Source organism: Eutrigla gurnardus (genome assembly GCF_963514095.1).
Source record: "Eutrigla gurnardus genome assembly, chromosome: 24".
NCBI classification, from domain to species: Eukaryota; Metazoa; Chordata; class Actinopteri; order Perciformes; family Triglidae; genus Eutrigla; species Eutrigla gurnardus.
In genome coordinates, this window is record NC_139935.1 from 6529317 (window position 1) to 6601405 (window position 72089).

At 46.2% G+C, this 72089-nt stretch overlaps 1 protein-coding gene across 3 annotated transcripts; it reads left to right on the forward strand.

Annotated features, from left to right (window-relative positions):
• The first annotated feature begins 511 nt into the window (after nucleotides 1–511).
• LOC311009920 (E3 ubiquitin-protein ligase Midline-1-like) lies at nucleotides 512–37234 on the forward strand. Of its 3 annotated transcripts, none has more exons than XM_084004365.1 (10): nucleotides 512–559; nucleotides 19957–20744; nucleotides 26458–26553; nucleotides 29475–29582; nucleotides 30868–31016; nucleotides 31408–31535; nucleotides 32371–32514; nucleotides 34446–34607; nucleotides 34809–35016; nucleotides 35089–37234. In XM_084004365.1, exons 2-10 carry the CDS (start codon nucleotides 20025–20027, stop codon nucleotides 35435–35437), a joined length of 2064 nt encoding a protein of 687 aa, XP_083860491.1. In that variant the 5' UTR covers nucleotides 512–559; nucleotides 19957–20024; the 3' UTR covers nucleotides 35438–37234. The 3 variants fall into 3 exon arrangements, with proteins under 3 accessions (XP_083860491.1, XP_083860490.1, XP_083860492.1); XM_084004364.1 differs by lacking the exon at nucleotides 512–559 and adding an exon at nucleotides 12405–12637; XM_084004366.1 differs by lacking the exon at nucleotides 512–559 and adding an exon at nucleotides 15976–15998.
• The last annotated feature ends 34855 nt before the right edge of the window (nucleotides 37235–72089 follow it).

Sequence of the window (72089 nt, forward strand, 5' to 3'; positions counted from 1 at the left end):
CACATGCCTCTGAATCTACATTGACATGTTTTAATTTTTGGTTCCCTCAGTATTGTTTTTCGGATGAGATCCCAGGAAGTTGCTGGATATCGTCCCCCCGCCTCAAATCCATCTGCTCTGAATCAAACTCACCGATGGGTCCAAGACCGCTCAATGTTCCACGTAATATAAGTACAACCACCCCCCTTCCCCTGAAACTGCTGGACGAGGCACTTGCAGCGCTGGTTTCCTCAGCCCGCTTCACGCTTGCCTGAGCCTGAACACATGACAAGTAAAACCCGAAGGCACGGGTTGGAGGGGGGTGGGGGGGGTGGACAGGAGGCGGAGGAGGGGAGATGCAAGATCCTAAGTGTTTTGATTTGCAAGTACGCCGCGTGTGTGGACGCATGAATCCCGCGTCCTCCCTCACCTTTCCTTTCCCCGTCTCTCTCCAACGCTCCCCTCACTTCCCTCTGCCTCTCTCACTCTCTTCAAGGTTACCCACTATTGTTTCCTCAGACGGGGAGTAATTGCACGCTTCTCTTCTTCTCTGCCGGAGGACCATGTGCGGCTCTTGAATGTAAGTGCCTCCTTTGTTGCTTAATTCACTTTCATTGGGACCATTCCTTGTGAGGCAATGTTTAGTCTTTTTTTTTTTTTTTTCCCTCCCTTCTTCCTCGCAGCACATGCACAATGGGATCTCCTACGTCGGAGGGGTGGAGTGGGTCGGGGAGGGGGGTGGGTGTTTCAGCCGGGGCTTGATTGCTCCATGTGGTCCAAGCGTGGGAGCGCTTGGGCGCACGTGTCTGCCGCTGTCATTGTCTCGGAGCGCTTTGTCTTGAGAGTCCCATCGGCTGCATGCGTTGCTCGTTGACTTTGTATTTGGTCACCATTAACTCCCAACGTGCTTCATCATAATCATATATCTGTAATATCCTTCAAGCACCTGTGCAGCAATTACTGGGTCATATCTAATTAACTATGGCGCGTTTGAATCATTTACAGTAGTGGTTCAAACAATATCTCTGCTGTATATTATATGTATGCCATTTATGTTTGACCACTAGCTTGTTGGCGGTATCCTTGAAGTACCTCTGTGTATTTATACCAACATATAATCCCATGTATTGTGCGTTCTCTGTGTACATGAGCCAATGGACTTTGGCTCATATTTGCTACTATGGAAGCCAATAATAGCTTATTCTTGTGCTTCTCTATATAATAGGCCTGCTTTGTCGGCTTTGTTAGTCTCCGTGGTGACCTCGGAGCACTTTTAAATTAGATTCATGAAGTATGGCTGGGAAAAAAAATAAGTGCAGTTGATTTAAGGGGCTTTGTTCCATAAGCTGGGTTTTAAGTAAAGAAGTACAGTTGACTTTCATGCAATAAGAAGTTTGTATTCCTTCAGGTCTGCATGCGTTTCTGTGGGATTTCAGCCGTTCAACACTCCCCGTGATTGAACGGAACTGCAACCGACATGGTCAATGAATAATACAAATAGTGTATACTCTGTTATCAATTATGGAAAAGTAGTGATTTATGAAGAGCATGCCTGTTTAGCTCCACTACTTCTTTAGCAGCGGGTTATTTTTGGGATTTGCCAACTTATTTTCGGACTGGAGTGATGTTCACTTCAAAGTTCGCGCACGCACACACACACACACACACACACACACACACACACACACACACACACACACACACACACACACACAGCTCTAAATATTGAAAATGATGTCAAATGGATTTTGCTGTTGCTGCAGTCAGTGGGATTTCTCCCACGCTGATTGAGCAGCGAGGATGTACAACTTACTTTGATGTGGACTGGAAAAGTATGATCAGAAACTGTATATTTTAGACGTTTCATTCATTTTTAAATGGTTTGGTGAGACTGGATAAAAATCCGTAAGGTTTTTAAGGAATTATTGAGGACTTTACATGATAATAGAAGCAATCGGAGTAGATTCGTTTTCCAGGGGTCCTGTTGACCTTTTGCTTAAAGGTGGATGAAATGTTTCATTACTCGACACCGTTTGAGGTTCGCCGTCGGTGCTTTGATCGTGGATGTATTTACAACATCACTCCCTTTGCCTTCGCCATTATGGATTCAAGACACCCCATTCCCTTATCAGCGCCGGCATGTGGAGAGGAAGGTGCTGCTGAAGGCAGCAGGATGTGACATTTTGCGTACCTGGAGCGACTTGGCGCTGAGCTAAAATGAAGTGAAACGGATGAGAGTCCCTGGCTCGTCACAGCGAGGAGGGGAGGTGTTGGAGACAGCTAAAGATGGCTCCATATTTGTGTTATTTTAAGGTAATCTGATTCAACAGTCCTGATATCAAACTGTGCGCCCGGTGAGGTCTGGAGGTAGCACTTTGCTTTGTTTGATAGCTTCAGATGCTAATGGTAGTTCTTTCCATATTCAGGATATTCACCACACTGCTTCTGTTCTGTATTTTTTTTTAGACTATAGATCCATGATTGTGTTATGAAAGGGCCAGGCGATTTAAATATAAACATTGCATATCAAAAATGTCCCCTTTGAAGTCTTAACTATGTGCAGGATGCTTAAATCGTCTCCAGTTTTAAACACCCTCTTTGCCATATTTGGAGCCCAGCAGGATCTCCAGCTAGGAGGCCTTGGCATCGGCGGCTGCCAACGAGTCCAATCTTTTTCATGCCCAGCCAAACCCCCCACATTCCAGCTATAAAATCCCATCTCTCGGCTGAGGACTCGAGAGCTTGGCATTCACGTTTCAGCTCCTCGGCAGCCCGTCTCTGGCTCCTCGCCACTTCCCTGTCCCGTACCAGAGCTCAAGAAAGTGAGCTTGAATGGGAGAGAAAGGATGGGGATGGGGCTTTGGAGGGACGTAGTGGGAGTTTTAAATGTAAGTAGAGGCATTTTATTTGCAATGACCCCCTTTTGATCCACCCTTGGGGTATTTGGGATCGCATGAATCGGCTGCTTTGTTCTCCGGGTGACCAAACATGGCACTTGAATGTTTATCTGCACAATGACAAAGCTTGAGAGCGCCAACGACACTCGGTGATGAGACGGACCATGAACTAGTCAAGTGCCGTGCTCTGTTCGCTCTCTGCTAAACACACAACAGCGCTGGCTCCTCTCCGGCTCTGTGGGCGATCCGACGTCTCTCAATGCATTGTGGGTTTTGCGCCAGCCACTTCAGGACATGAGTGCAGCCGGCGTTATTGTTAAAGGTGCTGGGAAACCCAGCACAGATGAAGAGGATGCAGTTTATGCACTCTTTCATTTCGGTACTAGCTGCTCGTTAAAACTGATGTAGGCATAAAAAAATTACAAATCAGCATCACCTCTCTCAGTCGGTTCAGTCAATTCCTGAATTTCAAATTACACAGGGACTATATAATACTACCAGACAGGGTTTTACAAGTGTGGAACATTCACAGTCGCCAGGTAGCATAGAAATACAGTGTGTTGCAAAGTCATCTAACAGGAATGTGACCTTGCACCTGTTGCGTCAAATATATGATTTTATTACGGAAAAAAATGCTTTCTGGCATTTCTTTCTTCTGCATTGGTACCCACTTCATCGTCCCAGTCAGATGACTGAGTTCGTTGTGTTCTTTTCCACGCTGTGATGCCGTCTTTAGAAACACGGAGGCGGCTGTGGCTCGAATGCAGAGGGAGTCGTCCTCCGAGCAGCAGATCGATGAAGATCAATGGCTCCTTCCAGTCCGTGTGCCCATGTGTCCTTGGGCAAGATACTGAAGCCCCGAATTGCTGTCGGTGTGTGAATGAGTTAGATTAGATTAGGTCCTGATGGGCAGGCGGCTCCTCTGCGATCAGTGTAAATAATGGGGTAAACGTAGACTGGATGCCGTGTAAAGCGCCCGGAGTGGTCCGAAAGCACTTTCTAAATGCAGCTCCATTTACCGTTTACCGCCACAATTTCACACCGGATGCGAGACATCAGCCTCGGAGTGTTAGTGGGGCATCCATCCGTTCAAAACCGGCCCTCTCCCCGACCTTCACGGCGTTAATGTCCTCAGAAGCAACCGCCGGGAGGATTGTGGAAAGATAAAGTGAGAAATTACAGAAATGCGCTGGACAGGAATAGTTCTCAAGACGTTTCCACAAGGAGAGACGTCCCCTCATGTATTTAAACGTCATCCATATCAGGAATCTGCAAAGCGTGTTTGCCCATCTGTTGATCGTGCAACAGGATGCTGGGAATCCAATCGAAAGGGCCAAGAAAAGGTAATGTGAGGAGATCATTCTCAAGGACATAATGGCTGACACCGAGTCAGCGGCCGTGCGGCCGAGCACGCCATTGATTAACGCTGCCGCTCTGTGTGATTACGGCTGCCTGCATTAATTGGCTCTTTGATTAGCTGGAACTCGGAGTCTGGCCGACGAGCACAAGTGGATCGATGGGTCCTAGTGGATAATTCATAAACCGGGAGTGTCAGGGGAGTTGTTTCCAGAGCCGCAGGGTCGAGTTCAACGTTACAAACGTGGCTACAAAGGAGCACTTTCATCCAAGCGTCGTATTATAGCATGCGACTCCAGGAAAATGTGTTGCCTAATTATGGGGGGGGGCAGGTTTTCCAGGTGCAGAGTTGCGCTTTGTAACTAACACCTCAAAGCATACCAGAGCTCTCAGTCGTCCCAACTATATATTTTCAGGGAGATTCAAGCAATGACTTGTTCTGCTCAACTGAAGGAAAAGAAAAAAGTCTGAGTGACCAGATGACAAGAAATCCTAGACAATATTAGGATTTCACAGCACTGTCAGCAATAAATACCCCAAAAAATCCAAACATGGTGGTGCTCCAGGGGGGGTTTCCAGCCAGATAAAACAGCATAAGTCATAGTCTCGGAGTGCATTGTTACCAAGACAACCAATTTAACAATGACAGCGGCAGATTAGATCGTCCAAATGCAAATTGGATTCGCCCGCCGTCCGAACAAAAGCGACGGCGGAGTCTAAACTTCCGTTTGCTGCAGATTTTGAGTCCACATCAGTCTCGAGAAATAAAAACCCACAGAAAGGAATGTGTCAAGTCAGCGGGATTACAGTCACTTGGAAACCACACTGTTTTGGAAAATTGGACCCAAATGCAGCGCCAAGGGGGGAAGCTGAGCTGAGTATCTTGGAGGACAATCTGGCTATTTAAGCTCCATTTGAGCTGTAGAAGCATCACAAACGTGTGAAACCGGTTCCAACCAATAAATATGCATTTCCCGCAGGATGTATAGAATTATTCTGATATCCAGGAGTTTATTTGAGCTGTACTGTATTTATAGTGACAGTCCCCACAGCATAGCAGTCAGAACTGCTATGCTGTGTTGCATTACTAGGACAATAACTGCATATTTAGTAAGTCCCTCTGTGTTGCTTTTAATAGGCGTAAAAATACAGTTTTACATACGACAGTGAAAATAAAGTTAAAGGCACCAATATTGCGGCATCCACTTGTTCTAACATATCTCTTTGTCTAATCAGCATTAAGAGGACTTGACCGAGACACTGATATTCTCTTGTTTTAGCCACATTGAATCCTCCTTGCATGCAGGACAATGAAGCCGTACGTGCCGAGGCAGAGCAATGCGACGCCGCTAATGGTCTTATAGATCGCCTTGTTTGTTTTGGACAGCGGTAGCTGAACACACACGCCATCCAAGCTGTGGGACGTTAATCGATTGACCCGATGAGGTCAACGTGTGCATGGACCGGTCCTGTGCCCCCCCCGCTGGCTGTATTTATCCGTGCTGATGTTGGACGAATCGAGACGAGGTGTTGGCGCCGCCTGAGGGGACGGCTTGAGCTCGGTAGAGAACCATGTCGCGAGCAAATGTCTGTCTAAACACAGCATTGGATGTGACATGGATATGTGTATGTACACCTTAAAGTTCAACCATGTATCTGCATCCATTAAAACGTCACTCAAACGAGTTTATTTCCACCTGGATCTCTGTTGCCGCCCAGAAACCTCCCAAACCAGATGATTTAGGATTCTTATAATCCCATCTGAGATCCAAAGACTTAATAATTCAAACCGTTAACGATCCAACTGAGACCATCATTTATTCCATGTATAATTCATGGCTGTCTTCTACTGTAGTCACACTGTACCAAGCCCCCTCCCCACCTTCATACAAAATGCATGTCCTCTGATTAATGTCCCAGCTTCCGATCCCTCTCGCTGACTTTGTACTCCGTGTCACCGTCCTCTTCACCCCGGCCAACATCTGATCCATTTTATGACCACAGAGGATATACACTCTTCTATTCACGATACACACTTCCCACTTTTTTCCCTGTGAGTGCATGTGCACTCTGCTGTCACAGGTGATGGCAGGCCCATAAATCTGAATATTTCCTCACTGGCAGGTGGACTCCAGCACATTATTGCATTGCATTAAGCGCGCACACACACGTACAGAGTTGCACCGCAGTGCGGGGACGGGAGCAGGGGAGGTCGGACTTTCGCTTATAACTTATTCATGCTTCACGCCATCACTCAGCACACCTGGGGGAGAAAAAAAAAAGTCTTTTTTTTTCACCACAGGGGAGGCTCATCTAAAGCAGCAGTATATGATTTTGAAATAACAACTTCCTCACATTAATATTGGGGGGGGGGGGGGGATGACAGAGTGCCATGAGCCAAAATGTGGTGCAGAAATGCATTTGCAAAGCATTTTTTGTCGCCCCGCTGTAGGAATCTGCAGACGTGGTCTAACTTCTTATCAGTCTGTTATAGCGTGGTTTGTAAATAGTGTGCGCTCGCTACCAATATTAGCTAATAATCATAATAATATCAATAACTGAGGATGCAATTCACACCTTAGGTGTTAAATTAGGTGCTAATTAGGTGTTAAATCCAAAATATGGATTGAAAAAAGACTAAATATTCTGCTTTAATCCACGTAAAACAAATGGTTAGAAATCACAATGCGAAACTCATTTACTTCCCAGTGATTTTGTTTGAAGATCTTGATCAGAAACCGCGATGAAAGACATTCGGAGCTTCATTCTGTTGTCTCCCATTTACAGAGCGAGTGCTGAATATACACAATGGGTCGTCTTTCAGCTCTCCTTTATGAGGGCGAACTTGGGCTGACCTCCGTTTAACGCGGAATGAGGAGTTATACAACTCCCAGGGACAAACGGGGAGGTGACCAGGTGCGAAACACAAGCAGAGCATTGTGGAGCGCTGTATTCACGCGCTAATTGGAGGGTTTCACGTTGGACATCATTAGGGTTTCGGTTTGAATGCGACTTCACAGGAGAATATGAGATCATACCGTCCTCGTGAACGCCACATATATACTGAAATTAGATGTGCTTTTACTCTGGGCTCAGAGGAGGAGAAGTGAGAGAATTCTCAACGCCTCATCACACCGATCTATCACTCCATACAACAAGGCAGCTATACTGCACTTTACCCCGCGTGAGACTTTTAATAGATAATGTGACGCCCCGGAATAGCACATGGGCTCGGAGACCAACTGTGTGTGCGAGTGACGGATGCTCCTCACGCGGGGAATTAAGGCTCGCTATCGATTCGTTGGGATTCGCCACTCTTTAATTGGCTTTAATTGAATAAGAACATATCATTTCACGAAGTCAGGGTGATTCATTAAGACGCTCTCATTCTGGGGCTGCACTGCCCGTTGGAATCTGGTCAGGATTTCCCCCTTTAGGAGACAAGCGGGAGGATTATTAACGCCAACGGGAGCCGTGTCAAATATCAGACCCATTATTCACGAGCCACATATCTTCTGGACATTCTGACGTTAAAAACGGCATTTTCCAGGCGGAAATTAACTTTGTTCAAGACCAGCTGAACAGGACCGATGTGGATCCGTTTTTGGTCCGTCTTCTTGGCTGTACCAGCTGGTGTCAGTCGGGGGTTTCGGGGCCAAGCGGCGAGGACGTGACAGTATGAGGACACGTTGGGCCCCGCTGACAGCTCATGATGATGCTGCCTGACACCCACACATATGTGTATATCAGTGTGTGTGTGTGTGTGTGTGTGTGCGCCTCTGGGGCATGTGTGTGTGTGTATTGTATGGGCATTCATGCATTAGCCTTGGTGATGATGCAGTAGTCATCTTTTGGTGTGACAGCGAATGACCTTGAACTGTTGCTGCTGGTGAATGTGTCGGATCCAGGCAATGGATCTCGTGTGTGTGTGTGTGTGTGTGTGTGTGTGTGTGTGTGTGTGTGTCCTTCGCCTCTCCATCATCCTGGATGATGTTTTTAATCGCATCCACTGTCGTCGCGGTCGGGAAGGAGTCAGGCGCCGTGTAAAGGTGTTCACGCCGCCGCCGCCGTCGCCGTCGCCGTCGATCCGGGGTTTAGTATCACTCGGTTTGACCCCGGTTGCCCCCGGTTACATATTCCCAAACGGCGGCGGCTCTCGGCCCCTTCTGCAGAGGAGCTCGTGTGTCATGTCGGAGGGAACGTGGGCATTTTTAAAAGAGGCGGTTCATCAAATGACTAAAAGGTTACTCGTCGTGTTATCTATAGCCATGCAGTCCGTTTCACTTTCCTTCTATACCGAAAAAAATATCTATTTCAGAGGAAATGGTGCAGCTACATCTACCATTCATCACCCCGACTCCTTTATCTCTGCAGGTCTACAATCCCTCTCCCTCCATATCTCTTAATCTGTCCGTCTCCACCCTCCCCTCTTAAAATATGCTTCTACTCTTTAGTTTCCCTCCGATTAAAATCATTTTATTCGCCGGGATCACTCGACAGGGACGGAAAAGCTCTCACACAACACAACGCAATCTCCGCCGGGTACCTGGTACCAGCTGCGCATGTGAACTCACTTAGAAGGCCAGAGGTCACTTTGGGGGGAAATGGGCTTAGCCTGACTATGCTTTAAAAACAGATGGGGAGGGGTTTAAGGCACTCAGAAGTGGATGTATAGAAGATCGCCTCCTATGAGTCATGCAGTATGAATGCATATAATGTAGCATCAAAGATAGTGATCGGCGATAGGGAGGGATTTTAACGCCACTGTATATCTAAGTCATAAAGATGCAAGACAACGGATGTGTGGAACATGTGTGTGTTCAGATCAAAGCGGACTGAGAGCCTTTTAAAAGATCAGAGCGTGGCGGTCACGTGACCATCTGCACATATGTGTGAGGTGGATGTGATGCCGGACTGCCCACGGCGTCGGTGCCCTCTCCGAAAGGTCCTGGTCGTAACCCTGTCGTGCTTTATCGCCGTAATGGAGGGACTCCACTGCATTCCACTCATTCCTGGCCGTTAAAAGTAAGACTCACTGGAGGCCAGATTTTCCTAATTTCAGACAGTTGTCTGTGGAAGGTCGGACCAGAAAGGCTTAAGGATTTTTTTTTTCAGAGAGAAAAATGTAGCAAAACAAACTATTTTCCATGTTGATTTGACATTCCATTGCTGAAATCTTTTGTCGGAGCCTCTTTTCTGCTGGATTCCTTTGATTCCATTAAAAAAAAAGACTGCAGTTACGCCATGGCAACGTATGTGAAATGACTCCATTCATTACCCAAATAAAACCCTCACTCAACGAGTTCTTTAAGAGCAAAACAAAACCAGAGGCTTGACCAAGAACTAACACAAAACATCGTCCAACAGCGATTATTGGGTTCGCTTCTTGGCTTCCCTTTATCAACGTGCATGATTCAAAAAGTTTCAAGTGAACTCTCTGGTTGTTATCGCAAAGATAAATAGTTTGGAGAATGTCTCTTATTTTGCCCACACAGTCTACAGACCTGAATATGAATCATCGTGGCATCTTTGGCATTGTTGCACACACGTCTTTGTGCCCTGCCAATTTATGATTCTGAACTCACTGCACTCCATCTCCAACTTGCACAATGTCCCGGTGGAAATATGAAGAATTCGATTCGATTTTTTTTGCGGTACAAAGGCTGAGAATGCTCGACATGAAATGAATGAAGAGGCTCTGTGTCCGTATGCTTTCATTCTAGGGCTGTCGGAATGAACTTCGGGAATCCAATATAATTCGATTTGTAAAAGAATCTGCACTATTCAATTTTTTTTTATTGGAAACTAACATTAGCAAATATCGCCCTCCTCGCCTTGGCCTACCCGCGTAAACGGATGCTTTTGACACAAAGTCTCATAAAGTTTTCTGAATCTCAATCTAGCTATCAGAAATCGCACTCGGTGAAATGACAACAAAGCTAGCTAGATCGACCCACGTCTCCATCGGGCTGATTCATCTGGAACGCAATTGAAAGCAGGATGTACGTGAGAACGTAAAAAGTAGAGCTGGAGACGAGGAGGGCGTAGCCATGGCAACGGGGAGACATCGTCCCCAGGAGAACGGCAATGTGGTTGTTTTACTTTCTTATTTATTACTCATAAAGAAAGCTGTCACCTGTTGGTAATTCAACATAGTTATTGGTGATGTTTTTGGAACGCCCTCTAGTGGACAGGGAGTAAAATTGAATGCCGTGATGACAGAAATGTTGATACAGACACAAGTTGAATTCCATCACCCAATTTGTTACCACGGAGAACAAAATAAACCCTCTGTTCCAAAAAACACATTTATTATTAATTCTCTCGATTCATTCTCTCTTGGAAAAGTTCACATTTGAACACATCAAGGCTCGTTAAACTAATGAATAAGCAACCCTCAAGGTTTCATTCGAGCCACTGATCAATACAACCTGATGGAAGATACTGCAGTTTGGCTTCGGCTTTGAAAGAAAGAAGGTTTTTTGGAAATAGTGTGTTCATCTTTTTCACGGCTCATCTCTTATGTCACACCGACCTTCAGTCTGAATACTTTCCGATTACACAACTTCGTATTAAACGAAAAACTGAAAAAAAGACTATTAAAAAATGTCACAGTGAAGTCACGGCCCCAGCTATGTGTACTTTCCTTCGTGACTTAGGGGACTTGTAGAGGCTTCAGGAAGCTGGTGGTCTTGCTGACCCGCGATGGAAACTCTTTCCTTGTCCTTTTCCAGAAGAACATTCTTTGGCGGCGGCCTCACCTCGCCTGATCCCCCTCTCCTACCGCCAGAAACACTCCCGCCACAATCCACATCCAAACACTGTCAGACACACACACACACTTCATCGTCATGATTATTGGAAGATCTGAAGCCCCTTCGCTGAATTCCCTGACCCTCCGTCGGAGCTCTTAGAGCCAGGCCCGTTCAAACCAACCTTACAGGAAGTTGGAAACACTTGATCTCATTAAAATGTCTGTCAGGGCTTGGCATTTCAGCGGTGCATTCTGTTTCTGCACACGCTTTCTGGAACTTATCAGACCCAAACAAAGTATTTCATTTGATGCATTTCATTTTGGGCCATGAGGCGACGTCTGGCTCCTCAAGTCTAGGGTGGAAGTAATGGTAGGAACCATCCCATTCTATCAGCAGCAGAACTTACTCCCCCAGGGCAAAATGTTAGGGATTATTTGAGCTCTAGCAACCAATGAGCAGCCGGCCTATAAAGCTTACACATCACATGGACTGTAAAGTTCTCAATAACCGTTTGGGCCGATTATTCTTTTTTTTTTGGGGGGGCTTCGTGCAGCTTTCTGTTATGCAAAACTGGCAATAATAAGAGCTCCATCCACAGTGAGTGACTGGGAGGTGTAGTGGCGAAGATGTCTCATCAGAGACCGCGGCGATGGCAGCCTTGTGTGGGAGGCTAAATTACTGACTACAGATTAATTTAAGCTGCTTTCCTTGTCGGTTGCATTAAAAAGAAACAAGGGGGGTAGGGTTGTTTGCATGGGGAGCGGCCAAAACAGCTGAAGTTTCAAGGTAGAGACAGACATCAGACAGTTGCAAATTACGGAGGTGGAATCGCTGCCGAGGACAAGTGGAGACATATGGAAGTTCCAGAGAATTCAAAAAGAGTGGCTGAACTTCAAGGAGCCTTAAAATAGAGACATTTCTTCCCATTCGCTGTGGTTTGATACATTCGAGGTTGAAGAACCTGAGATGTGATTTCAAATTGGACGTTGGCACGGAAACGTAATACCAGAAGAAGAAAACAACTGTAGAAATTTCCTCTTTTGACACGATCTCCTTTACTTTATTGGCCGTTCATTATTGTATTCGGGAATCGACGGTCGGAACTGGACAAACAGATGCACACACACACACACACACACACGTCGGTGAGACCCATCTGACTGCAAACTCACACATGCACACGGGGCGGCCGAGGCTCCGCCCACAGTGGTTCCGTGATTGGCCTACTTAGAGGCAGGGCAGCCCACTGGCAGATTTGAATACAGGGAAACAGAGAGCGAGGGATGGACGGAGGGGAGGAGGAGGAGGAGGAGGAGGAGGAGGGGAGACGGAGAGGGGGGCGGTGCACTAGTTTGCTCTCTCTCTCTCCCTCTCTCTCTCCCGGGTCAGGATGGAAAGGCTTACACAGGCAGGGGGGGAAACATGTCATGAGAGGTGATGACACAGCCACGGAGACGTTCACATCCTCACTGACTCTCAAGTTCGCCGCTCGCCGCCGCCGCTGCATCCCGCAGGATAGAGAGAGAGAGAGAGAGAGAGAGGGAGAAAGAGAGACAGAAAGATATCCCTCCATTCCCTCCCCACCTCTCTCTCGTCCTCTCTTTTTTTCTTACTTTGTTTGTGGATGATGGGATTTTAATCATGTGGAAGGTAAGAGGAGGCGTGAGGAGCTGGTTTTGCTTTGACTGTATAGAGAGGGGGGGGTGTCTCTGTGGGAGTTTGTGTTCCTCTTAGTTAGTTAAGTCTGACAGAGAGGGGGGGGGGGGTTCCTGCATGCTTCCACATTGCATCTGAGTGTCTCCTCAGTGGAAATGAGGCGTGGAAGCGAGCGGAGTGCCAGCTTTTACTGGAATGATAATGACAGAGCAGTGGCTTTCGGGACTCAGCCAGCGCGAGAGTGCTGTTGAGCCATATGGTTAACGGTCGCGGAGCAAACTTCTGTTCCCCGAACGCACCTTCAAGCCGAGGAGTCTGGTTTTTGCCATGTGGTCTACGATGCTGAGCAACTTCGGGCTCAATAAAAAACTTGAAATGTTCCACGTCGTGGATGGATTGTGCGGAGCTGTTGAATATTGCCCCCCCATCCAAAAAATATTGTGTGTGTGTGTGTGTGTGTGTGTGTGGGTGGGGATACGTCGCATGTGAGAGTGTTTTGTGTGACCTAATTTCAAAGAGTCGGGGTGGGTGCTTGAAGCCGAGGATACATAAAGACAGGAGACGGCGCCTTGAGGGATGCTTAAAATGTGTGTGTACTTGAGTGCTCAGAGAGAGAGAGAGAGAGAGAGAGAGAGAGAGAGAGAGAGAGAGAGAGAGAGAGAGAGAGAGAGTAAATATGAGTGGCTTCATAAAATCTCTGGAATGGTCTCTTTTTTTTGCACTTTAAAGGGAGGATGTCTGAGCGTGTTAATTAGAAAGCGAGAAGAGAGATGACACATTTAGCTTCTGTGTAGCATGTCATGTGTGCTGAGGCGTGTTTAGTACAGTACATACACTATATATAAATGTGTGTGTGCGGGTCACGTGGGTGCTGAAGCGTGTGTGAGACAGCTGGCGGCTGCAGGGCTCAGTGCTGCTACTGATCCGTCTCACCTGCTGGGGGTCAGCGGGATCAAGGAAATCCAGGTTCAGTATTTGACCTGGTGGCACTATAACTAAAATGTATGATTTTATTATTAGAACGAATAATGTGGAAGTTAGTCCTAATATTGCATATTTGTTTTTCCTTTTTCGAGCATTTTGCAGTTTGCCATATTTGACTTTGACCAATCGAGACGAGGAAACGGGAATGTTTTGTCTGACGGCCGTTAGCATTGTTGCGTTTCCTGTTCCCCCCCCGTTTTTCCTCGAGAAAAGCATCTTAACCCGATAAGTTGTGTTTGTGTCCTCCGACCTGACCGTGGGAACCGCGTGGACAAAGATAGCGGCTGCATTGTCGTTTCCTTTCCTGCGTGGGGTCCACTTTGTTTAGACTCGGTGGGAGGGGAAGCTGCACGCGTGTTCCTTGAAAATCCCAAGGAAAACACTTAAACAGGGGTTGCTGATAGCGACCTACGGCGCCCCCTATATATCCTGTTATCTCAGCTTACGCGACACAATGGGGAGGTACGTCTCATCAGAATCTTATCTCCCCCTAATTGGCTCATTTAGGACTGAAAGCGTCAGCAGTCTCTCACATCAGAGCAAACTGCTAATTGCTATCTAAACATCCTTCAAACAGGACAGAGACAGACGGGAATACTTTGTTTTCACTCCCCCCCCTTATTTCCACTCCAGTTCGGTTCATTTCATTCACCCCAGTGCGTTCTTTAATCACCAACCCAATACGATGAGAGTGTTGCCATGGAGACTCGCGACAATGAGACTTGGCAGCTTGCACGGTCCTGTGGAGAGGATGAGTGCTTCCTCAAACTTTGTCGGCAGGCTGATTTATAACGTTTCCCAGTCTGGGTATGTTTCTTTTTACGCAAAAACTTAAGCAAAGCTCACTACCCTTGAAATCTCTGATAAAAAATGCGACCTTTTCCCGTAAACAACCTTTCACAGGTGTCAGACACGTCGATTCCCCCCTCCAGATCGCCAGTTTGAAGATATTTGATATGCTGGATAATGCTCTGCAGACGGGCAGATGTGAAAAAGTCACATCTTTTTTGCGGGGAATATCTGCCACTCGAGGGGGGCCTCTCGAATCCAATATCATCACGGACATTCCTTCCCTTCCGATTCAATGTAAACACACATCATGTCGACGGTTCGTGAAAACAAAACGGTAATTGTAAGCATATTCCGAAGCGGCGTGTTGGGCGGTGTGACATCCAAGGCGCTGTGCGAAGCGGGGTCAGTGCAGGCATGCTCAGGTTAAACCCAGGTCACATGTGTTTTCCTTACTTAAACTGCAGGCTGACTCCTTGAACACATGGTTATAACCTCCATCAAGTTATGTGCATCCTGAAACACATCGCTGCACTCGAATCAAGTAAATTAAATATTGGGAATAAGTTTAAAGAGTTTTGCTGCTTTTGATAAGATTTTTGGACAAATTCTGCCCCTGGAGGAAGCATGCAGGCGCTGCATGCTTCCCATCCATCCCACTGGTGCTCTGTTGATGCCTGCATGAACTCTCTTGATGCGGAAAAAAACATTTCATTATTCAATCAAAAGTTAGTACTTCGGGGAATAACCACTCGTTAATTACTTTCATCTCCGCCAGAGGCTACATTGATGCATTGTAGAATATCTGAGCATGCAGGAAGGCGTTAAAAAGGACATATAGCACCTGTGTGCTCATCAGGTTATACTGGCATCCCATGCAGCGCTACGTTTCCACTGAGCCAATAGAATAATCAATAAAAATCAAGAAAAGAAGAATAAAAAGTAGCCTTTAAATTGGGCTTTCGGTGTCTGGAATCCAGCTTTACTCAAGATGCAACAAGCATTTATTTTCCATAATATCCGTGTCACCACGTGTGTGAAGATCGTTCCCCCCCGATCGAATACGTCCTTGACAGCAACACCAGGCTTGTTTTCGCCCCCTATAATCTCCCCCAAACATCCCATCTCATTTCACATGCTGTACCCGATCTGGGTCACGCATCCAGACGGACCCCGCCACACACACAATCACAAATGTCACCCTTCATCATAATCACTAATAGCCCCGGCATCCCGGACTATACGACCGGCCAATCCCGTTAGGTGTGACTGACCGATTCCGAACATGAAAGGCCGCGATTGGTCACGGCTAGTGTGGTAGGAAGCGGATTAGGGATCAACATGGCAGGGTGTCTGGAACCAGACAAAGACGTAACATGTGTGTGTGTGTGTGTGTGGTCAGAGTTAGTGTTGCTAACAACCCAGAGTTTGTACAGTGCAGGGGAGAGGAGAGGAAGTGGAGAAGAGATGAGAGAGACTCTCAAATCTAACTCCTCTTTGAATGTGACGTCGAAAAAAAGCCTCAGAGCTGAGTGAAGTTGGGACTACTTTCTCGGCATATGCGGGGGTGTTCGTAACCTAAGTATGCTCTTAATTTGACTTTTAGCAGCAACACCTGCAAGCTGGTGCACCACATGCAATTAATTTCTTCCAGCACTCTCGCGCTGCAAGATTTATCACACTTTATCATGCTTTCCGAGGCCAAGACAAACGTTTTGCAAGGAAAGGCTGTAGAATAATATTTGGACTTTGCTCCATGTGGCAGTGGGAGCGTTTCAGCACTCTTCCTGCACGGCTGCAACGACAGACTTTATAGAGGATGATGACAACCTTTTTCATCTTTTTAAGTAAAGAAATACATTCCCACCTCGGTACGGAAAGCATGACAACGTGTTCTCGACGACGACGGGAGGGTCGAGGGTTAATCCGCTCTCCGACGCTGCTGTAAAAGCAGATTAGGGTTGTGTTTTCTTTTGCTGAATTACAAATCCCATATGTGGTTGAGGAATCGTTAAAATCCTTCGACGGTTCGGAGGTAAACAAGGTGTCGCAAGGTTTAGCTGTTGTTAAATATGGAGAAGCTTTTTAGAAGGGGAAAAAAACAGGTGTTTTATAATTCACAAAATGTCAATAATTTATGCAGTTTTTCCCACAAAAATAGTCTGAATAATTGAGGACTGGTTCTTTCTCCGCCTGAAAGTAGGTGATGTTTGTGAACATTTGCAATCGGAGAGGTAAAATGTCCAAAGTGTGCTTTTTAAAGTGAGGTTGGGGTTGATTGTGAGCGGATTTCAGGCCGAGCTGTGAAATTGTGACCATATGGGGGTTCATGCGGTCCGACAGCGTGGCGTTTTCGAGGCCGACAGGCAGATATTATCATGTTTACGCTCAGCTTCCCGTGCTTTGCCCTCTTTCGCTCCGATCCGACATGGCGCTGTTTGTTATGTTCTGCCTCCTGTGAGTCCGTACAGTGACACACACGCACAGTGTGTGCTGATTGGGTGAGCCAGGTCAATGGGGATGACCTACTTCTCAGTTCTGCTCCGTGGACTGCCACAGCCGCTCATGTCAACCAAACTCCTTCCACCCAGACAAATGTGTGGAGTTTTTTTTTTTTAGGGTGGGGGAGGGTCACATCGCTTTTGGCAGCTTACTATAATTATTTTTTCTGACTGATTTTTGAGTCACATCATTTACTCGGACTCAACTTTTTTATTTTTCAGCTCAATTTGTGAAGAGTTGAAATATTCATTTGGCTGAAAAGCTCAAAGTGGAATAAAACCTCCCGTCATAGGAGAGATTAAAGTGTAACGTTTAAAAGGTAGTGCTAAAAACACTGAGCGTAGTTATTTACAATTATGAAGCAGCATCTGTGGATTACGGAGAACCACAGGAACCGCCGTTCCTCTGCATCGGGCATCGCTTTTTTAGAAAATGGCCAGAAAGAGCGTCTATGAAATTTTTAGCAGCTTAAACTGTGAGTGGAAGGGGGAGCCGCAACCTGCTTTGACCCAAACGTCAATGAAAGATTTAGAGGTAGAGCACAGCCTAATGGGGGGGATCTGCCCTACTATAAACAAGGAGAGGGATGAAAAGGAGGTTTCATTTCCAAAGTGCTTCATTAGTCCTCCTTATTTGCTCTCCAAGCAGCCGCTGGACATCCATTAAAATAGCAAAAAGTGAGAAAACGGCCCGTTGCAAAAGGTTACGCGCTGACATTTATGGCAAATACGACGGCGTACGTCCGAGAGGAGCATCGGGGGCAATGACATTTCTACCTCCTGGAAATAGAAATGCAGCATTTGGGATTTTGAAAAAAAAAAGGAGAAGATGATCCAGGAAAGTGATACGTTCTGAGGATCCTCTCAAACAAAGCATATCAGATGTGTCAGATGGTATTGTGTTATCTGGAGGGGGGCTTAAAGAATCACATTATATAGAATAATCTGTTTTTCTTATAAGAGAATAAGGAATGAGAGTCTTCTTTGTATTGTCGCCCCCCACTGAAGAGCACCGGTACTGACGTCCACACACACTGACAGCCATGAGGCACAAAGTGATGGTGGGGGAAATAAACAACTTCCTCCAGTCTCACATTCCTGTCTCCCCCCCCCCCCCCTCACACCTCCACGCCTGCTTCAACAGTGTCACCTCGGTATGCTGAGAGGCATTTCACCCCCCTGTCTGCACCTGCCAGTTTGGATTCGTGCGACTCAGGTGAAGGTTTGTGTTTATTGTCACAATGAGGTGGATTTATTCTCTTTACCCTTCCGTGCCCCCGGGCTTCCCCCCCTCCTGTCAAGCAGCGAACTGTCGAGAGCTCCGTCAACGTCAAACTTTGCCAGGAACTCTTGTTTTTTTTGGTATTCTGGACGGGATGGACTGCAGGAATATCAAATCTGCTTCATGAATGCACCAAAAAAAAGGATATTTAACTCAAAACACTGGGAAAACAGCAGGATACATTCAGACTGTAGTGTTATTTTTCTGTGTATCCAAACTTTTAGACGAGCCGAGGAGTCTAAGTAACTTTTGCATCAGCGTCAGATCTGTAGGAGCACCCCAGGGTTTGATACTGGGGTCTATATGTTCTGAAAAGGCTCATCACGATACGCTGAATTCCTTTGAGATGGCAACACAGTCAGTTCCTCTGGACTGTCAGCAAGCGTCAGTCCAAGCCGACAAACTAGCAGGCGACATCAACACATGGGAGGCCCTTTGGTGCTTCAGAGAAACTGATGTGTGCTTGTGGGAATTTGAGTGTTTATTGATGTGTATGGACAAGCGAGCGTCTCTAAGGAGTCGCTGTGTTTACAGTCCCTCCAAACACGCCATTTCATCTCGAGCGTGTTATTGCTGAATCATCCCGCCCACTCCATTTCTGTCCCTTTATATCCTTCCATGTTTGCTTCATTTCCAAATACGGCCTTGCTTTTCTTATTTTGGAAATAAGAGACCAAAGTCGCTTCGCTGGAATGAAAAACTAAAAAATGTTCTTCTCTCCTTGCATGCGTTCTCTGAACTGACTGCAAATTAGTGTTATCTGGCCCCGGACTGGGTTTATCTGCAGCGCAGAGGATGAGAGGAAGCCATGCATGAAGATGACTAGAGAGTCCTCTCAGACGCACACAGACCTTAAGCCCAGTAAACAGTGACATCTGCTGAAAATACCACACTGCATCCCTCTCCTGGCTCAGAAATGCTGTTTTTTTATCAAATTAATGTGCTTGAGAATAACATATGTTCCCTCTGTTCATTGCATTCCCTTTACGACGACCACATAACAAAAGAAAAATCAAATTGTAATATCTTCAATAGATTCCATACGTGCAGGTCTTATCTGCATGGCTTTCTTTGCTTCAGCAGTGATCCATTTTCTGCAGCATACAGCGGTTCCATTCCCCCCGCAGGGTCTGTATAGGTTTCATCTAATTGTGATCTGGCTTTTTTTTCCCACCCATCAGTTGTTAAATCTCCATTTGCTGCCACATCACGACATTATTAACACCCCTCTGGCTGCGTTGATCAATGACGAAGGAACAGAGAATACAGCTCGTTTTTAAGTTCACTTTTGGACGGGCTGATAAGGATGATTGGAACTTCCTCATATTTCTGGACAGTTTTGAATTAAAGAAACAATTAACAGCTTCACTGTAACGTCTTCTAACATCACAACGTCTTTGATGACTAACTTATAAAAGAGACTGCTGACGACTGGGTGTTGATTTAAGGGGTATTTTCTTGGACGATCATGATGACTTTATATTGAATATGTACGTTCTTGTCGCGTTGTTTCTCAATGAAGCTGAACTTTTGTCCGTCTAGTCTTTGGATATATCATAGCCTCATTCCCAGGCCACACAGAGACGTTAAGAATGGCAGTGATAACTGCTGGAAGTCCACTCAGTGGTCTGTCCCATGGAGATATAAGTCCTCCCGAGAAAGCAGTGAGAAGTAAGCCGTTTCACACCATTTAATCACAAATCCCTGTGCTTTCTTTTCTCTCTCTCTCTGTCTCCGTCTCCGGGCCTGGCCTGCAGACAGCTGAGCGGCTCTTCTGGATTTCGCTGACGCTGCGCCCGGTCCCGCCTGGCCTCCTCTGAGCAGGATGGACACTCTGGAGTCAGAGCTGACCTGCCCAATCTGCCTGGAGCTCTTTGAAGACCCGCTGCTGCTCCCCTGCGCTCACAGCCTGTGCTTCGGCTGCGCCCACCGCATCCTCATCTCCCACTGCGCCACCAACGAATCCGTTCAGAGCATCGGCGCCTTCCAGTGCCCCACCTGTAGATATGTCATTTCCCTGAGTCCGGAGCGTGGCCTAGAAGGACTTAAGAGAAACGTGACCTTGCAGAACATTATCGATAGAGTCCAGCGGGCCTCGTCGTCGGCCGGCGTCCCTCTGCCGCTGCCTGCGCCCCACAGCGGGCCCAACTCCCCCAGCGAGGAGGGGATCAACCGGTTGGCGCTGGTCCCAGTCAGCGCCGCCATGTCCAGCCCGACCCTGCCCCCCGAGCCGGTCCAGTGCCAGTTCTGCGAGCAGGACCCGCCGCAGGACGCGGTCAAAACGTGCGTGACGTGCGAGGTGTCCTACTGCGAGGAGTGCCTCCGAGCGACGCACCCCAACAAGAAGCCGTTCACCGGCCACCGGCTCATCGAGCCCATGCCGGACTCCCACCTCCGCGGGCTCCAGTGTCTGGAGCACGACGAGGAGAAGGTGAACATGTACTGTGTCACTGACGACCAGCTGATCTGCTCGCTGTGCAAACTGGTGGGGCGGCACAGGGACCACCAGGTGGCGGCGCTGAGCGACCGCTATGAGAAGCTCCGGGTAAGCACAGAATATGTTTTAAAACGCTTTGCAATCGCTTCCACATTTGCAGGAGTGCACCTTTCACGGGGCGCCTTTAATTAAGCGCTCGTAAATTTGCGACAATTTTACAAAAACTGAGCTTTAATCAACCTGCGGCCTTTAATGGCAGACGCCGTATATTAAGATTATAGTCCCCCCCCCCCCCCAAAGCCCATTAGCACAAATGCATTTTTTCGCTTTTCATTTCAAGCTGCTCTGCAGAAATCTCCTTTTTATCCTTGCCCAGGTATCTAACTCGATTATCAACTCAGATTTTTATCGCCTCACGCTGACTCATTACATCTGCCGAATAATTAAGCAATTAGCATAATCACTCCGGCGTGCCGGGAGGGGATTCGGAGGCGCGCGCGGTGAATATGGGAAGTGTCATTAGTGACGAGGCATGGAGTCTTCCAACGAGGTTGCAGGTTAACGAGCGCAGATTGCCTGCCGGGTGTAGGTGTGCTTAATTGAGCGTGGCTATTAGCGTTCGCTGGTAATGGCCGTCGAGGCAGTGTGTGTGTGTGTGTGTGTGTGTGTGCGTTACATCAGGGCTAATGCAAAGGGGAATGTAACGGAATGTCCACAGGATGTTTTTCCTCTCAAAGTCTTATTTGCCTGGAATATGAGCACATTTCTTTAAGGTTAATCCCCTGAATAAGTTGTTCACTTTTCCATTAAGTTGAGGGACTTTGGGGTATTTCAAATAGTTCCCCCCCATGACTAGTAAACTCACTTGGCTAGCATAGGCTAACATGGATAAAGCAGCACTGCAGATGTAGTTTATAAGGGCCAAACTTGACCAATTGGATAACTTTTCATCAAAAAATGTCTCGACCATTCTGACGAAATCTACAAAAAGTGCCATTTACCCAGGGAACAGTTTCTCAGCCGTGTTTATTCAGCCCCGCTAAGCACCTTTAAATGAAATGCCGAGGTGTGACAGGCTTTTCCTTTTACCAGAGTAACACGTGTTGGAGTGTGGAGGAGTTTGTGATACGTCCTCAGAGAGGCGGCATGGCATCGGTGATATAATGGAAGAAACTACCTAGTAAAAGGAGGGAAAAGTGCCAAACAATAGGAAAAAACTACTCATGAACGAGTAGACTGAAATCTAAATGCTTCAGCAAATATAAGCAGAGAGGGATAATTAGCAGGCAAGCATACGGGGCGGTGCATCATAGGCTAATTATCTGCTATGACTCAAAAAGCACAGCAACAGCAGATTTCTCCCCACTGTGCCTCTGTATGTGTTACATACAGGGAATCCCTGCTGTGATGGTTACTACATCAGCCAAGAATCCACCTTTAGATCACATAAGTCTTAATTGATTCATCATATTGTTTTTCAATACATTGCAGTGTCATTATGTTTAAGAAAATAAACTACTCAGCTTCACTGGCTCTCTACTGCCCTCTGCTTTTGCATGGCGGCATCACGCTTCCTTCCAACAGCTCTGATGTCGTTTGACCTTGATGCTCACGAGTACAATTATTATCTCCATGTGGAAAATATAATGAAAAATCATAAAGTAATTGCACTTTGAGGGGGGAAACGATGCTGTCTGCCTCTCGCACACAAACACATGCCCATGCAGGCATGCGTGTCTGCATGCACACATCCTCCAGAGACTCCGTCTGCCCCCCCTTCTGTCCTCGACCCTGTCAGCAATCTGAAGACAGACGCAGGCAGCAGCTCCGTTCTCACACGGAAAACAAAAGCGCCTGTTCTTGCAGAAGTTGGAGGGGGGATTTGACCACCTGTCACGGCCCTCAAAGCCCCCCTCACGCCAGCCAGCTGGCACATGGCGTGAGTTCCGACACAAACCGGGGGTTAAGACGCCTGTTAGCGCCCAGATCTTCGGCTCGCCGCATCTTCAGCTGCAGCGGGGCTTAAAGTGCATCTCAGCCCGGGGCTCAGCTCTCTTTCAAAGTTGAAAGCCATGTCCTGTTCATGCGAGTTCACTTAACCTTAATTCAGTTTGTTGGCGTCGGGGCTGCTTTACGGAGGAAACACGCAAACGCATCCCGACAGACAACAATCGCGTTCTCCATCGCCATTATGAGGCGTTATGTGAATAAATCTTTCGACAAACAAAAAGTCACTTTCAATTTAAATCATGATGCTATTTCTAACCGTCGACTAGCTGGATTTCGGAAACACATTCGGGCCTCGATCTGAGCTAATTACCACGGGAAGCAACCCGACCGCGATGTAATATTCATGCCGAACAACACGTTTGATTTCTTATTCATAAGGACAGAAAACTTTTGGGGGAACTACTTAAAAGTGGCGGCACAGAGGAGGCACGACAGCCTGTTTGTCAGGTAACCTAAACGGTTGAAAATCCCCTTCGATGTTGCAGACTTCACCCTCTTTTCACTCAGATACGGGTGCTTTTCTTTCATTCGGGAGTCTGACAAGGCGGAACTCTTTTGGTCATATTTTCCGGACCATTTCATGCATATCACTTTTTATTTTTTTTGCGCTGATCTGCTGGAATTTGAGATATCCCTTCCTCGGCGCAGGGGGAGACAAAATATCAGATGATTGGAATGCTTTTTTTTTTCAGCGGCGGCGGTGTCTGATAAGAGCCGTGGAGGTTATTGTGGGAACACCCATCCTTTTTTCAGAGATAAAATTACCCCCGTCACAGGAAATTGACGGAGAAGGCGGCTAGAAATAGCTTTCAAGGTCCTTGGCTCTGAGTCGGAAGGAGAGAGAACCTTGGGGGATAAAAGATGGGCCCTGCGGTGTGTGTCAGCTCCAGTTTCAAATCATAGGTTTGTTGTGTTTATGTTCCATTCGGTTTAATCAGCCGCCCGTCAGCGGGGAAACATCATTTGGCTTGTCAAGGGACAACACAATAAAACAGTTGATTCCCCGCCTTAAAAGCTAAATATTCACATCGATGTCCGCATTCATCTTTTACACCATGAATACACTTATTCCCCGACTTATTTCCTATTATGGTGACCATGTTCACCTTCAACTCCAACCTTGAAAAACGTTCAGTAAACAGAAGTGCGGCTAAATATTCTCCAGTGGGTTGCTGCAGTGAGGTAGAAGTGTACTTTAGGGCGTGTCTGTACACTGTGACATCACATACATACATTGCCAACTCTCCATTCATGGCAGAACATCTCATCGGTTTCATTGTCTGTAATAGAAGCCAGTCTCAAATAAAGTCTCTTCAATTGGAGCCATTATTAGAGAATTTACAGCGAATGTTCCTTTTTACTCTGGGCTCTCATCTCTCAATCACACACACACACACACACACACACACACGCAATCCTTTCCCAATTTCCTCGAGCACAATTCTGGGACCGAAACAAACATATTGTTTCCAATTTACCGAGAGAAGAGTGGCTGTCCGGGGCAAACACGCCGGCGCCCTCTATCAACCGCCCAGCGCCCGATGCAACGATGACTCAGCGATAAGACAGTGTGGATGTGTGTACAGATGGGTGGACCGCTTTAACACAATGACAACGAATACATGACGGATCCTGTGGTCTGCAGACTCCTTTAACTTCTGCCTTGCTTTAACTCTCCACCTCTGTTCTCCCTGTTTCACTCTTCGTCTGTGTGACTAAGGTTTCTCTGATCTCTCTGTCTCACACACACACACACACACACACACACACACACACACACACACACACACACACACACACACACACACACACACACTCACACACACGAGACACAAAGAGAAGAATGAGGTGAAATTCTGGCAGTCGGGTGAGGATTCCTAAGAAGACAATCCCGCTCACTGTCAAAGGAAATCTCAAAAAGATGTAGCTCCTCTGAAGTTTTCAGCTCCCCTGCCTACCTGTCTCCATCTATAGCTGAATGTGTGTGTGTTGTCTTAGCTTATCAGCACTGCTTCAGGGTGATTCAGCTCACGCCCCTCGTGCACACATGAACAGCAACGACAATGGTAGACAGCATCAAGAGCCGACTCCTTGTTCCCCGAGCCGGCGGGGGGAGTCTCTCGCCGCGTGATGAATCGTGTGCAGAAGTTCGCCCTCGCTTTCAAAGGGTGGGATTCTGGGTTTGGGGAGCTGATCTGAACTGTAGCTGCAGCGAGTGATGAAGAGCCGGCGCCGTGGAAGCAGCCAGCTTCCCCTTTGAATAACGCAGAGCCGCGTCTGCTGGCTCGCCGTCACTTAATAAATAAATCTCACTTTTGGACTTGATATTTATATTTGGAGACGGTTTCGCGACTCGTCTCCGACTGTTGAGTCACGGGAGAGTTCTGGATTATTATTTGTCTTATTTATAAGAAGGATATAGTTATGTTTCATTAAAGGAAACCACAACCACACCCTGGGTATAAGACCACTGGAGGTCACCTTTTTATGTATTGGATCCTTTTTATTTAAATTAAATACAAATTAATAATTTGTGTGCATAATTACAAATAGGTCGTTCCTCTGCATTTATGCATGCACGTGTGATTTCTGCTGCACGTGACTTATTGTTCCGACCCCCCCTCCTCATCCTAAGAGCTTTAGTTTATTTTTATCTCTACGGATGATCATTACGGCGACGCCGGTGCCATATTCCACCTTTGTACTGCTTTTTTTTTTTGTGTGTCATCGCCGTATTAAGGCCACTCATTAAGCTCCCACTGCCACTCCGGCACACACACACAAAGACAACAATCCCCACCGTCTCTATCTGCGTTTACTGTTGTTTATTCAATATTCGCTCGGGGGATAAAATCCCTTTTAATCCTCGACGTCACAGCAGACGTCGGTTGCGTTTACACTGTTGCGAAAAAGTGGTTAAAAAGGTGAGGTGGATTGGAATGTAGCTTTCTCAAATTTTAACGCATTCGGAAACCCCGTCTCTACTATTTCCTGTTCTGATGTGATGCTCCGATGCCCCTTGACACCGTTTTCATGCAGGGAATCTCAGAGTGGAAATTCCCCCACAAAACAGAACAGGGCAGTGGAGACGTGGCAGCCGAGCGGCTTAAGCATGCTCCGTTTGGCAATAATATGATGGTCTTGACGTAAAGGAGACAGCTTGTGCCCGGGCGGATGAAAAGCAGCAAAAAGAGAGAACAAAAAAAAAAGGGGGAGGAGGGAATAAACGAAGGAAGGGGCGGAGCGTTAAGGGACGGGGGCTGACGTCCCGTCACCTGTTTGCCGGTTCGTTAGCCGAGAGCGCTGCTGCGTGCTCATAGGGGAAGCTTTTGATGCCCAATTTGCCGCTTGGCTGGGTTTGTGCTTGGCTTGGTGCTCAGTGGAGTGGCTGTCCCAGTCACATCCTCTCCTAGAGTAGGCTCCGGCGCCGTCGGAGGCTCCGACGGGGTGCGATGAGGAGGCAGTACAGGGATGAGGGGCACCACCCGCACTCAGAGGTACGTGGACCCTGAACGCAACTCTTCGTGTGGAAGAAGAGTTGCTTCTCGTTGCTGCTTTTGTGTCGAGGAATCATTTTGTGGAGCGTTTTTTTCTGCAGTGTAGTTGCTTTAAAAGTTGTTTTGTTTCGTGTTGTAGCGCCTGAGGTTTGCCTGCAACTTCTTTGGCTGGTGTCAGCAGAGAAAGCTTGTATCCTCCTTTGATTTACCGCTCCGGTTCTTTGCATTCATGTCCCATCCTTTTTGCTTTTTCCGTGTCTCACTCTCAGTGTTGGCTTATTTTTTTCTCCCTTTGTTCATCTTCTTTGCTACAGCAAGCCCTGGACTCCAACCTGACCAATCTGATCAAGAGGAACAACGAGCTGGAGTCGCTTATGGGGAAGCTGATCCAGACTTGTCAACATGTCGAGGTGAGTCCTCTGATGTCACCGCTAACATGCTAATATACCATTTACTACTACTATTTACTGCTGATGTGTTTGGGTATCATAGTTATTCTCAAAACAATGTGTATTCGTTGTAATTCTTTCTCCAACCCACCTTTATTTGGACTTCAGTGTTAGGATAATAAAGAGTTTCAATGTGTTTAGCTCCACTGAAGGCAATTCTGTGCCAAGCCTGCCTGTTCACGTTACGCCGGCCCACTAAGAAGCTTTAAATAACGCAGTGCCACAGGGGTTAAAAGGCAGCGACGTCCCAGCGCACAAATGCTGCCTCTCGGCCTGGCAAACGGCCTGCACAGGCTGCAAGAAGGAGTCGCTAAAGTGCTGTGTGCGTGTGTTGTTTGTGTGTCGCCGTCACGCAGAGATGTTTCCCTGTGAGCTAAGCTTGAAGGATTTTTGATGATGCAGGGACATTAAATTATAACACGTGGCTCTGTGATCCACTTAATCATCACGGAAGGGGCAAAAAAAAAAGGAAAGACCAGATCAGAAATCAATAAATAATGCATTAAGGAAGGGGTAAAACATGCTTGACCATTACCACACCCCAGTGCATAATGGTCACATGTGAGGGTTTCACAAGACAAGCAGAAACTCTGTAAATGAGGCTGTTAGACATGCAGCTTTCTGAATATTTCACATCCGATTAATCTATTCAACAGCTTCTCTGGAGATGGCTCCCTGCGAGTCTGGGTGATGCCTTTAAACAGAGGAAACTCCACCTGAATAAAGGCATGGATGGTCTCCTAAAGACGGGTTCCCCTGAGTCCTACTACCTGTGCTGTGGTTTAACCATGCCTGGGATTTAATGCTCCCGTTCAGCTAATAGAATCAAGATGCTGTAAGCGTTGGGAAGTAATGCCACGCACAACGCGTGCCCTTATATAATCAAAAAGGAGTCATTTGAAGCAGTTAATTGGTTTGTTGGATAAATAATACATCGTGAGGGTGGAATTAGTGCTTCTACTTGTAGAAATACCTCTGATGTATCTGCCGTGTGAAGTGTAAAGTCACCTCCCTTGCACAAAGTTTGGTCCGCGTGCCTTTCCAAGAGTTTGACTATCCTCGAGGACTGACTCATTTATGTGTGTGTGTGCTTCTCTGGCTAATGAATCACTTAATGTCCCTGCCAGGGTGCAATCTGTCATACTGCTCACATGCTCCAGAGGGCTCTGCCCACAGTCATTAGATGCTCCACATCTTTACGTAGCACGCTCACGGACCCGGTTTACCGCGTCAGCCATTCACCCAAATGGCGCTACGCTACCCGGACGTCTCCCTTTGAGTTTGTGAAATGCATTGCCTTCCCTTGTGTGGTGGCTTGCGAGCGGCCTGTGCAGCCCCCGTGGGCGCTCGTTCCACTCGGCAGAGCAATAACAAGAGGACGTCGTCTTCATTCACGTCCACTACTTGAGATTAAAGTGGACACGTCGTTCTTCAAGCTGCATACTCCGGGTTTCTACTGGGCCATGTTTGCATGTAATGCTCAAAAACATTATTTTGATTGCGATAAAATATGTCTAGTTCGCTATCATGGCAGAGAAGTGAAGAATAGAGCCGGATTTAAAAATACAGGATGCAAAAATTCATTTCAATACATTAAAAATGATGTGTCCTTCATATTTGCAGGGATACCTTATTATTTATGACCTTTGTGTTCAAGATTATTTGGTTGTTTTTCTCATATTTTGATGAATATCAATATTAAAATAATTGCGTTGGCTGTTACTATCGCATACACACTGCTTTCAATACATTTTTTTATTACATTTTTTTATTAGTTGGAAACGATTTATGACCCAGTGGTGCATTAATAAAAGTAAAAAGAATAAAATAAAAAACACAGAAAAGTAAGTGAACTACCAGAGACCAAAAGATCTGACTTTAAAAAACAAATATGAATAATAATAATAAAAAAAAATGAGATAAACTTCACTCTGGGCCTGTGTGGTCTACATTCAGATAAGCTCCAGCCCAAAAGCCCATTACGTTTAGATCTGCATGCTAATTGGTGAGCAAAATGCCAAAAAGAGACAACATACATACAAGCTTTTCACCGAGTTAGCAGTTTAACATCTCAAGCTTCCCCCCCGAGCTGTCACGGTGATGTCGGAGGGCCCAATTAGCAGCGTGGAGGAAAAAAAACAAAAAAAAGGCAGATGCAACGGCGTTGCGGGAAGGCTTGCATGTCTCGCACACTGTAACTCAGGTGTTGGCAACACGAGTCTAGGAAAACACATGAAGGATGTTGAGGACGGCCTCGACGGAGGAAAGGCAAATAACTCCCCATGATGTCATTATTAAAACACCTGTCAGCATGCCTGTGTGTGTGTGTAAATGTGAGGCCTGGCAACACTTCCCACTTCATTGCTCCCTGCGCCGCCGCAACAAAACACTTTACAACGTGCTGAAAGGAGCGCGAGGAAATGACCGCGATGGGAAAAGCGCACATTCGGTTACGACCCGCCGCGTTATTATTGGAGTTGGCCAACTTTTATAGTGTGTAATGGTTCCCAGCCAATCAAACAGCTCAGAGGAGGCAGCCGGCGGCCATTTCTCTCTCTAATGACCCTCGCGGCACAACGACCCTGGATGTAATCAACACCGTCGACGGCACTTTCCCCCAAACGCCTTCCAACTAAATTCAATCATTTCTCCTCTAATTGCCATCGGTGTCTGGTTTGGAGGCCAGCTCCAGCAGATGTTTGAACCCAGCCACAAAACTACCTGGTGCTACGGAGTCCTGATTTCAGACACAGTCTGGTCCCCCTCCAAATGCCACACTCAAGCAGGCGCGAGGCAAAAATGGCCGAACGTTTATCCCCCTGTACTCCCAGCATCCGTCGATCACTTTGTTTACCCGATGCTGTCCGTGAATCCGTCCTCAGGTGAACGCGTCCCGCCAGGAGGGCAAGCTGCTGGAGGAGTGCGACGTCCTGATCGACATCATTCAGCAGAGGAGGCAGATCATCGGCAATAAGATCAAGGAGGGAAAGGTGAGGTGAACACTCGACCATTTGTTTCCTGGTGAGTGAATGAATGATCATCAAGGAGCAAATGCTGCACGAAACACCAAAATAACTCCCTTATTCCTGCATATCAACGCATACTATAATGAGATCAGAGGGTTTGGATTGCAACAGACGGCTAATGGCGTTAGCTTTGTTCATCGGCGTGCATTGAAAACACTCCAAGCTATTCTCGTGTCAAATCAAATACTCCGCCGCAGCAACTTGACCTTATATCGCGAGCAGACGGCGAAGCGCTCAGCTGCCTGAAACGCAAACCCTTCGACACATTCCGAACAGACGGGAAAAACACGCCGACTGGCCAAAAGTACATCCCAGAGCATATGGGAGGCCGCCTGTACTTGTACTCTAAACCCTTTTTTCAAAAGCTGCATCTAATGAGACTTGCATCCCACCAGGGATTTGGTTTTCCACCGTGTAATGTCCACGTTTAGCTTTTAGAATTGAATCAGAGGAGACAGAGATAGAGATTTCCACAAATGCTTTTTGAGCACTCGATGATGATCAATATCAACTCATCTGACCCCCCCAAAAAAGTCGACCTTATCATTTTTTTTTAAAATGCGTTTAATTTGTTGGACTTTAAATGGATTTTGGCTGAGATTACGGTGTTATTTACGAGCCAAACTGCTGATGAAATGTCCTTTAACCTCAATCCAGCCACTGACCTCAATCTGTCTCTTAACATCTACGCTGCATCGTACTGCAGAGAGGGGGGAATGAAACCGGGGGCGGGGGGAATAAAATCCCAGATTTGAGTGCAGTAGAATCATGGAAACGCCTAGAAAATGTGGCGTTGGCAGGGACGGGGAGAAGCTTAATGTAGTTTAATCATAACTCTGTTTCTCTTTAACTAGAATTAACATTTACTTGCACGATCACAAGAACATAGAGAGGGAAGGAGTTAATATGGGAGTGTCTGGTTCATTCATCTTCACAGTTACAAGGCTTCTAAACAGAACCTGATAGAAGAAGAAACACTGCAAAGCAGAATGGACACTCCTGCCCTTTGCTATAATACAGACTTTGATGTTGAAACCAATTAAGACAACGTGACTATGTTCCCCAGTCGACCCTGGATTTGACCTTTTCGTGTATGAGCGACTTTGAAATGTTAACATCCATCTCCTTGTAGCGATAAAACCCCAGAATCTTCCGGGTCATTTCCTGTCAGCTCTGATTATGTACTCGTCGTTCTTGGTTGGATTCTTGTTCCTGTTCTCACTTCTGCGTTTTGCCGTCCTCGTTCCAGGCGCACCGGATCCGGAAGCTCGCCCAGCAGATCACCAACTGCAAGCAGTGCATCGAGAGGTCCTCCGCCCTGATCACGCAGGCCGACCAGACGCTGAAGGAGACCGATCACGCTCGCTTCCTGCAGACCGCCAAGGGCATCAACGAGAGGTCGGGGAGCGCACACATGTGGCGGGATTATTCGGTTTAGCGAAGATTTAGCTTTGGGGAAAAGGCCGTAGAGTCAGTTTGTGTAATTGAATCACAGCGGCGACAGGTAGAGAGGGAATTCATCCTGCATCTGACTCCAGTCCCTGCACAAGCTTCCAGAATAATGATCTGGCAATCAGAGCACAACCGGGGTCCAATGTGCGAATCCCCGGGAGTCTTACAAACGTAATCTAATCTGCAGGATCACGACTGAGGGCCCGGATTTAATTCAGATTCAGCATTTTGAATATTTAAGTTACTCCAACAGCTAAGCATGCAAACACTAGCTTATTCATCATGATGTGTTCTGCAGCTCTAATAGCACGTTCTGTTGTGATTGGTAATGATCTAGGGTTTCCATGGCAACCGCATCGACCCAAGTGCTGATCCCTGAGATACACCTGACGGACACCTTCGACACCGTCGCCCTGGACTTCACCAGAGAGAAGAAGCTGCTGGAGAATCTGGATTACCTGACGGGTAAGCCTGAATGTTTTCCCCTTCAGAGGGACGTCTATCGATTCCACCAGCGACTAAACCAGCGGGGCCACCAGAAACGCTTGATGTCGACTTGCTTTGAGATTTTGCTCGCCGTTCAGTCGAGCTCTTTAATTCGTTTCCTTGTCCCGACCGTGAAAACCAACATTGCCTTTCATTACGATCCTGTCCCGGCTTTTTAATTCTACTTGTGTTATTCTTTTGAAGTCGCTGCCGTTTCCAAGCACTCCGTTTGAAGCAGCAGGCCCCAGCCCATTAACTCCCAAATTAATTTTGCAACATTCATTTCCAATGTCACATTTGGAAGGGCCCGTCGTAATGTCACTAGATGAATTATGAGCGCGTCTGGGACAAACAAAAGGCGTCCTGAGTCGTGGATTCGAAGGTCTGGAGACTGGAGGGCCTTTTTACTCGTGGGCTCCGGAAACTCATTTCACTTTCAAACCACAACACATGGATACGTGGAAGCATATCTGGTTATATAACGACTCAGTCATACTGCTAAGGATTGTGGTATTTACTACCCAGCTTCATTTCCTGTGAATATTTGATTATTCCTCATCTGCGCTGCTTTTAATGCTCAACCTACCGCTCTAGTGGAAAGAACATCCTCAGTCCTGAGTGTAATGAAGCCTTTGCACTCATAAAACGGAGCCAAATAATGTCGTACGAGGTTAAGTAGGGCGACTGTTTGCTACAACAACTGACAAGTGTGTGATTATTTCGGAATACTGTCATTTGCAACTATATTCAAGTGGAATTATTCGCATTAGTTTGTGTTGGATGACACTCCTTCTCCCCTCTCCACTCTCCGCAGCTCCGAGCGCCCCGTGCATAAGGGAGGAGTTGTGCACCGCCTCCTACGACACCATCTCCGTCCACTGGACGTCTGACGACGAGTTCACGGTGGTGTCCTACGAGCTCCAGTACGCCATCTTCACCGGACAGTCCAACATCGCCAGTAAGTTCATGTTTTCGTGGCGGCGTTGACTTGCTTCCCCATGGTGGCGGGAGAATTCTGATGAAAATGGCCTCTGGCATGTATGAGATTGAATCTTGAATCAGCATATTTCTCCGATCGGTGTAAAAGTGCTTTTAGAAATACTGCAGCTCTCATGTGGACTGGAAATGATGCAGACTGTCAAGTTGCTGCTATAACAACTATAACAAACTCCCAGATGGAAAATGGGGAACATGAAATGACACTGAAGGTGGCAAAACATATTAGGAGACACAATAGAAGCTAGCAAAAAAAAAAAGCCAAATAAATGCATTTAAATGCTGTGTGCCGAGGTGGCAAACACAAATCATATGGGATTTGATGGGAAAATATGGGATTTTAAAACTATCATAACATTATTTAACCTTTCTTTATACATGGGGACCTTATTATTTATGATTATCTTAATTAAGAATATTAGATTTTTGCAATTAAAATATTTTTTTTTTCTCCACCAAATATGAAGTGACCTATATTTAATATTTATTTTACATTATATGGATAATAATGTGAATCTTTTTGGCAACTATAATAGTGACATTTTCATATCATCCCATGCCTCGTCAGAAAGTAGAAATAAAATCCTCAGAATTCAACACTCGACAGAATAAGTCCTCAAAAGAAAAATGTAGACTTCACTTTCACTCTTTAAAGACCAAAGAGCTGCTCAAGTACAATCATGCTGCTCTGCTGGGGGCCCCCGAGGCACCTGGGAGTTGAAGTGCTTTTCCAAAAAAAAGTGGAGATATTGGTGGAAGTGGAGCCTCCAGCCTTTACGCTCCCACTCCCATCAGATGTTGTCACACATCAAGTGGCTGTAGCTCGTGAGGGATGAAAGGAGAACAGGATATGACGACGGGGCAGCAGAGAACCTTTACAGCGTTCTCATTAGTTCATGTTTAGAACCGACAGCCACGAAGCTAATGTGACGTTTACTTCCCCTCCTGCTTTCAAATCTCCGTCTCCTTCTGTTCGGCGAGATGCTGCGAGTTTTCTCGCCTCCTGTTTTCACTCCGATGATGTCAGAGAGGTGTTGCTGTTGGCGTCGAGCGCCAGAATAAATTCCCCTGGGAGACCATTCAGATGCATCACGAAGCGAAAGCCTTCCAATGTTGATTTCATTAAAAAAAAAACACACACAAAAACAGCCTTCTAAATTAGATCTCTTAATTAGTCTGCCACTATTTGTATTGAATGTATTTACTTTAAGTCTCAAAGCGTAGAGGAGGAAAAAAGTAGCACTTGCTTTTATTATTATTACGTCCTCTTGTGTCTTAATGACGCTTTTCATTAGCGTTTTGGTTGGTTAGAATATAAACCGATGCATATATCGTGGACTTCAGTATCTAGCGTTGTAATAAAGACTTTCATAACAATAACTCACACTATTTAGGGCTGTTAAACACATGGCTCGAGGCCAGAACTGCCCCGCCACAGGGTCCAACACGGCCCCCTGGAAGCCATTCATTCTTTTAAATGAAATACGCTGTTATTCCCATTCCCACACACACACACACACACCGAGCAGAGAGAGAGACCAGTGCAGCTATGAAGCTAACGAGGTGTGAATGGTTTCCTCCCGTGCCTTTGCACACCCTCTCACCTGTTCACACCGCCACAGGCTCACACATCCAGTCCACAGCTCGCCTCTCCAGGAAACCTCAGGTTCGGGGATTGTTTTTCAGCAGAGGTCTGCAGTTTTTGGTTGGTTTTCTTTGTTGAAACTGGGTGGAACGTTATAGCATGAATCTGAATCTGAACAGACCTCAGCATGCCCTTCTTATTCAAATGTTCCAGAGATTTACTCTCAGCATTCATATTTGCTTTAAATGCATTTTTTTCCCCACTTAAATGTGATTTCTCTGAATCCCCTTCCCCCCTCTCCTCCCCAGGTCTGTGCAACTCTTTGGAGAGCTGGATGATTGTTCCCAACATCAAGCAGAACCACTACACGGTGCACGGCCTGCAGAGCGGCACCAAGTACATCTTTGTTGTCAAGGCCATTAACCAAGCGGGAAGCAGGAGCAGTGAACCGGGGACGCTGAAGACCAACAGTAAGCACAAGACGAGTGGAAAACACTCCAGAGCGGAATAGTTGTATATTTTAAAAAAACACACACAGAAGTAGCTTATTGGTATTCTTTTCAGTCGCAAGTCAATTAACAGAAAATGAATGAGCTGTTCTGTAAAGCTTGTAATGGCTCTCAAAATCCATTTCTTTTTCTTTTTTTTGCCATTTCCTCCTCCTCTGCTAGGCCAGCCGTTCAAGCTGGACCCCAAATCCGCCCACAAGAAGCTGAAGGTGTCCCACGACAACCTGACGGTGGAGCGGGACGAGACCACGTCCAAGAAGGGCCACAGCCAGGAGCGCTTCACCAGCCAGAGCAGCTACGGCGTGGTGGGGAACGTCTACATCGACAGCGGGCGGCACTACTGGGAGGCTATGATCGGCGGGAGCACGTGGTGAGTTTTATTCAGAGTGGGGAGTTTCAGCGGGGCTGAGGAAAAGGTTAGCTGACAAATGCTCCTCCGCAGGTACGCTGTGGGCATCGCCTACAAATCCGCCCCCAAGCACGAGTGGATCGGCAAGAACTCGGCCTCCTGGGTGCTGTGCCGCTGCAACAACAGCTGGGTGGTGCGCCACAACAGCAAGGAGCTGGCCATCGAGCCGTCGCCCCACCTGCGGCGCGTCGGCATCCTGCTGGACTACGACGCCGGCTACGTGACCTTCTACGACGCCGTGGGCTCCCAGCACCTGCACACGTTCCACGTGGCCTTCGTGCAGCCCGTGTGCGCCGTCTTCAACGTGTGGAACAAGTGTCTGACCATCCTCACCGGGCTCCCCATCCCCGACCACCTGGAGGGGCTGGAGCCCGAAGACTGACGACCGCCGAGGGGGAACGAGAGGGAATCAGCGTGAGCTGGGTTGAATTAGCTTAAAAGCTGCACTGGGGAAGATTTGTGGAGAATGCTCATTCGAGGAATGAGAATGAAAGAGTGTCCTTAATTCATACGAAATCTGCCCCATTTACTGAAAAGAAATTCTGGTCATGTGCGTCTTTTTTCAGCCAGAGGCAGTGAGAGAAGTGAAATATGAATCCTTTCCTCAACAGCAGCTGGTGAGCACACAAAAAAAAAGCTGGAAAAAGCTTCATGTGGTTGTCTTTGACATCACAAGCACACTAATTTGGTAAAAAAAAAAAAAGCAATTAAATAAATTAGCATGCAAGTCCACTGATCAGTCTCTCAATCCATATAATTGAAATACTTGCTTATTTCTGCTAAGTGACCTAGTGCAGCTTTTTAATGTGAAGAAGAACAACAAAAAAAAAAAACAAGGTTGAGACGCCTGGAGTGTTTTCTCATCAAGCTTCTCGATGTTCAGTTGTTGACCATGATTTTAGAGAATATGCGGTGCTGGTTCATGTCATCTTTGACTCCCCTGTGAAGCCCCGTTTTTCAGGACGGATGACAGTCAGCTGGAGTCGGTCCAGAAGGAACCGGGGGACAAATGGACGGCGGCGAGCCAGCAATGCATACTCCAAGGCACTTTGGGCCACGATTGGTGCGTTTGCACCATGGCAACTAGGAAACAAGCCACAAATCAATTTTTAATTTTCTTTTTTGCTTTTTTTTTTTCACACCACCTTATCAGATATAGCACTTTGAAAGTCCCTGAGAGTACACACACACACACTTCACACTACACACACACACCACTCCGACTTTAAATCAATCACGGTTGCTGGAAAGAGCAGATGTATATTTTGTAAATTCATCCCATACCTCCCCTTATCTTCCCCTCGCTTCATTAAAAAGGAACCAAAGTAGCCATTGCTGTTCAGATGTATTTACATACGTTCATAAAAATGAATTATTTTTTGAAAACGTGACGAGAGGAAATAGAATTAATAGTTAAACGTAGACCCTGTTTTTGCACATTGTCCGTACTTTACTCATGCTTTCGTAGCCTACGATTCATTTCTGGTGCAATTAACATTCTTATTGGAAAAAGTGCTGTGTTCTTGTTTGACTTGTTAATATACGTCTGATTCTTTGGCAGCCATTAGGATTCCATGTGTTACAATAAACGCCAGTTGTGTTGGAGGGGCTGGAACTTCCCTTTTCTATTCAAAAGCCCAAAACGCCATTAATTTCCACGTCCAAAATGCTCAATCCCACATGTTTACACTGAGGTCTAATGGCAGCATCACTTTATTTCCACAGCCATGCACAGGGGGGCTGTTCTCAGTATTGTTGCACATTAACGATGTCAGTAGGGTGCGCTATTCACTCATTGGCTAGCTTTTTTTTAAATGTTTTTAAAAAGGGGACAAAACGCCCTAGATGCGACTCAAAAGGTCAAGATATATCCATCATTCAATATTGCTCTATATGTAAGACTCAGTGTAAATACAAAGATTTGGTTGTATTCCTCAATGTAGCTTTGTTTTAATACCTGGTACACTGACAAGTCTTTAATTCTGTGTTTCCATGGCGATTAATTGAGCTGTGTGTTTTTCCATTGTATCCGATACGAATAATTTAATGTTTTCCGTTTGAACCTTATGGTTGTTCTATGTTTTCCGTCTCTGGACATGTTGATGGAGAATTGCTTGCATCACTGTCGTCTGAGATAAGTCAAAAAAAAAAAAAATGAAATAAACGTTGTTGCTTTTCACATTAAAGTGTGGGATTCTTCATCGCCGTGACGACGGGTGCCACTTTCGGTTAATTGCATGAAAGATGTGGTAAAGATAGCGTGGGCTTGTTGTCGGAAGCCATTAGCGCCGCTCTATATAACCGCTTATGTGTGAGATAGACAATATGCATTTAATAGCGTTTGAATATGACGTTCCTTCACTTAAACGTCCGCTTAATTAATGTTGCATCCAGACTGACGGGCAGGAAACACAACGTGGGCTACTGACGGACTAAATATAGTGGAAAGCGCCGTGACAACCAGTTTCACAGCGCTACATCCATGACACGATTACGCTCGTCGCATATTAAATGTCGAAAATCATGAGTCACAAGATTAGGCCATCTGTGCTTCTCTGGGAAAAAAAAAAAAGAAGCAGCGAGCCGAGCACGAATTGTGTCATTTTCTTGATCCGCGGATATCCATAGAGAGCAATTATCTTCTGAAAACTCGCCTCGGAGACTACTTTCCATTCAAATGGAATAATTAATTCCTCGTCGGCCTTCTGCAAGGGAGGGATGCCTTCGGCTTGTCAAACAAGCGCATTTACTTAACAATAAAAAATATCCCATCCCTAAATTCGTCGCCGTCGAGCGTAATCCAATTTGAGGCCGAGTTCAGCAGTTAAACGCGCTTCCTGACCCTCCTTGTGTTCCAACGCAAGGTGTCGTGTGACATTTCAAACAATCGATACAGTAGCTTAATGCGTCTTTGCTGCTCGGCTATTATATTAACCTTTATCAGGGGAAGGATTCGCCGAGCGTGTGCGTTGTTTGGTTCACATTCACACTCGAGAACTGCGAAGGTCCGGCAGCTTCTATTAGGCAGGCCTTCAACCCGCTGAGGGCACCTTGACTACACTTCAGAAGCGAGCACACTTTCCACCCCCATGGGTGATGGAAGTTCAGCCGCTAACCTCCCTTCACACGGCCACTTTGCTGTCCTTTCAGGCAAACACTGCCCTACTTTCGCTGCTACCGCACTGGTATGGACAGTCTGGAGGCTCTGCCTTCCCCGGAGGATTCCCACAGCCAAGCCACAGCAGAGATACTCCAATAGACAGCCTCTGATCCTAGGGGGGGGGGGTGATGCCTGTATTCTATAGGCCCTGATGTACAGTATGTGTGTGTGGTGATATCTCTGGAGCTAACCGGCGACAATGAGGCATTTCAAACAAACGGACAATGGCATAATAGGAACTCCCGCAGGAGCGGGGCCCGGAAAATGGGCCACATTTTTTTTTTTTTTTTTTGGGTACAGAAGCACAGGAACAAAGACAAAACAAAAGTCTCACTATTGGAGCCAACTCGTCCGGCGTCCAAAAAGCACAATTAACGGGGATATGAAATTATGAGCTACAATTCCTGGTGTACTTTGATGACAAGTAAAAAGTAGGTCAGTTGACATGACAGTTAGATCGGATGTTATTAACGTTACGGCTCCAAACCATGCAGTGATTCATAGGTCAATCATATGATTTGATGAGTACGTATGGGTTCAGTTAACTGGAGAACATCCACTGCAACAACATCCCAGCACAGAGCGCCGATAAACCACAAAATAACCCCAGATATACACAAAAGAGCTATGGAATCAACAGCAGGATAAAACATCAGCAAAGCAGGTCCAGCAGGACACACAGCATCAACAAGAACAACAGTAACAGCGCATCATAATGCACTCACCTGCAGGGTGGGGAAGATGTCAGCATATTATACTCAAGTAAACATGCTGCCTTCAATCATTTACACCCAAATGCAAAAAAAAAACTATTATAAAAAGCAGCCTTAGGGTGGAAAATGAATTGCATTGAATGTCAACATCAGGCCTTTAGGGGGAAACAACATCACATAGAGGGATGGCATCCATGCAGACAGACATTAGCAGCCTGTGCTTCCAGAGACAACAGCCTTCCTCCAGAATAAACCACACGAAAGACACCACGGCGGGTGCACGTTAATTCAACATGTCATAGAATGCAATTCTGTACATTTACACACTCACTGACTGTTAGCAACAATAAGTTAGTGGCTCACCATTCTGATAGGTCGACCCCGGACAAAAACACGCTCCTCAGCCCCCGTCGTCGCGCCGCAGCCCCCCCAGGTGCGACGTCACATCGCTAATTAGGCCTGATTAGGGTGGGGGGCTTCACCTGTGCACGAGCGCTGGACGTCTGTGGTTCAGGTGAATGTTAACCCACTTTTAAGCTTTAAAATAAAAGGTGTTTTACTTTCTTTCTATTCATTATTATTATTATGATTATGATTTTTCCCTTTTATCCCTTCCTGTGTTGTTGCCTCCAGAACGCAGTCCCCCACATATCCAGCAGATGTCACTGTTAGGATTCAGGAAAAGCTGCCTCCAAACATGTAATTAAACAGTGGACAGTAAAGCAAAGTAAGAGGCCTTTACACAAAAAAATAAAAATACACACATCACTTGATTGTTATCTGTGGTTTTCAATTCTTCAGGTATCTGATTTGGCTTTGGAAAACAAATAATCACTATTAAATCTTAATTTTGCCTGGGAGATCATTACTCACAAGACATTGTCAATTACAGTATGGGCCCCGAGAAAATGTGCTAGAATAAGCCAAAAAGAAAAGATCAATATGCAATCAGGTGGTTGGCCTTTTTTTATTTATTTTTTATTATATATATATTAAAGCAAAGTTAGTACCTCCTTCACACTAAAATCAAGCAACTTTATCGATCAATCACACCTTATGCAGGCTGAGAGGTGAATAATTTGAATTTGTGCTTTTTTTAGCATTAAAATGAGCTGCTCACATGGAACAAAATCAGCAAATCAAGTGTGTAATAGCCTTATTCAGAAAATTAGGGAGGGGGGTTCCACTCATTCGTGTGTTATCAAGTTACAAGTATGCTGCTGTACTGATGTGTCCTTGAGCGAGACACGGAATCCACCTCCAGCGATTTGTGCCTCAGCGGAACATTCATCACAATCATAGAGACCACATGCTAAAACACCACTGTTTGAAAAAGTCTCACACTGGCAAAATAATTGCCGGTGCGAGGGTGAAAATGACCGTTATTATGGGTTTCAGGTCACTGATTGGCAGAGAGAGCGGTTACAGGGTCCAACAGGGGGGGGGGAATGGAGGGCGGCGTGTTCTCCTGTTCCAGACATTTGCCGCCGGAGGCAGCCGACCGTCGCCACCCCGCTGCCAAACTGTCCCACCTTCTGGTCAAGCTTCTCGCCGATGCCCACCACGGCTGTCCAGCACGAGTCCCGCATCTTGGCCGGCGTCTGCGGCGGCCAGGTTGCCGGCGCTTCGGGGGCCTTCGCCTTGATCGCAAGGATGGATGGGCAAACCGACTGCTGACCTCGGGAAAATCCTCCAAGAAGCAAAGAGAGCTGCCGGGCTTTATTCTCAAGATGTTGGATGAGGAAGCTTTAAAGAGAGCAGTGCACTCCTTTAGCCTGCAATTAGCCCTCACGGCAGGCTAACGACAGGCTAGCTGCTGAGGGATTTGGAGCTAGCAGGGATCCAGCAAAACCTCATGGCTAATCAGCGCGTTTCGCACAAATTCACGGGCGACGCCGGCTGATTGAAAAGCAACTCCCGCCCACCCGAGACAGATATCAGGTCGTTAACGAGAATGAGTTCTTCTTATCAGGACTTTACCTCTCACAACCACACCCCATTTCTTGCCAAAACCCATTTACAATCTCGTGATAGCTTCTTTTTTTTTTTTCACCCAAATGAAACCCCTCATCTGGCCTTTATTGCATGTGATGTTAATCAGAGCGTTGCTATGTATGCTCCGGCCCTCGCATTCTAATCTGTTGCACCAGACGAGGCGCCAAAGGCTTTTTCTGATGAACTATTTGGTTTATTGATCAGGGAAGGCCCGGGGCACAATTAAAACCCAAAGGCAGTGAATGATCACTTTGCTAATGATCGGGTGTTTGGAAAGTTCAGCTCGGAAGTGGATACTTAAAACGCCTCGATCCTGTATCATGCGTGTTTTCCCTTTTTTTTCCCTCCTCTCTCCTCACACAATCCGACTTCTTAAATCTCACTCACTGCATTTCTCCACCGACCTTCTCAATCACTCAGTCAATCCCTCTTTGATAGTCTGGCAATTTTATCCAGACAGCCAGGCAAAAATCCAATTAGTTTGCACCTCTCCATCATAAAATCTTCAGTCAGGTTGAAACAAACTTGGACGGACATGCTTTGACTGCCTCGCCGCCTAATTACCAGACGATAATTCATTGCGCTCCAAGCGGGCGAGGGCTTTTGTGCACTCAAGTAATTGGAAAAAATATATATAAGGGAGACAAGAGACGGGAGCAACCGAGCGACGAGAAACAATAAAGGCATGAATTAAAAGGTAGCAGGGTGTTAGCTAGGTGTTTCTGCTTATTTCTCCCTTGACTAAGTCAAAAGTGCGGGTTTGTGAAGGAGGTGCTCGCGGGGCAGCGTGCAACGCGGGTCGTCCGGGGACTCGGGGTGCGTTTCATCTCCGTCTTTAAAATGCAGGGGAGCGCCGCTCGTGGCGGCAACACATCGCTTTTCATAAGGATGTCTTGTAAGGAGAAGCACACGAGAGCATTCCTGACCCGGCAAGGTGGAAGAACAAACACGGCCGAGCTTCTTTTGTGTGTTACGAGTTCTTTTTTTTTGTACTCGCGAGAAACAAATTGAGTTTTTAGACCTTTTTCCGACTGATTTTCGGAGACGTGAGTAGATTTCGTTTTCGGTCCTCGGTGTGGAATTAATATTTCAGGTTACAGTTTACTTGCATTATGAATAGATGGCGGGGGAACTTCAGGCTGTATGATTGGCAGTTTTTATCATCCAGAATTAGGGCAGATTCCTCCTGTAAAATGATAATTAAACGTTTGACTCCATACCAGAAACATTGACTCCATTTACATGGTGTTATCGTGAATCTGAATATATTATCCTGACATGGTGTAATATACTTTGTAAGCTGAGTACTATCTTAGAAGTAAGAAGGGAAAGCAGAGGGTCATTGGTTTGCAAGTCACGCGTAAGACAAGGTACGACTGATGAGTCCCAAATCAAGATCGACAAGTTCAAAAGGTCAACTCAAGTCCAAAAACAAGACTGTCAAGTTCCAGATCAAGACCGCTAAGTCCCATATGAAGTCCCAATTTTGAATTTTCATGTCAACAGGAGAAAAATAAAGGCCACTTTGGAGAGAAAACATGTATACGGCCCGGCGTTTGTTCTGAGGAGAGCGGATATGACAGGCCTGTCTGTTGTCCCCCCCAGAATAATTGCTTATGGATTACCTGAGGCGAGTCCCACTGGGGATACTTAGAAAATGACACTCCCGGGTGACTCCTTGAATCGTGTCCAGTCGGGGCGAAAGGAGGAGGGGGGGTTGGATTTTGGCTTTGCCCCGTGTGGATCCAAGGTGATACGGCGTCTCCTTCGCCTCCGACGACGTCACAGCTGTTGATTACATGCGTACATCCGCCGACAATCCATCATCCGTGACTCATGTGCCTGACAGAGTTATTACAGGAACATTTTGCCTCTAATTGTGTCGGCATCCGGTATATCCAGTGGGTTTGAGAGGCGTTCTAGCCGTCTGCATGCATGCACTCGGTTCCCTTAAGGTCTGGGGCAACGTGAGGATAAGGGTGGAGGGGGCTGTCTGGCTCAGAAAGATGTGAGTGTTTACCTGGCTGTTAGAGTATAAACTCCTGTCATGTCTGTCTGAAAGCAAGCCCGACAATTACACACACACACACACACACACACACAAAAAGCTATTACATGTGCCATTAAACCTCACAATAAGCCAAACAATGGCCATTGTTTGCGCCGGGACAGTTGGCGAAACACTGAAAAAGCCCCGACAATAACTCGGCTTCCAAGCTACGCTTAGTGCTCGCAGGTGTGGAATAATTAACCCAGCAGATACGAGACAGACATAATCTCTTTCCGGCCAAATTCGGGTCCCTCGCACATCCTCAGAAGATATTAACGCGTCACGCCGCAAAAAAAGCTCAAAATCCAGCTCCGGCGCTTTATTGTGCAAGCTGTTGCTTTCCTCTGCTATCACAGCTGTCATTTATGGCTGGCGGAGGTGGAAATATGGCCAGAACATAAAAAATAAAGGTTGCGGCAATTTTCTCAGTCGGCAATAAGCTTGTTTTCTGATTTATGGCGAATTAGGATCTCAAACGGTGACAGTTGCCACTATACAACAATGTCTCCCCCGGGAGGGTTTTGTCAGTGGAGTCGAAACTGTAGAGGACTTTCTACTGATTCAAATGAAAGGTTTTTGCTATAATGACAAAGAAAATATATAATAAAAGCGGTCTTTTGTGGGAACATTTATTGATTTGATAGTAAAATATGTCCTCCGACTGGACTTAAATACGCCCCTCAACTACAAGGTGACATAGGGAAGTGAATGACAACGTGGTGGGGTTGTCCCTGAGTTCACATCCCCTCTAAAAAATGCAGGACTCTTGGCTCATTGCGACCATTAAAAATCATAAAGAGAGAGGAAATTCCGCAGCAAACGGAGGGTGATAAACGTCCCGCGACAAATGTTTTTATTGTCGCATAAAAGCAGAGGGAGTTTGGCAGAAACCCCCTTGTCCGCGCTGCACAAAACGCCGGCTAAATCACTCAAAAAAATGAACTCGGGTGAACTTAAAACAATCAGGCAAAAGGTCACACGTCGGAAACTCAAGAGTGATTGTGCATCGCTCATTTTTTCTTTTTTTTTATTAACTGCACCGCAGCTTTCTTGATCCAGTCAAGCCATTAAGGTCAAGTGAACGTAAAGTTTAGAAGAAGAATTTACGATTACACGCAGTAAATTTACCGCCTCGCTATCGCACACGGGATAAAAGAGGGGAAATAACTAAATAGGGATCATATTATCTATGAGAATTTACGCCGCGTGTAATTAAAGCGGGGAAAACCACAGCTGAATGAATGATGCTCATGCCAGAATGCTGTTTGGAAAGATACAGGTAACATTCAATTACATCCCCCTCTACACACAGCATGTGCTGAACCGTGGTGGGCTTGAAGGAGATGAGGGGTGACAGGGATACGCTCAAAGCTCACTGGTCCTTGTCTTTTTTGCTTTTTTATGTACTAGCACCGAATCACACTGTGGTTGTGTGGTTGGTGCAGCCGCCAGAGCTTGCACTATGACTGCTGAAACTTTTTGGAGAATTATAACAAAAGTTTTTTGCAAAGGCAAACATCTTCTTATCACAGGAATAATTCACACTGACTTTCCGATTTTGCCAAGGATGCATAAAACCTGGTCAACAATTATGAGAATAAAAAAGGCAAACATGTTTGGATTGAGAAGACAATGGGGGATGTGGGTGCAGTTCACGCAGTCAGCCAGCAGAGAGTGATACACACACTGTAATGGAGCTGTTTTCTTTTTTTCAGACTGCGGCTTTTGGGAAAAGCTGGAAGCTCCTCTTCAACCATCTGCAACAGAGAGGAGCTGAAACTGTTTGTGTGTGTGTGTGTGTGTGTTCCCGTACATGTGTGTATCCGTCATAGCACTAAGCTTCAACCCTCTCCAGCACACTGAGAGCTGGAAGCTGCTGCCTGACATTCACAAACAATGGCCAAGCAAGACAATGCAAACAAGATGGCTGGGATCATTCCCTTGTTCCTCGCGTGCAACAGCTTGCAAAGCTTCCCCTTCCTCCTACCCGCTCCTTGTTTTATAGCCCAAGGAGTGGATTTCTGTAACCACGCAGATATCCCCTTTTTTCCCCCCTAAGTCATCCTTTAATCAAAGCACCTTCACATTGGATGCGTTATCGCTGGAGCTTCTTTTTTATGTTTTTTTTTGGGGGGGGGGGGAGGCATTTACTCCAGGGCGATTTGGAGTCGACTGCGTTTTGCAGTGCAGCATAAACATCCTAAGGGTGTTGTTTGAGTCAAACATCCGTTTGGCTTTGCAATTTTATGGGTCAACTGCACACCAGAGGAAGGGGGGGTGGTGGGGGTGAATATACTCTGGCAACACCTTGAATGGTAATGCATGTCTGGGCCTCCTCCAGCAGATCCTGTTCATGCAGAGAAGCAAGTGGGCGCATGTGCGTTTTACGCGCGTTACCGTGGCGATTACAACTTTTGAGATGGGCGACGGTTGCCTAGAGGTTAGAAGTCGCCCAGAAAAACGCTTTCCAACAAGAATTCCATTCGCCGTGTCAACCGAGGATGACGAAGCAGATCTTTTTTTTTATTTTTGTTATTCAAACTTTAACTTTCAAATGAAGACTTTCTATCACACATCTTCAGATAGCTGTGGTGAAACAGCACTCTATTATCGTCCTCTTAACATTGCACACACACTACTCTGTTTACTTTCATTCTTTCCTCGAAAAAACGCATTACATTTTTTTTTTTCTCCCTCCCGTCAGCTTCAAAGTGTTTTTTTTGTTGTTTTTTTTTCTCCTCATGAATGCTTTGTGTCCAAGAGCTTACAATCAATCTTAACAGATCTACAGCAGCAGTATCTCACTCTATAGGCTCTCGGTTGATTGTGGCGGTACAAAAAACCCCACCTGGCAAGGTCTCGGGCCAATAATGTGTGAATAGAAACAACAGATTGAGAGTGCACATTAAGCAGACACCTCAGATATGTGTGTACATCTGAGTGTGTACATCCTTGGAAGTTGTTACTATGGGGACGGACTGAAAGCACATATCAATCCGGTGAGTTTTTGAGGCGGAAGCGACGCCCTTATATGCTCTGGATCGTGATGGAAGTGTTGCCCCGGATGGGGCGTACAGCTCGCCGCACTGTGGAAGTGCATTTCAAGGTAGTGATTTGGGGATTTCAGGAACATTCGAGGCCGAGAAGTGGAGGGAATAGTCATTTGTGTAATGGCATTATTATTTCTGGGGGGGGGATGAGGCTGGAAGTTAAAACCTGAGCCGGAGAATCAGATTCTGAAGTGTAGGAGCATATTGGAGTCCATTAAAAGTCACTGCAGGCAATCCAGGGACATTTCTAAGCTGAAATCAAACGTGCAACATCGGATATTATTCTGATTAGCACCATAATGGACTTTAAGGTCCGTGCACATTTCTAATAGACTGAATTCGGTGCAAAGGCACTTAATGAAGAGCCGGGGTCAAGGCTCGTGCACACGTGAAGAGGTGCAAAAGCGTGTTCACATGTTATACACACATTAGATTGCCGGAGCGGCGGGTGAGGCACTTCAAAGTGCGACGAGAACGAGTCAGAATGAGAGCGAAACAGGGGGAATCAGCATGTTCTGCAATCAAGCAGGCAGCTGGTGAGCCCCTGCTGTATCCCACTATATTCAGCCCCTCATGGATACCTTAGTGTGGAGGATATGATGATTTGGAGGTATAAAAAACAAAAGTAAACCCATGGCCTAACTTTGGGTTTAGCTACCTCCTCCCTTCCTGCTTCGATGCCTTTGACGAGAGGCAGCTAGCCGCTGGTCTTGGTAATCCTCCCAACACAGACTGCTGTGAGTTTGGAAGCCTTAGAACTTGAGTTTTGGATCTACCCTGATATGTTTGCATTTGCAAAAAAGATAAAAGAAAATTCGCTCAAAGCTTTTCTTTGGTGCTAAAAATCCCAAAAGCTTAGACGGAATCACAGAAGAGTGATGGACTAAATGGACACCCAAGACGGGCGGTATCAGAAAAAAAAACAGTGTTTGTATAAATTGCGGCCATCATTATGCTTTGTGTCGTAATATGATTGGCTTTCTTGTGTGTCCTCACGAGAAAACAAGCAACAATCCACACCTTTTGATGCCACCGTGGCCCTCAGAATGAACACAAGCCACGCGGATCCAATTGGAGGTCCAATTTTTTTTTTTCTTTCTCCCCTCAGCTCAAAATGGAGCAGGTGGATAATCCCTTTCATTCTCGGTAATGATCAAATCTATGTGCAAGCCATTAGCCTGCTATTCTACTGAAGCTCCATCAAAAATCCTGTCAGAGGCAGTGGGATATTATGATTTCAATTACCGTGGTTAGATGTGTCGAACACTGTAATAACGCCGTATCTGTACGCTGTGTGTGGATGATGGGTGGGATGTACAATCAACTGTTACTGCCTCACAATCACAAAACTCCACAGCATTCAACCGACGGACACGCTAACGGGGATATGATGAAAGCGGCGGCCGCGTCCCTTCGACATAATGAAAAATCATTCCGGCGCTCGTCTTCATGGTGTTGACGCTCTTAGTGGGAATCAATGGACTCGTTATGCTTTGGAGACTGTGGTGGTGACCTGTCAATCAGAAGGTAGCCCCGCCCTGAAGCATACCCTGCTATTTGACTCTGAAAGGGACCATAATTTACGAAATTATCATGAAGTATTGGAGAAGAATTGAAACTACAGATTGAGACCATAAGCAATGGTTACTGAGGTAATAAATCATATCATTATGATAAGAATGCAAGTTTAAGGCACTCCTGCATTGGCTTTACCTTTCAGAACTGGGACACCAGCTATCTGAATGTCCACCGGCTGCTTCTTCTAGGTTTACTGGTTGGTCACTATATATTTATATTGAGAGCCCGTTTTTATGAGTAATGTCTGGATTGTGACTTCAATCATCGAGGATGACATTTTTGGCCTGGGATGAAATGAATAAATACAGATTCAAACGACAGCGCTGCCTCTAGTGTTCTAGTCTCCGGGGATATAGGTAAAGGGGGGAGTACATTTGAACAGGATCCGGTCAAATTGAGACTTTGCCATGTTGTTTTCAATCAGACTCCTCTGATGCAGTTGCAAGCCCTCCACATTAACCCCCCCATCCCCGTTCTCCTGACCCTTCCATACCTCCTCATCCCACTCTCAAACCCCCACGCTCGCCTCCGAGGGATCAATCGTACAACAGAGTGATGAATTCTTCGGCGGCGCGTGCGTTTCCTCCGAGAGTGCCGGTTGCTCTTGAGCTTGAGAAAAAGGGAGGATGGGGGGGAAACAAGTGAGGGAGGGGGGGGGGGAGGAAAAGAGCACCTTTGACGTGGCTTGGCGAGGAGAGGGGCGGCGTTCTAAATGAAAGGTGCGAGGCGGAAATGAAAGCGGGGCTGGGGATAAGATCAGGAAATACAATAAGGAGCTGTCGTGTAAACACACCTCGATGCCAAAAGCAGATAATAAAAAGAACAGGCTGATGAAGCAGTCCTTTTATTCCGCCTGACAAGAGGGGGTGTGTGCGGGGTCATTATCTTTCGTGACGGGTTCAGGAAGTGTTTCAGCATTACGCTGACACCGACGCTATTTGTTTGAAGAGCTAAATAACTCTTTGTAGGTTTTGCAACATTTCCCTTCCTTCATCTCCACCTCCTTTCAAAATCTTTTACTGTAAAACTGCAAGGAGAGAGAAAAAAAAGACACACAATACAAATCAGAGAGAGCCTTGTTTTTCAGCGTTGTGCTAAAAGATCCCTCTGAGACACACCAGCGAACACGCGAGTGCATATTTAGCATGATTATTGATTTTATGTATACGTTCTATAAAAGGCCATCATCGCAGTTAATTAGCGGGTTAGCCTTATGCATTATGCAGCTATCGCAGTGGTGCGGCGGGTTAATTATGCGTACTTTTGAAATGGTGATGTGTCTGAACTTTCTTCCACCAGAGGGACTGCCACAATGGCAGGCCTCGCTAACTGCCTGCAACACATCAAGCGCACCAAAGGAATGTTTCGGCGCATTAATGAGTGGAGGGGATCCATAGATCACAAGATTCGTCTAATTGCATCGAGTTAATATACAATGGGTTTTTCCATGTACACATATTGTATTTAAGAAAACGCCTGTTTTCTTCCAGAGTGCTGTTTTAACGCTGTTATCTGTCACAATGGTGCACAGGTCGTCCAGCGGTCATGTATGGCCACCTCCAGATTGGATGTAAACATCACGACATTGCGAGTGCGATTGTCTGACATCGTGTTTTACCGGCTAAAAAACAAGTATGTATCCATGTGGCGTGTTTAATTCCAGGAGAAAACCAAACTATAAATTCCGAGCAGCTCATCACGCGTGGAGGTGACAGGGATATTAGTTTGCGAGCACTGAGGGAAATGAGGAAAACCACATTAGAATATTGAGGACAGGAATAAGCAATTTAGAGCACAAATGTGTTATTTTACAGCGGATGAGGTGTATTCATCCTGCCTGATCTTTGCAGAGAGTGACTTTTGAGCCCCTCGCCAACGGTGTCGCATTGTGACAGATGGCTCCGTCTGATGGGAACGGCGATGTGAGGATTAGATGATGGTCAGCACAACCGGCCGACCACACACACACGGGCGTGAACATTTACAGGGGGAGAATATGTTTTCCTCATTAGGACGTTGCAGATGCCGCTTCAAGAGGGGGGAGAATATTACTGGCATGTGATGGATTTGATCCAACAGAATGTAAAACGTAGGTAAGCAAAATAAAAAGAATTGTATGTGAAAATGCTTAACAGATTCTTTAATCGTGACAAAAGATTTAATTCCACTTGATTCATTAAGATAAAGACGGCAACACAGTTACAACTTGTTACATCACTGCGCCTTGGTAGCATGGTGGGAGAGTTGTACAACAGCTTGCACTGTGTCTTATTAATTTTTTAAAAGGGACAGCGTGCTGCGCATTATACATCATACAGATAGTTACCAAAATGCCCCTGCGTGGCTCCACACGGGGTAGGGGATGGAGATTCCATCTGCACTCGGAGGTTACAGATGTTCGCAATTCGTGTAAAGCGATAAAAGCCAGGGTTCTTATTTGATTCTCCCGGGGAGCGATCGATTTAGACTTTCATAAAGCGGCTTTATGAATGGAAAAACACGAAGGCGTACCTCAGCACGTGCAGGGATGCTAGAGAATCGGTTAAACTGATTTGTAGTCTTTGAGTTAATCCGGGGGGAGAGGAAAGAAAAAAATATATATACCTATATATAACAGAGCTGACAAACGAAAGTGGGCCCCGTACTCAGCTGGGTGTGACACATGAACCTCATTGCACACTACAGCCAATTTAATGACGTGTTGAATTATCTCCCAATCCCATTCTGCTTCCGTCGGAGTAAACCTGGATTTAATTAACCTGAATACGGATGTCCCGTCGCCTCCGATGACATCCTTTGGACCTCAGTGCGATTAACGAAAAAAAACCACCGTCGGGCCAGATTGCGCAGAACATTCTTCAGGTGAGATATCAAGTGGTCCGGCAGAAAACACCTGAGTGACTTGATTACAGCAGACCGCCTCTGCCAGCTGCATTCCCCCACTTACCGCCAGCCGCCTGCTGCGTGGCGACACCATTTCAGTTCATCACAAATTTGCTTTGTCTCGGCGACACATGAAGCAAGAAAGGTGTGGAAAGGAGATAAACGTCACGCTCCAGAGGTAATTGCCAATTCTAGGTCATCCCTCCAAATTCTCATAGAAAAGAAAAGGCAAAAAAAATATATAGAAAAAGAACAACCGCCCTTTATGAGCGGTTGTTAACTCCCCAAAGTCACTTTCCCTGTCCGTCTAAAGAACAGAGTTAGCGGAATGGTTTCCGCCTCATTTCCGAGGCTACCTCTGAAACGGACTCCTGTATCAGGCCGACCCGCCCTGACAACCCCCCGCTGGAAACACGCACGTATTACCCGCACGCCGTCTGAAATCCGCCATGATGTCTTGGATCTCCCTCTCTCCTCAAATCTTGATTGACTCGCCGCTGCTCGCAGCCTGCCAACCCTCCAGGGTCGTTTACGCAGCGGAGGGGAAGAAAAGTGACGGCGGAAAAAGAGACGGATCAGAAAGAAAAGCCCAATAAGGGGAATGAATCGCAGAGGTGAAAGAAGAGAAGAAGTCTCATCTGGAGCTGTCAAAAGCCCCTGCTTTGAGAAGCTGAAAACCTTTTTTTTTCCTCCCGATTTTCTTTTTATTTTAAGGAAGCTCCCTCTGGGATTTTGTCATTAATTTATTCCTGCAGAGCAAAGTTGGACTACAGCTGAAAAAAAACACGCCACCAACCTTGGAACCAGGGCCACACAGGAGGCTCTTCATATGGAGATTGTTGTGGGATATTTCAAGGACAGGCATATTTTTCCCGTTTGATGTGGAAAAAGAAAAGGGCTAAATTATCATTGAATATAATCTTCTCTGTATAATCAGAGTCCTCTTTGTGCTCTTGAAAAACAAGCTCCCAAAGCGTGGGACTGAAAACAGGGTCCCGTGAGCGAAGGCGCTACAACTCTCCAAACATCTTCAAGTCGAAGGCTGCGGACGGGGCCACTCGACATTCAGAGAGTATTTGTCGTGAAGCCACTTCAGCCCTCGACTTGGCTGCATGCTCGAAGGTAATTGCAGCGCTAAAAGGTGAATCTTCATCCCGGTCTCAAGCTTTAGGCACTCTAAGGCAGGTGTGCTTCAAGGAGCCCTTCAAGATTTGGCTCAGTTTAGCGGCTCAGCAGAGGAGGTCAGGTGATTTTGAACACAAAAAGTGCTGTCAGGATGAAAAGTTTCAACTAAAAATAAAGGACACAAAGTGACTTGGGTCAGACTTATTCGATTCGACGCAGCTTGTTTCACATATGTAGCAGCGCTCCCAAAAGGCCTGTAAAGAGAGTTTGATGTCGATAATCAGCGGAGTAAATGGAGCATGCACATGGTAAACTGTTTGCCAAGTCCTCTCAGAGGCTGCTTTACAAGCTTTAGGTGAGTGCTCTCTGCCTTTCACTCATTTGGTCACAGTGCCATAAAGCCCTGATTGATGGAGAGATACAGGGATGAATTTCCCTCCGACTTTCTAGACCTTTTTTGCAATACCTTAACGTGATTCTCTCCTGGTGATTTTCAAAGCGTTGTGTTTGCGTGGGCTGAATTTACTACGCCTTTTCTAAATCCCGTCCAATGAATTGCGTTCGTCCCAAGTGGACCGCCGTCAAACCTCGAGACATTTAATGATGATGATCAAAAGGAAACGGGACGCGTCTTAGATCAGCGAGGAGAGTCGTAGTGAAGGGTATGTGAATACGGCATTTCTGGGGAATTGAGGCTACGCTCACTTCAAAGAGATGGGATACATTTTTACAATTACATGTGCAAGTATTAAATGGACTCTGGATGTTTTTTCATGAGTAGATTTAGTCATTAAGGACGCACTTATTAGTTATTTTGACATCAACAGGACAGTGCGATCACGCCCATTTCGAATGCTATCAGATGGGCCTTACTTTGACCACTAGAGGTCGACTTTTTGATGATAATAGCCTTCTGAACCTAATAGTAGCTGTTGTTATGAGGCTGATAACCACGGCCATTGACAACTACTAGATTTTTTAGCTTGACAGAACATTTTTTACAAATATTACATCAGATAAGTAAGGTGTCATTAAGGCAATTTTGCTGGAAATATCTCTTTTACTTCAGTACTCTGTAAAATAGAGTGCTCTCTATCCACTGCATCCAATGTTGAATGAAGAAACAAAAAATACATTTGTGCATCATATGTTGTGAGTGTTAATAATGCATTTGTTTATTTTGAAATTGGAATCTATAGTTTCACATATTCATTTCCTCTCCTCCTCTTTTTATCGCGCCACGCCAGTCCTGCTGATTGGTGTTTTTTTTCTTTTTTTCTCCCCTTTCAAAGCGTGAACAAAGAGAATCAAACAAACAAGAGAGGGGGAGCGGCGGCACGGCGAAGACTTTTCTCCTCAGCTGACACATCTCATTTATCGTTCATTATATTGTATACTACTAATATAATATTCATGAACAGGGCCTCGCTTGGATCTCTTTTGGAAAGCCGGGTGTACTTTTAAGTCGTCATGTGAGTTGAGTTTTTCACGCTCATTTGCCGTTTCTCATTAGTACAAATCTCAAGACCGGCCCTATCTGAATAGCACAGTTGCTCTATTAAACAGCAAAAAAAAAAAACTCACACAGGGGTGCGTATTTGCTTGGATTAAGTGCATTCTCCTGCTTCTTAAGTATTCCAGAATGTACTTTATTCTCGCTGAAATGAATTTGGCACCTCGGAGTCAAACAGGCTACGCTGGCTGAAAGGAGTGCAAACACGATAGCGAGGCAGCCGACGTCTTCTTGGCTGTTTAAAATGTAACATGAATTCTCATTAGGGCTGGAAGGGAGCTGCTGCAGATGGAGTAATCCTTGGCAGCGGCAAGCGTGCTAATATTTCCAAACGCATTAATACGTCAAGCACATTTGGGCGTGCGTGGGTCTGGGAAGTAGGACGCCCGCAGAGGGGAAGTCGACGCGCGAGCGCTCCCGGCACCGGCGTGACACATGCACACACACACCTGCAGCTGAATCATCCGCCAACCGCTGTCGAGGCGCGACAGCTACGCGGTTTTGGGGATGCAAATTTAGGCGCAATCACACCCACGCTGACTTTGTTTAAGGGAGGAGGGGGGCGGTGAAAGGACAGAGGACTAATGGGAGATCATATTTGCGGTTTGAAAACAGAATGGCCTTACCGTAGGGGAGGGAGGAGGGGCTGACGAGGAGAAGGGTGAGTAGCTATGACATCAAGGCTTTGAGTTATGAATTCCTGCACAAAACTGCACGTTGAGAGGGAAAATGGCCTCGAGCAAATACGGCGCGGGAAATTTGCTCTGCAGTCATGCTCGGATAACCGAGATCTAATTCTCAGTCATTAGAATTAACTGCTTTAAAACACACACAAGGCCTGGGATGTGTGTTTTCACTTAGTTTCCCTTTCCCCCTTTTTAATGTATTTCACAAAACGTGTGCATTCCTGTTGCCGGTGCCTTTCTGACCTTTGAAAGCAATCCAAGCGGCTCCATAGTGCTGCATATGGCACGGGCCCAGGTAGCGAACCCTGTGGCCCTGGAGAAATGCTAATCAGCCGGTCTGGAGGGACTGGTGAAAGGCCAGTATACAGAAGCTTTGCCTGAGCCACTGTAGCCTCCAGCGAGCAGATAAGTCTACATTAGACGTTTCAATATGATTCAAAACACTGATACGGTGCTTTCGTTGCCTGGTGCTGCTTCCTGGGCCAACAAAAAAAATACCAACAGGATGTTGCCTGGAGGGCATGAAGGTGAACAGCGCTGATAGAAGCCGATGACTGGAAGGGGATTTATCGAATGCATATGTGGGGTGGCTATCTGTGTACCCGATGGGAATGTAGCAGCAACACATCCTTCATATATGCTTAGAATAAATGTCTGTGAGTCACCTTGAACGTGAGTCATCCAAGGCCAGCTCTCTATTCCCCCCATTCATGTCAACAATTACGCTTAAAAGGTATCGAGTGATTACGATGTAGCTAAACCATTCAACGCCGCGATGCTAAGCTTTCCAACCGTCGGAAGTGTGTTCCAACACAGTCTCGCATATCTGCGCCCTGCGCCATGCAATTTGTCATTCCAGACACTTCAAAACGAGACATGTCGGCGGCAGGGTGAAGATGAGAAAACGCATTCTTCATGTTCTTCACTCCACCACTATTTCCCCTCGCACTCTAAAAATCTACATTGCGTGGTAATTGCGCGTGGGGGAGACGGAGCGGGGGTTGACGCGGGAACACAACAATTTGCTTTTTCGACACAAACAGAAAAGAGGTGCCTGCCATCCGACTTCCTATTTCCCCTGTCCTCAAAATCATCCAGCGCTCCCCTCTTACCCTTCCACTACTGTTCTCCGTCTCTGTATTTCCGCCCCTCCCCTCTCGGTGCTGAGTCGTCACCGGAATGTTAAAAGCCTCTAACGCTGTGATGTTCCTGCAGAGCCCACTGTCCTGAGAGCGGAGGCTGAATGCTAAATGGGCCGCGGCGCCGTGTCTGACGCTTAGCCGCCGCCGCCGCCGGGTCCGGTGCTCAACCTGTGGCCGTGCGAGAGTGGAGTAACGGGTGAGAGAGAGAGAGTGGGTGGATGATGGTGCTTGTGCTGGTGGGTGGGGAGCTAAATAGGGTGACAAAGGGGTTGGCAAATGAGGCATTACCCGGTGCCTCCTGTAAGCCATGTTAATGATGATGTGTGAGGAGTGCGAGGACTCCGACTGTGCTGTTTCTAAAAAAAGAGCAGAAAAATCCCCACTTCCCCTGACTGTAAACCATCACGCGTGGCTTTTTTGTGTGTGTCTAGATTAACTGACAAACCAGAATGGCATGGGTTCAAAATCCGCCCGCCAAAACCTTTCCTCCTCTCGGCCCGCTGACAAGCAGCCACTTTCCCATGCAAACAACGGGTGTTTGAAACCACAGATGAGATGGCTTTAATGACGTGAAAATTGAATTTACAGAGGGATGTTTTTTATTTATTTTTTCTCCCCATTTCAATTTATTTAACCGTCCGGAATGAAAAAATTAAGTACATTTGCATTCAACCTTAGCTCCATGGCTGATCTTCTGGAACACGGCATCAAACCACAAAATAAAAAATAAACAGCCAAAAAAAAAAAAAAAATGAGTCTTGATTCTATAATCCCCCCATGTGTCTATTTGATTAATAATGCCAGAATGAAACACTATATCTGTCGTAATTCATAAATATTATGACATACTGGTTTCTAGCTTGCTCCTGCATGACTTATTTCCTATTAAATCAAGTTTCAATCTCAAGCACGCCAAGGCAAAAGACATGCTGAGACTATTCTGCATGTATGTATAACTATGGCCAATGTGCTTGTTTTGCAGTATAGATGGTGGTTCATTCAATCAAACATCACCGTGGTCGATTTGACAAAGCTCCACCACAACCAGGGAAGACATCATACATACATTATAGCCCCTTTTGGTTTTTTACTCCCTGTGACTGGTGAATTGACTTTGACTTTTACAATCAGTGGAGTGCTTCTTTATATTAAAGCCAGCAAGTCATAGTCGGCAGCGACTACAGGCTGACGGGTTATCAACAAATATAATCATGATTTACTGCGCACTGGCAAAAGACCCGAGCCGGTTATTAATAAAAAAAAAAAGTTCACCGGCCGAGCAAAACATTTCCAAATAATAAATGGAGCGTTGCGGTGCTGTGGCAGACAACAGTGGGGAGCGCACGGGGTGCCTGAAAACAACTCACATCCTGTTTCAATCACACGGACACATATCAGTGCGAGTGTTTAAAAGCAAATGATTGGCCCAGCAGCCGGCACGGCAGGTGGCAACCCTGACAAGAAGCAAACAAAGGAGGGGGGGTTGAAAACACCTGATGCTATGGCCGGCGAATCAATCGGCTCATCAGAATTCTGTCGGGCAACGTAACAGCTCCTCCATCCAACGCCATTTGTGTCAAGTCAGCGTTTTCGGGCATGCTATACATAACCTAGCATGCACAGCCTGGACCTGAAAGTCACGGTGCGCATCCTTCACACGCCCCTCTCAAAAGGGATCCACAACGGTGCATGCTGGGGGAAAAGAGGGATGCATAATGTCCTTAAATGATGGCTAAATATGAGTGGAGGGGGTGTTTAAATGCATAGGCTGGGACCTGGGGATGGAGGCAGCCACAAGTCGGTGACACATGCACCCCGACAAAATACCGAATTGGCAGACGCCTTTGCACCTGGGCGGCCACGCACACGGACTCGCACTCGCGCCCCCAAAAACGAACAGCTGCTGTGTTAAGCATTATCCAAATACAATCGGGACGCACGCACCAGCGGCACAATTTGCATCCCGCTCACTCTGTCTCGGCATTCCGCCACGGCTCGTCAGCACTTTAGTAAAAGGGCTTTTCACGCACAAACACAATAAAGCCCCCAACAGGCGTCTCAGGTGGGTAGCAAAGCTGTAATCCTCTTTCCATCTAAGCACCTTTTTTTTTCTGTAGGTAGAGGAGGGAGGAAGAGAGAGCGAGAATTTGTCACCCCTTCGTTTGCCTCAGCTGCAGCAGCATTTGCATCGCATATACACGGAGGTGCAGAGATTGATTTAATTGGCTATCGCGTCTTCTTCACCAGGATGTGATGCTGTGTGTGTGTGTGTGTGTGGGGTGGGTTGAGAGAAATACAGATTTCCAGCCTCGTCACTGTGCGACGGGGGGGAAAAAAAGGGGGTTTTCAGAATGAGGCGGCGAGGCCCCGAGTCAGGGACAACACACACTCTTTAGCTGAGAACACAGGCCTCATTTAGGTTAGCACAGGATTAGCCACGCCGAGCCGCACAAGCACAGGAATTAAAATGCAAATGAGGACAAGGATTGCACAAGAGGAGTGCAACAAGACAGGAGGATAAAACGGGAAAGGATGGATGCGACGTGTGCTGGACTGGTATTATTTATGTGCAGTGCTGCTTTTTAATTGCCACTGTTGTGGAGATGTCACACTAGCTGGAGCAGATCGAAACATATATTATATTAACAGGACTTAAGATAGCAGGCATTCAAACGCATTGCTTCAAAAGAATGCACAGGCAATTAAAGCGGTTGTTTGGAACAAAGAAACAGAAGGACATATCGTGGATTGTTACTGCGAATAACAGCAGTTTTACTGCAGTTCTTAATGCGATAATCCAAACTTTGGAGCCGAAAATGGCCATTTGAAAACGCACTTCATTGCTATGGCTGATGACCGTTTTGAACATGGCGTAATTGCAATGGGCAGTTATCGAACCGGTTCGATCCGGCACCTTGACTCCTGTCAAGTGCATTAGATAACATTTTCTTGTATTCCAGCGTGTTGTCATGCAAGGGGAATAAATTAATTATAATGACCTCATATTGCTTGAGTTTCTTTTTTGCAACTGTATCTGTTTTTATTATTATTAAATCCCTTTTAGATTAGGCGTTATTGAACAGGGGCTCTCTATCATAGGCTTGACATTGAGAAGGGTACACAGGACTGAGGCAATTATAAGTTTTCACTGCTTGCATCTGCCCTCCAGCTGAAAAAACACAGTGGCAAATTAATCATCTTAAAATGGCCAAAACTAAAGGTTAGCTATAATCCTCCACATCATTGTCCATATGCGAGCATTCAGACACACACACACACACACACACACACACACACACACACACACACACACGCACACACACACTCCTCTCTCCTCCTTGTCTCCTCTGGTGTCCTCTGAGTGGACATAATGAAAGTTAATGAATAAATCCATAACTTACATTTTTCACCAAAAAAAAAATGGGACACCCTGCCCAGGCACAAAAGGACATTTCTCTGAATATGTGCATAGATTTCAACGGAGGGCAAGAACACCGCCGTGGGAGGGATCATGGTGGTGGTTAGGGGGGCAAAAACAAGAGGCCAAGCAGCAGTGACACAACTCAAACAGTCGGCGAATGTGTTCACAACGTGCCGCGTGTGACGGATGCGCGGCGTCTACACTCAATTAGGCTTCCGTCGTGTTGCATCTACCATATGTTTTCTCCCAACGTTGACCTATTACGTAGTGATTGAAGTATAGACCTGCCTGTGTCACAGCGGGGTGGGGGGGGTGCAGTCATGTGCAGCCCCCCCGAGCTAGTCGAGAAGGTGACTGTGACAATATCACACACAGTGACTCCAGAAGCCCCGCTGTCCTGCAAATGGCATTCCCATCAGCCTCAGTCATACTCTGCGCTATTGCTACTTAGCATATGCGGCTGATGGCGGGCATTATGGCTGCTGAACATGCATGTGGTGGCCCATGCATGACCCCAGTCTGCATCTGTTCATCTGCCATTATACATTTGATTATATGTTTGATTAAAAATGGACAAGTAGGATGGAGAGGGAGGCAATAAAAAAGTGGTACATTTTCAAGTTCATTACGATGCTAACTAGCTATCTTCCCATGAATGGACACGTCCTTAGGGTGACGGCTGTTGATGCTGATTGTTGGGTATATATGAGGCCAAATTGTCAATTTATGGGTGTTTATTGATCAGGGGGTTTGGGCTAAGATGCTAGTGCTAGCTTTCACTTGTTAAACATCCAGTGTAAGTGAAACCAAGCAACAATATCGTGGTTATATTGTAGTTTTTCCACGATTATACCCAACGTCAAGTTGTATTAAGCATTCAATGTGGATGATAATGACTGATATCTGGACGGGTGATGTCATGAAAGAGTTGGAGGCCCACATCACGGATTGTGATCTGTTTTCAATGCGTTGCTGAGATATCCCATCCCCGGTGTAAGCAACGGTGATTTACAACGGGTGTATGTGTCGGCCCCGGCCTAATCCATAGGCTTTCCTCAGAATGGGAGCTTGTCAGATAGACCCACGCTAGGACACTTTTTTTTTTCTCAAGAAGGCTTGTCAAATTGCAGACACACAATCAGGCACACACACACACACACTTTCCCCAGCGAGGGGTCACATCCCCAATCAGATACACACAAACACACACACACACACACATCACAGTGTTGTGTTGCCGTTTGATATGGCGCTCAGAGTGTGATGACAGTATCAGGTTCGGGTGTGATTGAGGTGACGGAGGCAGAGACAGGATGGGGGCTGTCATCGTCAGTGAGTGACAGGAAGCTGAGGTGGGGGAAGGTGGGGGAGGGTGGGGGGGTGACAGCTGAGTTCATGGCATGCAGTCTATCCCTCTGTTTGTCTACGTGTTTGTCTCACCTTCCCTTCTTTCTGTCTCTCCATCCCTCTTTCTTATGCCTGCCAGTCTGTTTCAACCTCTCCGTCTTCTTTGTCCTATCCGTCCATCTCCGTCTCTCTCAAACACTCACATATACCCCCCCCTTCTCCTTTCCCCCCGGATGGATGTGGATGCATTTTGCCCTTTCTTCCTTGTGTCAGACACTGCATCAAGAAAAACAATAGGAGACCCATAAATAGGGTTTAGAGAACATGCACCCAATTTACTCTGACAGTGGGGGGAGGCGAGCGAGTGTGTGCGCACGTGGACGCGGGCGCGCGCACGGGGCGTAAGTCACTTTGACAGCTGCTGCAAATGAGGCAATATTGCAGGTATTGACTGACATCGTCGGCCGAGGGCCCCTTGGCAAAAAAAATGAGGTGGTCATCATAAATCACAAGTTGTGTTAGCAATTGATGCTCCAGCAGGCACTCACTTAAAATCATAATCTACTACGTAAGGTAAGGTAATTCAACACCTGTCTCCTGTGTGAAAGTCCTGTGTTTGTGTGACCTATCCAGCCTCCCTCATTCCCCCCGAAATAAAGGGCTGCACACTCGCAATTTACATCCTGGACACTGTGGGAAACCTGTCCGAGATGAAAATATAGCTCCGACTTCCAATTCCCACACCTTAGTGGCTCATTTGCACACAACCTCCACCACCCCGACACTACATTAATGCCAAGCGCGCCCACATCATCCCGGCCCCTCTCAGGTATCCCAGCAGCGCGTACTATTCTTAGGCGCCGCTGTCATTTTTTTCCCCCCCGTCCGCCTTGCTTCCTCTCTTGTTCCGAACAAAGACTGTGAGATGAGGGTCATCTTTTCTGACAGCGAGGGCGGCCGGCCCTAGATGACGTTGTCATACTCCGCCGACCCTCGACAGTGCGCCGCTTTGCCTGACCTCTCCGCCCGTTGCGGTGCGTTCCCGTGCGGCGTGCGTGCGTGAGGAGGAAGTTGTTAAAATCGTGATCTTTCGACACGCCTTCGACCTCTACCGTGCGCGTGCAGGGGAGGCGGCGTTGTCACTGCCCTTGCAACATCACTCCCTTTCTTTCTGTTTAATATGGTTTTGTGCCTGCAGTGTAAACATCCCACATTAACAGATCTGAAATCCTCTGACAGGGAGGGGCCTGACCTTTGGATATAAATAACGCTTTCTGTTTGACTCGTGAACAGAACGGACGCCCGCCTTCTCCAAGCGACTGTTGGTGGCCGGGCTAATTGCTTTTGTGTGCTCGTCTCGGCGGCTGCCAGCGCGCACTCTGCCGAGCCACGGACTTGGCCCGCGCATGAGAGCGAGTTGGACAACGGGGCTCCGAGATATGCCAACATCCATTTGACTGCTTGGCAGCAGTACAAAGGCGATGGAGATGGGAGGGAGAGAATGAGGGAGAAAGGTGAATGAGGGACTGTCAGTGAACGGAGAGGTTGCCCAGTAGTGAAAAGTAGTAGAGAAAGTGGTTAATTTGCCTTATTTTGGACCCTGATAGCCCACAACGGAACAGGCGCCCCTCTTCTGTGCAGTAATCTACATAAAAATCAATACCTATTGACTCACCATTAAATGTATTCCCCTTTTCCCTGAACTATTTCCCCTCTTCCTCCCCCCCTCCCTAATTCCTAATGATTGCCTTACTGCTCAGTGGGGAATCTGCCGAAGCCTCGCAAATTTCCCCCCCTGCTCGGTTCGCCTCGATTCCGCGGCAGCTCACGAAAAAAACCCCCCCGCCTGTCACCCGAATCAGGCGGGAAGATGAGCGACAGCATATCAAATCCCAATCTCTTAACTGGTTCTGGTTGGGAGGAGAAGAGAAAAGCTGATGAAAAGGGAAAATCTACCCCCGGAAGGCAGTCTGCGGAGTCAAGATTCCTGGCATGGCGGCTAGAGGTTGATTTGTGTGCGTGTTTTCTCAGAGGCTTGTATAATGGCTTTGACACTGAGCCTTCTCATTGTGACCATCAGCAGTAAGCCGCCGTGTTAGGTCACCTGCCATATTTCCTCTGTGGCGCTAGTATTAAATGTTGCATCCATTTCAAACTTTTACACTTTACCAATGAGGAAGGGAATGGCGTCTATCCACCAAGAAATTAGATTTTTTTCGTTTTAATCTCTGACAGTTGTCCCTGTGATGATCCACTGAGCCGCTTCTTCTTCCGAACTGGTGAACATCCACTGGAGCTTTTGATTGTAATGTTGCGGAGGAGAATCTCTCCTCCCATCCCCAAATTAATTGGCGGCGGAGGGAAAAAAGATGATAGCCGAGAAAATTGGGACTCTCTTTACAGTGGAGTAAAAACTTTTGTCATCAATCGGGGGAAAAAACAAAAAAAACAGGCTGCTGGGTGAATTATGCCACGGAGAAAACTAATCTATATCTCTGAGACAAAGGTAAAAAGAAGTCCATAACAAAGAATGATTGTGTGCACAAACTTGACAAACCTGCGTCGCTGTTTGATCGCCGGAGCCTTTCAGACGCTGCCAATGTGTTTCTGATTAAGTACATCTTTGAATACTGCTGAGTAAACCACTAGCCGGAAGGCAGGATCAACATGAAAGGGAGGATGTCAATTACTAAATCACACATTGTAAGAGGTCACTGTAGGAGTGATTTGTTGGCTCGAGGGCTTTATCGCTCGATTAAATTGCATACCGTTATTCTCCACCCTGTCCGTTATTGTCGCCGGTCAGATGTCTCCGCTGTGAACCAATAAGAGCACTCGTGCTCAACGAGGCCTACAGTTTGCAGATGACACCGAGTGATAAGCCAATTGGCGGGCTAATGAGTCAGCCTGTGGGGGGGGGGGGGGGGGGATTTGCGACAAACGCGGAGGCAACGATCCGATTCTGACGAGACGAAAAGAGTGACCACAGTCATGTGACCCAAAATCACATCAAGACGATCATCATAAAAGCTCCTACACCACACCTGCACAACATTTACAGTGTGTTAAAAGTGGGCGACCTTTGCAACGACCTCTCCACACGCTCCTGAATCTGATTACATAAAACAGGCCTTCCACTGTGGCAACTTTAAAGTAAGGACAGACGTTTAAAAAGGGAAAAAAAAAAAGTGCTTTTCTCTACAGTTCGGACCGACCTGATTACCATGCTAACAAGCACACGGGGGACGTGAAGAACAATGAGCCGCTCGTTTGTATCCCGAGTCCTCCGCACTCGAGTCCATTAAATCATTTATTGGGAAAAGTGAAAAACATTCAATGAAGGACGGCGCCGGGTTTTCAAAGTCGAGCGTACACAGACACAATTTCAGTTATTGTGGCGTTAGTCTCTTCTCACGTTGCCATGGGAGTTTGAGTGATGGGATTCTTTACAAGAATGCTATGCTAACCTATGACATTACAAGGTCAGCCAATGAACCCTACCATCGTGCCTTTTGAACCACTGTAGCCAGGGCTGGTTTCTTAGTCCTGCTTTTCTTTGTTTTAAATTTGAATTCTGGAAAACAGGACAGTCAACAAGAGGGACGTTCAACTCACAAACATCTGTGGTGTCTCGCTCTGCTGCTTTTAGAGGATCTTTCCCAAATTGAAAAAAAAAAAAACGCATCTTGGCTGCTCCTGCGAGTTTGGACGCTGCAGCTTAATCTGCATGGTGATTTATTCCTGCATGCCAATGAGATTTAAAGTGCATTTTTAAAATTGCACTCATTGTATTATTCAACCAAATTAGGCTATACAATATATCTGGCACCCCCCTATAGCCAGAATGGAATAATCCTTTCATAAACATGCTTTGGAGGTTTCAAATTCTTCCAATAATCAAGTCTGCAAATGTGTTTATGGGGAAGAAAAGGCCTCCAGCATGTTTATGAAGCCTCAAGGATACACAGGATACGTCTTGGCGAGAAACAATGAATGTACAATTTACTTTGGCTACTTTAATACCTTGGAGTTCCAGCGGTACTTTGTGGGGAAATATGCTCATAAAGCGCCATGATGTGTCCAACAATTACAGCAGTGGTTTTCCTGCCCCGCGTGATTCAGTGTGCGTTTACCCTTTAACACAGATGCTGCAGCTATAATAAATGCTATATGAGCCGATCCATCACGGTCACATGACATTTCAGCACTTTATAGTGGGTAACAAGGCCTGATATACATCACGCCAAGGTCTGATAATGACTTGCCCATAGAGATCAGCAATAAAAAGAAATATGACTCCCTCACTATTTGGCATCCTATAGTATATTGAACCATCAGAAATTGTTAGTTTAGTCAGCTTTTTAAAAAAAAAAGCATGGTCATGCACTCCACTGACCACCCACACACACACTAGCTTCTCTTTCCAAAGCAGAATCTGCTTCAACAAGATAAGTGCAGGACTCGTAATTGTGCGAGGGCCCTCATCTCTCCGCGTTGGCTAATCATGGTGCTGTGGAAGCCTCGTGCTCATTATGCTCGCCTTTGTTGTGTGTGTTTTTTTTTTTTTTATTGCACAGCTCGGCTGATTATTTTTCAGAGCGAATTCAGGCGGTTTAATGCTCTCCCCTGTTTCTGTAAACAGAGCTGCCACTGCGGTGAGCAAACTCCTGCACAAATAAACACGTTGGGAAATTTCAAACAGGAAATCAGAGACGTATGCATGGAGGTGCTGTAAAACACCGTCGCTATTTGCACACATAAAGCACTTGAGGTAGCGAGACACCTGCTGGTAGAGGGACCTTCAGCATGCTTTCTAACGTGAGCGAACCAAGTGGTGCTCGTAGTATTAATGGCAATGGCTCGGACCGATTCAACCGCAGCGCCGTGTGGGAGCGGAGAAACAGAGATAAAGTAGCCACATTAATTCCCCTTGCATGGCAAATACTCGTGCTGGAGTATGCTATTATCTTTTTTTGGAAAAAAAATATGAGATGGAATCCGACCTCTGGTTTAGCAGCCTATTATTCAGCTAAAGTCCAAAGTCATGCGTTGGAGTTGTTTAAGATTGCTGGAGCAGAGAGCTAAACAAGCAACCCCAACTTTGCAACTAATCACACATAGATAAAGCATTATGCATCGAATTGCTCCGCCTTACTGCCTCTCATATGCACTTGCTCAATAAAAATGGGCCGTGCATGGATTACAGAATCTCTGCAGACTGCAGTGCTATTGTAGAGGCGTAGCTCGTAGAGAGATACCCATAGTGTCCAGTAGAGGGAGGCTGTGCGAGTTACAACCTCATTAGCGTACTAAGAGGGTAAAAACAATCGAATTAACAGTTAATATAGTATATATAATAGTATGTTCCGGGCCTTTCGACCACGACCCATGGCTTTCGTCGCCAATGTGGAAAAACGCTGCAGATGTCAAAGCCTTTCACCTAGCTGTGCACGTTAGCGTTTAGCTTAATATGCAAGCGGCCGCCGCCAAACCGATTGTGACAAGGTCGGCGATGGATATTTTCAAGGCCAGAGGTCGTGAGCAGCATTTCCAAGCGCAGTGAAACCAACAGTGCAGATGAAAAAAATGAAGATATTAGGTTTCATAATGGAGCTTGTTATGTCACACAAAGACGCTGTCCTTCATCATGCTGATACATTAGGCAACATTATGAGAACTGTGAGTTCTCTCAGGAACATTACTGTAATCACCGAGGGACATGGTTTTTGCCAGGAACCATTCAGGCTGGAACGAGTTCTTCTTCATTTTCGACGAAGGAGGAGAAACGCCCCAGAATAGAATTATTAACTACAAAATGAGGAGCTTTGAAGTCACGCGTAAATGTCTAACTAACCAGATTTCTAAGCTGCTCAGTGACCGGGATCATGCAGGGTGAGGATATTCTGTTTGGAAGATCAATAAGAACTCATATCTGTCCAATGTTTAACACTTTATAAAGAGGGATATGTCATGTAATCATTAATGCTCTATTGTATTACGGTGCTAGAGCTGTTTATTCAAATGTTCTTGAAATGAAAAATGCCCTTTTCACCCTTTTAGATCATATCCCCACTCCTGGTGTGCAATCATTTTTTTCTTCTTTGCATTTTTATATCAAAATCCATCTTTTTCTTCCTGGAAAAACAAACTATGACCCCATTCGGAACCCTTACTGATACATTGAAACGTTAAGTCCTTTTACTTATAAAACAGGAGCTTTTTCCCCAATTTTGGATTAGCGCTGTAAATTTGAAGTTGTGGGAACGGTAATAACTGAGGCTTCCTAGTGACTGGTTTAGCGGATTAACGTTTAAACAGGTAATATAACAGATTATATTAGTAAAAGAAGTGGAGGGAAAAAATGCTGCGTTTGGAAAAGGATGTCAGAAATGAAACCGCACTCAAGCGTTTATTATATTACTATTATATTCTGCCAAATAGTCAGAGTCGAAACAGATTTAGAGGATAATATATATATATATATCAATGCAGAAACCCACCCTCCCCCTCCACTTCCCAGTCGAATGAGAAGCACTAACAAGTAAAACAAGCTCCAGAATACTTAAATGATTGGATTATGTGGAAGGAGTGTGCCAAAGGTAAGGACAAGAAGCACCTAAGCATTATCCCTACTCCATAAACGCTGCCAGCAATCTCCCGTTATGAGTTCCTGTTATGCACAGGAGAATAATAAGGCCGTCTCCCCTCGCCGCCGAGAACAATAATGAGTTCTCTGTGCAACAGTCGCCGTGGTTCAATAGCTGCACCTTCTTTTTTTTGGGGGGGGATTCTGATGACTCCTTTCCCTCTGGTTTCTTTTTCACTCCCTCGATCACGTCCATTGCTCTCTCCGGCGAGGGGAACTCCTTTCTGGGCATGAATCCTCTGCGAATACGATTAAAGCACTGAATCATCATTTGGGCGGCTGGAGTGACCTGCATGTGTGTGTGTGTGTATGTGTGACAGAGAATGGGCGAATCCCATTCCTCTCATCTGTCTGTCTATGGGAGGCGTGACCAGAGATCCTCACCCCTTCCTTCAACTTCTTCTCAGCCTCGGAGTATAATTGCAAGAGCCTATTTTTTGATTACTTTGGAGCATTATGACAGGGGGGGAGGGTAGCAGATGGAAACTGGGGGTCTGAAAGGGGATGGATGCTCCTCAAAATGTCAAGTTGGATTTCTCCCACCACGTGGGGGGGAAATGAATAGGGCTTCGCTGGGGGAGATGATGGCAATTACAGCTACTCCTCTCCTCTTCAAGATGATACCGTTGTTCTCCGGAGCTACTTAGACATGGCGCTCCGCTGTCTGTCACATGTTCAGAAAGAAATGTCACCGCAACTGACAGCGAAGGGTTCCTTCTTCTTCTTCTTCTCCGTGATGACTAAGATCAGAAACGGCTCCGTTATTGATTGCAACAGTCGGCGACAGCCTTGTCACGGCGACGCTCCAATCAAGAGCGCGCGGCCACATCATCGGTGACATTTCATTTTGTCTCCCGTCTGGGCCCCGCCGTTAAACAGCCGAGAAAAAAAAAATAAAAATAGTGCCGCATGAGTTGTTGTAGTGGTTTTTGCATTAGCATTACCACCAGGAATGCTACGACACATTGGGAGTTTGTTATGGGGGACGATCAGTGGGCGTTTGCACATCTGATGGGAGACAAGGAGCCCTTCTGTGCATCTATCTTCAGCCCAGCCTCGGTGCTGCGTGATGGCATGAGCTGAGAGAGAAAAGCACTGTGAATGATGCGGCTGCAGCCACGGGCAGCAACTTTCAAACGTTGCTCCCACTTGAGACGACTGGATAGAAGCAGTTGCATTTCAATTATTCACCAAGCAGCCCAGAGGAGTTTGTATTTATTCGTTTTTTTTTTTTTCATTCACACGGGGGGTTGGGAGGGTGATGATTGATCAAATCATCCGAAGCAGTGAAGACGATCAGGCCTCCTGAAGATGAATTATGACGTTTGTTGAGCGGTGGAGCTGCTGGACAACTACCAGGAGATGATGGAGGTTGTTCTTAACGGGCAAAATCAATCACTCGCTCAATCAATCAATCAATGATGCACACCGCGCCGTTTTCTCTCGTCTGCTTCAAATATTTATCAGAGGAGCTTCCATGAATGGGCTTCGTCGAGCACACAGCAAACAAAGTTCCGACCCCTGGGCCTTCCTGCCAGGAGCCTGAGGACACACGATAAGACAAACTGACGCGCCATATAAATATATATTTATAGAAGCCGGGGCAAAAGTGGAGCTTATCAATAATGCATAATTCATTAGAGCAATCAGCTAGTTCTCCCCTCTGCCACAAGCCTTGATAACATCTGCAGTGGCTGGCGTGGCTTTAATTGATGGGCGATGTGACCACTGAGATCAAGAGAGGAAGGAAGCAGGAGGCGGAGGAGAGGATGGATTAGAAGGTGGAGATGAAGATAAGGGGATGTGGGTGGGTGTCAAGCTCAGCGCGCGACGGGTGCTTGAGAATTTCAAACTAGCCAATCGGATCAATTCATGAAGGCGAGAACAATGGCACTTGGAAGTATAAGACTGCAACTCAACAATGAATTAATACCACTCAACTGACGTTTACTCGTAATTGTGAATAATCTGTTGCTGAATCCATCTATTCAAACTTTCTCGATCACATTTTCCCAGAAACTTCTTCAAATTGCTTGCTTTAGACTTAAACCAAAATATATACAGTTTACAGTAGGGGTGGGTAAAAATATCGATATATCGCGATACTTTGCCGCCCAATAGAATATCGATTTTTCAACTCCAAAGATCGCTTAAAAAAAAAAAAAAAAAAAGATTCATGTTTAGACGCGTTGTGAATGCAGTACTTTATCCTTTTTCATTTTATTTTCAATATTTATTCCAGTCAATTTCATGGGAATTAATAAAATGGAGAGGCTGTTTTGAATGAAATAGTTTTGACTCAAGTTGATGATCAATATCATCTGCTGTACATATACAAGTACTTGTGTTTTCATCTTTATTTATATCACAATATTGTGATATGATATGATACATATAGTATCATGACCAAAGTATTGTGATGCACATCATATCGTGACCAAAGTATCATGATATGTATCATATCGTGACCAAAGTATCGTGATACGTTTTGTATCGTGACCAAAGTATCGTGATACGTATCGTATCGTGACCAAAGTATCGTGATACGTATCGTATCGTGAGGTTCTTGCCCATACTCACCCCTAGTTTTACAGTGCTATAAATCGGGGGAAAGGTGCTTTTTGGGGTTTTATTCCCATGCATAATGAGTCCGAACCTTGTCTTGTGTTCGCTTAAAGTCCATCGGGCCGACTACAAAAGAGTAACTATCACAAAAGACTAATTTCCACTTCTCAATAAAACACGGAAATTATGCTTTTTTCCTAATATGCTCCTGTGTCAATCTATCACTCTACTGAGAGTTGGTCCCACTCGGGTACATACAGTGGTAGAGCATTGAAGATGACATTTGGAAATTATGATTCTGGTTGCTCATTCGTTAAGGTGGACGTCCTCCACTTGAGGATACCACCTTTACATTAAAGCAGCCGCCTTTCTCCCCCCAAGGGCCTAATTATGACTATCAAAGCCAAACTAATGGGCTAGGCATCAAGCTCAATCGAGGACATATGCTTTGAAGGTCAAAATGTCCCATCATGTAACATCTCATCATTTCTGTAGCTGCGCTGTGTGATACACAACACAGTTGTTTTTTAATGAACCCTATATGTTCTGATTGCGTCGTGCATCCGCCCGCATCTGTCTCCACGCCGCTGGATCTAGAGCGGGACAATTAGTAATCCATCACGGATGTTTACAGTCTGGGTGGTGAGGCAGGGAGAGGGAGGGGCCGAGAGCCGGAGAATGTGTTAAAGGGGTGAGGGGAAGAAAAAAAAGAAAATGTGAGGTCAAAAAAGCAATGTGAGGGAGGAGGGGTGAGGGCAGAAAAATAGAAGTAAACAAGGGTAAGAGGACAGCAGGGACAAACAAGTGTTTGTTTGGTTGTAATACTGGAAACTTCTCCACTGTGTGTGTGTGTGTGTGTGTGTGTGGAGAAGATTACGAGTCGCTATCAGGAATCATACACACACTTCCACATATTGATGTGCGTGGGCGTGCATGGAGGTGTGTGTGTGTGTCGAGGTAACGCAGATGGAAGGGCGAGCTCGGGAGGTCCTTTGGCAGAACGGAGAAACAAAAGGGGGGGAATGGCTGGAAAGCACGGCCACTAGATGGCACTGTTGTGTGGTGGATTCCACGTCTTCCTCTCCTCCCTTTTCTCAGCCCCCTTGCTTCTATCTCATGTTGACTCTTCATCTCCCTCCCCTCCACTTCCCTCTCACTTTTTTTTGTGTGTTTTTTTTTTTTTTTTACCTCCGTCTCCCACCCTCCCCTCCTCTCTCCCCCGCTTTCTATGCACCGCATGTATGATGGAGCCAGTTACAGGCTGGAATTGAACACGGCGAAGTGTAGGGTTCCCTGAATCCGAGCACGCCACTTCAGAAAGCGCTTCTGCGAGCGTTTACTCGAGCATCATGCACGTATTGAAAAGGTTGGCCTCTTTTTTTTCTTCTTGGCAACAGCAAAGGACAGAAGAGTGCATATGTGATGCCGGCCAATCAGGGGAGGCGGGACAATTCCTCAGTGAAAAGTCGCCAGGATGAGCTGTGATTCACGACGCCTCAAGAGAATTATGAATCATTTTCTGGCTGCGTGGCGACGCCAAATTAAATCGCTCACGTTCTTTTGCAATTTGGATGACGGGTTGCAAATTCACCAATCGAACTTGCCAACGTTGGAATGCCTGCATGCTAAAATTGCATAATGATCAAGCATAAAGTATAAAAAAATTATTGTCGTGAGTCCCTGAGTTTGAATGCAGCACAACTACTTTAAATAAATAATAAAAGCCCTTTATGTCTCCTGCTCATGCATATCATAAAGCATCTCCCCATCTTTTTATGTGAAGTAAACGTGGTTCGGAGTTCTGAAATTCTCATTATGTTTCATACCCAAGGTCATCATTGAGAGTCATGACCGGGCCTCCTGTCGAATGCTTCCCATCCTTAATGTCTCGCAAGAGCATTTTAACACTTATTTAAATGGGCAATATGTGCCGCATGCATTATGCGTTACCTGTGCTGGGAGTTCATCCATATTTATAGTGCCTTTAAAACTTGGCAAGTAGCAGAGCGTTGCTGGGTTGACCTGTTCCTTATCATACATTATTGTTTCCACTTCCACTATCATACCCCCCACCCCCCTCCCCTTTTCCTACAGGACTTCAGCCGCCCATTCCCAGGGAACCCCTCCAGATCATATCCATTTACGCCCGCATTCATTTCTCGCCTTGGCTCCTTTCTGGGACTCTATCATTTTGATAGAGGATAAGGGCGCTATGGAAACCCCTCGGAGCAGAGTAGTCCTTTGGCAAACTGTATGTCTAGACACCTAATTCAAATATGACCGTGTGACTGATGGCTTCGCCCGTGGATGAGATCGAGTGCAGGGGGGGGGGGGGGGGGAGGGAGGGGACTTCCTTCTTCTCCTTGCACTCCAGAGAACTAAAATTGAGGAATAAAGTCTGTGACAGTTCAGATGGCAGGGGAGATACCGTCAGCACCTCACCCCGGGCACAAATCCATAACTCAATATGTTTGTTTTTTTGAGATTTTCTTTCTCGAGACTATAATTATTACTGAATTGGCAGTCGTCATGCCTTTTCGCTGCCCCTGTTCTCACTACCCCCCCCCCCCCCCCCCCCTCCCCTCCTCTCGTCCTCTGCCGTGCCAAGCAAATTATCAGATTGTTTACAAACTGTAACAGAAACCTATTTCCAATCCACCCCGCAGCTTTGAACCGCGCCGCCATTACGGCGAGCATCTGATAAAAGCAGTTCAGCACAATCACCGATGTTTGAACGCGGCAGCAGCCCCGTTTTTTCCGTCCTCCCTATCTGCGCGCCGGCGAATGAGACCCCGAGTTGAAGTAGGTCTAATCTCCGAAAAACCCGCCGCAAAAATTGCTTATTTTACTTGACTGGAGTGATTTGGGCCCCGGGGGCAAAACCTGTGCTGTACACTTGCGCTGCATATGAAAACAGCGTCTGCTGTGAGCGTTTGAGTGCTTACAAGGCATCGGGACAACAAGGAAGGTAGGAATGGACAAATTGAGACTTCAGCTCCCGTTTCATGGTATGTATAATTTATCGGCTTTTAATGCTTTAATCTGATGAACACTCTTTTTGGGCTGGAAATAGACCTAAAGAGCACACACATAATTACATCATATTTGTATTAACTATGTCTCATAGTATCTATTCATAAATTTGTAATTTCTGACATAC

Bases quoted from the DNA above. Each gene is read 5' to 3' on its own strand.
- LOC311009920 (XM_084004365.1), top strand. From the start codon at position 20,025: ATGGACACTCTGGAGTCAGAGCTGACCTGCCCAATCTGCCTGGAGCTC. The intron at 29,583-30,867 runs GTGAGGTGAACA...TCCTCGTTCCAG, and splicing joins ATAAGATCAAGGAGGGAAAG to GCGCACCGGATCCGGAAGCT. The intron at 34,608-34,808 runs GTAAGCACAAGA...CTCCTCTGCTAG, and splicing joins GGGGACGCTGAAGACCAACA to GCCAGCCGTTCAAGCTGGAC.